This window comes from Haematobia irritans, chromosome 1 (assembly GCF_050003625.1).
Source record: "Haematobia irritans isolate KBUSLIRL chromosome 1, ASM5000362v1, whole genome shotgun sequence".
Taxonomy (NCBI): Eukaryota; Metazoa; Arthropoda; class Insecta; order Diptera; family Muscidae; genus Haematobia; species Haematobia irritans.
In genome coordinates, this window is record NC_134397.1 from 12,114,106 (window position 1) to 12,186,194 (window position 72,089).

The 72,089-nt window shown below is 30.2% G+C and overlaps 1 protein-coding gene across 3 annotated transcripts; it reads right to left on the bottom strand.

The window, feature by feature from the left end:
- Window positions 1–10,690: 10,690 nt before the first annotated feature.
- On the bottom strand, window positions 10,691–39,807 carry srp (serpent). 3 transcript variants are annotated; one of them, XM_075289256.1, is made up of 7 exons: window positions 36,915–39,807; window positions 16,812–17,202; window positions 16,516–16,738; window positions 13,433–13,596; window positions 13,121–13,285; window positions 11,954–12,137; window positions 10,691–11,850 (listed from the first exon to the last, which is right to left on the bottom strand). In XM_075289256.1, the coding sequence occupies exons 1-7, from the start codon at window positions 39,596–39,598 to the stop codon at window positions 10,931–10,933; spliced, it is 4,731 nt and encodes a 1,576-aa protein (XP_075145371.1). In that variant the 5' UTR covers window positions 39,599–39,807; the 3' UTR covers window positions 10,691–10,930. The 3 variants fall into 3 exon arrangements, with proteins under 3 accessions (XP_075145371.1, XP_075145370.1, XP_075145372.1); XM_075289255.1 differs by lacking the exon at window positions 13,433–13,596 and adding an exon at window positions 14,016–14,188; XM_075289257.1 differs by lacking the exon at window positions 13,433–13,596 and adding an exon at window positions 14,016–14,188 and having other exon boundaries at window positions 11,180–11,455.
- Window positions 39,808–72,089: the final 32,282 nt, after the last annotated feature.

The window sequence follows — 72,089 nt, forward strand, 5'->3', positions numbered from 1 at the left end:
GTATAGTGCCCTTTCGTTATTTTTATGAAGACCCCTGATTTCTTTTAACGAAAAATTGTGCCCATAATGCCAAAATGATAAACAAAACACATGTCCACACATACATAAAATGCTGCTCTCAAGGTGAAAACATATGCTGTTTGTTTTTCAAATGTCTATTCTCTTGTTCCGAATGTCTATTCGCTTTATTCAAATTAAATAATATTTAGACTTAAGCATATCAAATTTTTGGCCTGATCATAAAACAGTTTTCCGAAACAACATACAAGCGGTTTCACAGAAATTTTTGTCGTTTGATTCTTTCGCTGTGTTATGTTGATATCTTTCGTCAACTCTCCCGGTTTCCATCTCTATTTCTTTCTCTATACTCTCTCTGTCGCTTTGAATAAAATATCACAACATATGTTTGTTTAGTCGAAATTTGTAAATTTATATATGTTTGCATTCACACATATGATTTTTATGAAACATTCATACCCCAAACATAATATATTCTAACATATTAACATAGATGTCCCAAACATTTAGTGTTAGTTTTGGAACATTACATGTTTGCACTTAAATATATTGTGTTTCAAAATTGTGCCCGAAACACATTTTGTTTATATCGGAACATATGAAAAACATATTTTTCTAACAGTGTAAGAACTAAAAAATCTCGTGGAAGTGAGAAAGATGTGAGGGAATATATAATTAGGCAGAAACAAAATTTTGAACATTCAGGTCGAAAACCTATGTTGTTAGCACCTATATTACCTGTTTATTTTCATAATTCATTATGATTGTAAATATATAAATAAATAAATAAAATTTTGAGCACAATATTGTTTGGGAGAATTTTTTTTAAGCATATAATATTTTTGGGTGCAAAATGCTTCCAAACATATTATTATTATTATATTATATTATTATCTTATATGTTCACATAATAACATATTGTTTTTTGGAAGACAACATTATTGAATTTGGATGCAAAAATACAAAATGTTTGGAACTTAGACTACCCAAACATATATTGTTTAGACTAATATGCTTTCAAACATATTATATATTGGAAGATATCAAGCATATAAATGTTTGGGCAATACCCAAAAATGTATATGCTTGAAGCAAAATATGTTTGGGAGTATATGTTACAGAAGCGATTTTTTGTGAGGGTGTAGTGTGTCAGTTACCCGGTATAGTCATTTCCAACCAATATTAGCTATTTCTTAATTATTAACACAGATTACAGGCCCGAAAACTTGCGTTATTTCATATATTTTTCATATCAGGTTTTTGAAAAAAATCATTTCTCTATTTTCCAACGAAATAATCCTGCAAATATTTGGTATTTTAAAGTCCCTCATTGAAACTTATTAAATATTTTCAGGAACAAATTCTTAAAAGATTTCACAACAGCAATAAAAATCTTCAATATAAAAAATTGGTATATTATTAATAATTCTTTAGTATTTTTTTTTTTGTTTATAAGTCTAACAAAAATTATAGCTCACGTAGGCAAGCTAATGAATAGGGCATTTGACAGCTCTTTGCGCCTCCCCCACCATATTTATAGAATTTTCATATTTTAAGCAAAGGGGACTTTTTTATGATGATATTTTGCACATGTGTCTGTCCGTCTGTCGTCGTTAATAAGTGTGTGTGTGTGTGTGTGTGTGCAAGTGACTTGTTTTGTTGTTTTCATTTTTGTTTTTTTTTTTTTATGAAACGTTTAATAAAGTGAATTCTTATCTTATCTGTCATAACGAACGCGTTTCGTAAATATGTGCCTTAATAAAAAATAAAATAATAACAATTCTTTTTTTTCTCCTTCATACTCTTGCACATAGGTTTGATATATGAGGGTACTGTTTTAAGTGTACTTACTGGTTTCTAGTTGTTGGGATCTACGTGAGTTTCAGGCAAAAAAGTGGAAAAAAACATTTATGTATATACTTAGCACCCATCCCATAGCACTAGTGTTGTGCTATAAACAGAAATAAATTAAATTCATAGTTTTTAATTTAATTAACAAAAAGTAATAATCATCTATAAAATAAAGGTATTTTATTGTGCTTGGAATACAAAGATGCACTAAAGGTTGTTTCAAATTTTTTCAAATGTTTTATATCTCTCTTTATATATCTATGAGATCTTATATGTTTTAGTAACAACCTACAAATTTAGCTAAGACATACACCATACAAAGTCAAGGTTTTGTGTTCTTAAATACTTAATTTCCCATATTCAACTGTTAATATATCAATAAACGACCAATTCCAATGGATCTCATATGTATAAATATCAGCAATTTTTGAAAGTATTTCAACAGTTTTAATTACGCTTATTCTGGAATAAAAATTTCTCTGCTCTTCAGCATGTATATTTCACTGTATCTTATTAGCTAGGAAATTTCATAAATTTCTCTTTAAAATTTCCCTTGCTAACATTATAAAATACTTTTATAATATTTGTATCTGGGTCACCCTGTTCCGTTTTGGGTGTATGCCTGAGCTAACCATTTTGATTCTTTAGTACTATGAAAATTGTAGCATACAATTAGGCGCTAATATGACAAATGTTCCTGTTCAATAATACAATAATACAATGGTAACAAGTAATAGGCATATTCGAGTACTTTCCCAATAAAAACTAACCAGGAATATTAGCAGGTTGTAACAATGAAAACATGCATGTTAATGTATGTTGCTTTTAATTGTAATAGTTTTCTGTAAGATTTTGATCATGCGAATAGGGCATTATAAACACACGATTTGTGTTAGAATCAGTTAGATTTCAGAGAACGGCTGCAAACGACCAGTGTATTTAGTAAACACCAATATTTGCAATCTTAAAACACCAATTGGTAAAAAAAATTCAACCACCAATATCCAATGCAACCGAGTATGAGTTTTGGTCTCTCGAAAACACCGTAGTAAAGCAATCACAAGTAATTGTTGTTGTTGAGTACATACACACTTAAGTGCTACACTCGTTTTTTGTTTACCGAGCGTTGTTACTATGTCGATTGGTTTAAGATTGCAAGACACTAATACACTACTGCATACGAACATTGTTATATACAAGTGGTGTTTTTATTCTCGAATTTGTATCAATGTAAAAGATCGCATGCCACCGACATTTTGTGGGTAAGATTGCAATACGAAAAAAAACACCGGTTGCAGTTCTCTGGTAGACTTCATAGTTTTTAAATATCGGTTTGTATTTTTAAACATTTTAAAAAGTTAATATAGATTTTTCGATGTTTGATTAACCCAATTTGTAAATCATAAAAATTAGATTTTTGAATATGGCACACTAAAACTACACTGAAAAAAATATTGTCGTGAGGTCAAAGATTTTATGTGTTTAAAGGGTGATACGGTCAAAATTTGGTCAAGGGAAAACGCGTGTAAATCGGTGAAATCGTTTATTTAAAAAATCAAATTAAATTTCTTTTTCAAGTTCAATTAGTATAAAATTCAGGAAAAATATTCAGTTAGGCTTTCGATTTTCTAAATCCGAATTGCCGAGCCTCACGCTTGACACCTGCCATCAGATTTTATACAGCCACCTTGTCCACCTTCTTCGCCGCAGAAAGCCAGTTTGCCTTGAACTGCTGCTCGTCCTTAGCAGTTTTTTGGTCTTCTTTAGGTTCCGCTTTACAATAGCCCAGTATTTCTCAATTGGGCGGAGCTCTGGCGTGTTAGGAGGGTTCTTGTCCGTGGGAACCACCTGCACGTTGTTGGCGGCGTACCACTCCATGTCCTTTTTACCGTAATGGCAAGATGCCAAATCCGGCCAAAACAGTACGCAACAACCGTGTTTCTTCAGGAAAGGCAGCAGACGTTTATTCAAACACTCGTTCACGTAAATTTCTTGGTTGACAGTCCCGGAAGCTATGAAAATGCTGCTTTTCAAGCCACAGGTACAGATGGCTTGCCAAACCTGATATTTCTTTGCTAACTTTGACACTTTTATGTGCTTGAAAATATCCGCTACCTTTCCCCTTCCTTTTGCCGTATACATGTCCCGGAAGCTGCTTGTAGTCGGCTTTGACGTAGGTTTCGTCGTTCATTACCACGCAGTCAAACTTCGTCAGCATCGTCGTGTACAGCCTCCGGGATCGCGCTTTGGCCGTCGTATTTTGTTTATCATCGCGATTTGGAGTCACTACCTTCTTGTAAGTCGATAGTCCGGCTCGTTTTTTGGCTCGATGCACGGTTGTAGACGATAGACCCAGCTTATTTGCGGCATCTCGGAGAGATAGGTTAGGATTTCGTTTGAAACTACCGGCAACTCTCTTTGTCGTCTCAGCGGCTTCCGGTTTTCAATTTCCCCCCGATCCAGACTTCCTGGCTGTCGACAAACGTTCCCCAAACACTTTAATTACATTTGTAACGGTTGATTTGGCAAATTTTAGCGATTTTGCCAGCTTTGCGTGCGAGTAGCTCGGATTTTCGCGATGCGCGAGCAAAATTTTGATACGCTGCTCTTCTTGCTTGGACGGCATTTTGACAACTGAAGAGTGAATTCCAAAATCAAAATAGGAGCAACATTCTACACACACACACCTTCAAAATGAGGGGTGTTCAGGTTTTTTAAATGCAAAATTGAAAGAAATACGTCATGTTTATATTGACCAAATTTTGACCGTATCACCCTTTAATATACCGCGAAGAGAGAATGAAAATTCTATAAATGAAATCTGTATCATAATTTTAATTTCATTGATCCTAGATTTAAAGCCAGATAGGTCGCTAAGAAATGTCTTTATTTTAACGAAGCCACATCTTTGGCTCTGAATCAATACCAAAATCGTTAAGGGAAGGTCAACATATTTGGATTCAAGTAAACTTCTGCAGAAAAGAGTCATTGTTAAACTGATGCTAAAATTAACTCCATTAGTTTTAGTTCATTTTTGCTTTTAGGAGAAGGAAGAATTTCGTAAATGGTACTTAAAAATCCAAAAATATCAGTAAATTTTCGTTATTTTTTTAAGAGAGACACTGTTTTCCACTGGGACCACGTAACCCCCCTTTTAAGGTCCCAATAGACGTGATCTTCAATAACGGCTTTTGATTCTGGCCAAACACGATCAATCATCCAAAACTCGATCTCTTCAGTGGAAATAATCCGCATAGATGGTGGCCTCTCGTATAAATTTTTATAGGATTACAAAATTTCGATATTTTGTGATCTTTATCTTCTTTTAATCGACTAATACTGAATGATTTTTAAAATCGCACTCCAAACACAGTGAACCCACTAGAAGAAACAAGTTAACCTACATTTTCTCTTCCTATGTTAAGATGAAAATTCAAAATGCAAGGAAATTTGATAGATATAATTATTTTTTTTTTTCATTTGTTAAAGAAAATGTGGTAGTTTGAAGAAAAAATTGAGTTAAAAATTGCCAGAATATCTTTAGAGCCATACGAAGTTCATGATGGGCACTTTATCTCGGAAATATGAATTCAGTAAGTCTTTATAATTTATTTGGGAATTATTTTTCCCATTTTAGTTAATTTAACTTAAACATACAAAGAAACTTTCTCATATTGAAGAGTTTTTACCTAAAACATAATAATTGATATGAAATAAATAGAGTACAATTACATTGAAAAAACAAGCATGCCCGGTTCCAAAGATTTTGTCTTTACTTTAAAAAATTTGGTATTTATTCTGAGCCAAAGAAGCGGAGAATATAAGTAAGGATACTTTTAAGACACAATTCTCTTTTAAATTTTGTTTTTGTGTACTTTCTTCTAGGAATCAAATTTTAATTTTTTGCTTTTTCAGCATTTTTTTCTTCGTATGCTATCAAAGTTCTTTAAAAACGAGTTAACGACAACCTTGTTTTCCAAATTAAGACTCGACTTCCAGTAGAAATTATGCTATGTTTCAAGTAAAAAAACGTCTTTAAATTAAAGTGTTGAAAAACATGTCCTATATTTGAACGATTTTTTGCTTTGTACTCAAGATGCAAAAAGACAACAAATTTAAAGACAATTTCATTAAATTTAAAGAATTTTTCTGAATTATTAAAGTCAAATTGACCTTAGCCCAAACAGTTTTTCTTTCATGTTATGATACGTATTTTTAAGTCAAATCACTTAATTATAAGGACAATACGTCTTCATTGAAAAGTGTATCCACTTTTGGACAAGAAAAAAAAAAACTTTATATTAGAGAAATGCGTCTTCTATGCTAAGCAAAATTTGCATTCGTATTTTAAAGACATAAAATCTTTGACCTCACTACAATATTTTTTTCAGTGTAGTTTTAGTGCATTGGAGGGTTAATTTTTTTAGAGTGCCATATTCAAAAATCTAATTTTTATGATTTACAAATTGGGCTAATCAAACATCGAAAAATCTATATGCCTTAAAATAAAATTTTAAATGATTGCTAAATTAACTTTTTAAAATGTTTAAAAGTACAAACCGACATTTAACAAGTATATACGGCCGTAAGTTCGGCCAGGCCGAATCTTATGTACCCTCCACCATGGATTGCGTAGAAACTTCTATGAAAGACTGTCATTCACAATCGAAGTACTTGGGTTGTGGTATCTTAAAACTACTTAACATCGTTTTCTAAATTGTGAGTTAGTCCATACGTGGTATATATTAGACAAAAAAGTTATGTATAGTTAAGTCTACAAATAATTACGAATCGATATGGACTTTTTGCACGGTACGTAGAGAGCCAGAATTGAAATTTGGGGGTCCGTTTATATGGGGGCTATACGTAAAAGTGGACCGATATGGCCCATTTGCAATACCATCCGACCTACATCAATCATGCCTGTTCTGGGTCACACCGCATTGTGCACCACACTATACACTTTCTATACACGACACACAAAGTTAGTTGTTCTGAGTCACACGTGTGAACACTTTTTTCGGACTTTTAATCGAAAAATGTGACAGCTGATTTTTTCTGCAAGCCATATTTATTTGCAGACAGAAATTATAAACAAAACATATTTTGCCGGTATAAACATAAAAAATTAAAAGTAAGTTCGTAATTCAAAGCCATAAAATGCCTGCCGGATTTTTGTTAGCAGTGAATAATGTAAGGACAAGAGCAATTTATCAAGAACAAATAAGAAGGCGATTTATACCTTTCTTTTGATTTGTTTTTTTTTTTTTATCCCTCCTCAATGTTACTCATGAACAAACGATCGCAGTGTTTGTTTTTGACGGCGGAGAAGTTTTTATTTTGATTTTGGTCAAACAGTTTTTAACATCCATACATTAAAGGAAATTTAATTACAGTGGGCATAATTAAATATTCTGTTAAGGTTTTTCTCATTTGTATTGCTTAAATATTTTCAATAATATTGCAAACAAATTTTCTATCGTGGCGGCCTCCATGTGCAGAAAGATATTGGCGGCGTTAGTTTTTTTTTTTAATTTTGCAGAATTGAAGATGCCATATTTTTCATGCAATAAATTTGGTAAAATTCACTTTTCTTAGCCCATTGATTTTGTAAAAGTTATAATTTAATTACCTTATATTTTCAAAAAGACCTTTGATTTGTTTAGGAAAGCGGATAGTATTCACAAAAATCAAAGATAATTTTGCTTAAAACTTTTTTGTGTTAACTTTTAAAAATTGTGGCAACATTATACTTTCGAACACACTGAAAATCAGCTGATTAAAACAACCCCAAAATTTATACACCAATCAGAGGAAATTTCGGTTCAAATTTTAGATGGATTTTTAAAATCGTGGTTTCTGCCATATATAAGTGACTTTCTCAATAAAATTTGCAAATATTTATAAAAAACATATTAAAGTTTCAGAATCTGTTATTTATTTGTTATAAAAACTTCTAACTTTGCATACGATGGCTGTACACTAAGCCTACACAAAAGAAATGTTCGTGTACATTTTTCAGGTCTATGACGGTGTATAGTGTTAGCCAGAACACCTTTTAAGTGTGACACCACACGAAAATTGTACATGTGTGTACCAGAACAGACACGAATAACAACAACTTGTGCCAAGTTTCAAGTCGATAGCTTGTTTCGTTCGGAAGTTAGCATGATTTCAACAGACGGACGGACGGACATGCTCAGATCGACTCAGAATTTCACAACGACCCAGAATATATATACTTTATGGGGTCTTAGAGCAATATTTCGATGTGTTACAAACGGAATGACAAAGTTAATATACCCCCCATCCTATGATGGCAGGTATAAAAAGAAATTTCAGATGCCAAATCCTCACATAAGTCTTAGCCTATAAATTTTGTAAATATAAAGATTCAATATTTCGATTAATTTAAGGACGATTTCTTTAAATCAAAAATGTGTTTCTTTACTTTAAGGACAATTTGCCTTAATTCAAAAACATAAGACTTTAACGGAGTGACGCAAGTTTCCAAAATTTGATTCCTAAATTTAATGAAAAAAATTATTGCAGCAAAGATTATAAACTTTAATGTAATTAAAATTTCATTATTTTAAAGAAATTTAATAATATTGTTGTTTAATTAATATTTTGTAAATTGCGTATTCTAAAATTTGGGTTGCGTAATTTTTAATACCACGTAAATATTTTATTCAGTGTATGTAGCTACTGCTAAGAGTCTGAAATCGGAATAAAAATACATTATCAATGAATATTTTAAAAAGTGTTTATTTCATAAAGAAAAATAATAATTTTATTTTACTTAAAGTCTATGGAAGAATATCATCGTCAATAGAATATAACAAAAAAAGTCAAACATATAAAAAACTTTAATTTAATTCTTTTTTGTGTATAAAAAGGAATAAAAAAAATTAAAACAAAATAAACTTAAAACTAAATGAGATTTTTTGTATTTTTTTTTTCAATAACATATCTAAGGCTATGCATATAAAGCAATTATAACTATAAACATAGAAATGATTACATTGATTTAATTTAAAAATTTTTATGAGAACATTAAAAACGAAAACATTTACAATATAAAGCTTAAGAATAAAAATTAAAAACTAACTTACGATTAAAAGAAAATCTCTTTGAATCACTATGCTAATAGTGGGTTACAGATATATTCGAGAGATATTTTTGCTTCTTCTTATTCTTACTTTTGGAAAACAAATTTAACCAGACTTTTTATTGAAATGATTCTATAAAATTAATATATTCTAGGGGATTATAAAACTATTTATTATATATATTATACAAAATTATTGCTTAAAATTTATTTATTGTTTAATTATATAAAATAGGTATGGAGAAAGCTTGGGATTTTTTCTTTTTTTTTTTTATTTACAATAATCTAAGCTTGGAATATGTTTTGTATGGATTTTGGATTATTTATATTTGTATAGATATAATTTATAGTTTTTTTTAATAATTCCTTATAGGATATATTTTTTTGTTTTTGTTAAAAGTCTAAAATTTTTGGTTCATAGTATACATTATGTTTTTTTTATTAAAATTATTTTTGATTTACTTATTTAGTTTTTGTTTTTGGTTACAGCTGTTAATAGGTTTTTATTTATACAATGGTGGTATTTAACAAATCTTTGGAAATGTTATAGTTATTGTCTTTCTTTGATCTTTGGTATTCCATTAACCTCAAGTTTTATATTTGCGGAAAATATGAAAAAAAAATCGCATTCATATTCATAGTAAATAGTAAATATTTACATATTTTGTGATATGATATACAAAAAAAATCGGATCTATTTAGAAATAGAATTTTCAGAATTTAGAATTTGATTTGAATTTGATAACATTAATCACAACTTCAATTAATTGCTTTTGTTATATGTCCACAGAAAAAATATCAACAATATGGTTTTAATTAAGCTCTTAATTGAATTAAAAAAACATGCCATGCCAAAAACATGCCAAAACAAAAAATAAAATATTCATTTCATTGTTTAATCAAAGCAAATATCAATCACATGTTAATTGTACCAATTAGGTGTTTAATTGAAACATATAATTGTGTGATTGACGATGATTGATTTAATCATTTACGTAATGGAAAAACTTGTAAATAAAAATTAATTGAATGAAATTGAAGCCAAACATTTTCTTTTTCTGTGTATAATTTTTGCTGTTTTGTACTATCAATAATTTCTGCATTTAATTAAAACAATAGTAAGATCAATAAAATCGTTTAAGGATTCATTCACTGAAAATCTAGATATCATTAAATATATTTAAATCTAAATTTTAATAAATTTTGAAAATAAAAAATAAAATGAATAAAAAATAAACCTCATTAATTATTATTTAATGAAATGAATATGGAATTGGTATTAACATAGTAACAATTGAAACAATTAAGAATTTACTCATTTAATTAGGGCAATTGGAGGAAAAATTAAAATAATTGTAACACACAGAAATCACATATTAAGCTTCAATCACAATAATAAAACGGACCGCTTACTTTTCAATATAAATTGATACTTTTCAATGAAATTGATTTTCAATAAAAAGAAACAAAACGTACAATTTAATTAGTTAAATTATTTTAACCCCCATTTTCATGAAGCTCCGTTAGTGCTACGTTAGATAACTAATTTTTAAACCGATCTATGGACATATCTGTCATCTTGCCTACACATTCTATATGCCAGTTAGGAGCTTAACTGCTAGAAATTTTTCAATTAAAGTTAACTGGAGAAAAGATATTTGTAATTTACTTTCTGTTAACTGACAGTTAAAGCCTAACGGAGCTACATGAAAATGACCGTAAATATGATTAAACAATTAATTGAATCTAACAAATATGTTAATTGAAAACATTTTCAAGTTCATTGAATATTTTTGAATATTTTTTCTGTGGAAAGAAATTTGGGACGATAAATTTCATAAATATTTCATACTACGAAATCCGATTTTTTGCACACCTCTGATAATTATACTCCAGGGCATTTTTCAGGTATCCCTTATTATTTTCCTTTGTATTGAAATTTTGTTTAATCTATTCCATTTTCACTACAGTTTCACGTTCAAATTTTCTTGCAAAATCTGGTAAATGCTGCGGCATAAAATTCTGGAACTGCATGAAATTCTGTTGATTTTGCAGCATCAATTGCGTACGCTGATATTCATATTCCTCATCCATGGATGGACTTCGGCTCATATTCATTTGAGATTGTAACATTTCGACCTGTTGTTGCCGTTGACGTTCCAAATGGCGTAGATTTTGATGATGCATTTCTTCAAGCTTAATACTGCTGTTCTCATTGTTTGCATTTGAAATAAGCTCTCCATAGCATTCATATGATGGTGAAAGTGGTGGTGAGTTGGTGGCTGCCGACTCTGTGTGATGATATTGTTGATTTAGAGGACTGTGATGAATGTTAGTGGTGGGCGTATGTTGTAATTGATTCAGATATTGATTGTTGTTGGGTGAATCCGTCACTGTCTGATTGTGATTGGGGGAATTCGGATTCATGGCTATTGCTGAAGAAGAGCTGTTGTTGTTGTTGCTGTTGGATCGTTGCTGTTGCATAAATTTTACAAATGACATATTTTCATCACTGATATTTTGATCATTGAAATTTGAGTTATTATTGTTAGTGCTATTATTGTGATTGGACGTGGGTGATGATGAGGCCGATGATGTATTATTTTGATGTTGATGATACATCGGCGATTGTAGGCCATCCAATTGTTGATTATTATTGTGTTGATTATATTGATCTTGCGGTGACATATTACCCCCGAAATTCCCCATTTGATGATTGACTTGCATAAGCGGTGATGTTGGTGACATTTTCATGCTATTGTGATGATTGTTATTATTTGGCGATGGTATACTAGTCGTGGGTGATGTAGCCGCCGATTGGGTTAATGATGAATTCGATGTATTTAAGTGTTGTGTTAAAGGTTTAATATCTATTGTAGCAAGCGGAAAAGAAATAAAACAAAACAAAACAAAAAAAAAGTAATTATTAAACTAGCCCATAATATAAAGAAATTTTAAAATTCCAAAACTTACCATTATCGCTGAGATTTAGACCTGGAATATTGCCACCATTCGTACTGTCACTGCAATTATTCATAACGTTAAGCGATGTTTGTTCTCCATTAACGGCTGCTGCTACCGCTGCGGCAGCATTTGCAGCGGCTTGTTTTTTGGATAGTTTTTCCGATTTACAACCCTTGGGTTTACGTTTACGTGTCTGAAAATAAAAAAAAATACAAAAATTAAAAAAATATTTCTGGTATAATTAACTACAACAAAACAATGAAATGTCAATTTTATTCAAAATAAGAACAAAAATGTGTACCCCTATGAAATCCTATTGTAACCACCATTAACATCTTTAATTTCCAATGTATTAAATCATCAAATTGAAATATGTAATTATTGGTCTTACTAATTTATAGAAAATTTTATTTCATTTTTTACTCCACGTTTATTTTCATCATATTGTGTATACATCATTCACAATAAACTGTTATTGTGAATAAAAGCAACGTCATTTTAGTAAAATTCAATTTGACAATGTCACCAAAAAATAACAGCCAAGCAACGATGGTTTTGATAGATCATACAAAAAATGCTTCCGTTTCGGAAAGAAACTTGAGAATTTTAAATGTTAACTTTTGTGATTATTAGATGGTAGCCAATTATGAGATTTTCAAACTGAATTAAAAAGTAGATTATCCGGAATTAAAACAAGATTAGTTGATAATAAACAATACTTGATTTAAAAGATTATGGAAACGTACATAGTAGGTTTTGAAAATCTTATAATATTTTTTGGGTTATTGATTTTCACAAAAAAAAAAATTTTTCAAAATTTTTCAAAAATTTGCAGTTTATTATTAGTAGATTTATTTAATTTCAAAAACTTTGAAATGTTGGACTTTATTAAAAGTTCTTTCATTTCAATATTCTTTAAATACACAATAATTTGCTAAATAATTAAAAAATTAAAAAAATGATTATGGCAACACTAGCGACACCTAAGACCATTCAAAATAAGATACTGAGGCGTCAAATGTCATTGTCTTATTTATATGTTAGTTTACTTTAAAAAATCTTGACAGTAGTGCTATATTCAATTTATGAAATTTAATTACAAATCACAATAAACGATTATTGTGAATAACTATTAAAATGAAAACAAATAAAATCTCCACTTTTGTTTATATTTACCTGTATAGTATCCTTCTTCATGGTTAATGGACGCTTCACACTATGCAATTTATAATACAGACCACATGCATTGCAAACCGGTTCACCATTGGGATTTCGTCGCCATAGTGATGTCTGGGTAGTCAAACAATTCGAACATGTGAGACCAGCACGTCTAGAGGCACTCTATATTAAATAAAAATTAAAAAAAAGTTAATAATAATTTTTTTTCTTGAACTATTAAATATAACAACTCAAACAAAATCAATAAAAACAAAATTTTTGTTTAATTTAAATTTGTTGTTCATTCACAAATATAAAATGTCCACCTACCAAACGTCTTGAGGTAGCACGACTAACAACATGTTCCTCTTTATGGTTTGGTGTACCATTGTTGTTGCTGTGATTGTGGGGGGTGGTGGTGGTGGTGTTGGTGTTCCGATTTGTAACATTAAACGCATAGTTCTTATAGAAATCCCCGCCCGATTCAGCGGCCACTGTAATATAGTGAGTAGTGATTGTTTTAGTTTTGTTAATAGAAAAAACAAAAAATAGAAAATGACGTTTGTTTTGTGAAATAAATTTCTTCTACACAAAAAAAAACAAAAACAAAATAGCCTAAAGCATTCACATTTAAATTAGAAACAACAAAACTAATTAATAATAATTAAAAGTTGTTTGTTTATTTATTATAATAAATTCAATTAATTTTCGTTTTGTTTTCTTTTTAGTCTTCTGGGCATTTCAGAAAAGCGAGAACGTTCAATAACGCAGTTTGGGCTAAGGATTTCTATAAGAATTCGGATTTATTTGGACATATTTGCATTTAAAGTTAATTCAAAAATTTTGTTTTTTTTTATTTCTTTTGTTCTTCATTGTAATCTCAATTAAAGGAAATATGAAATTATAAGTTTACCAATCTTCGGGGTGGCTTTATTAGGGGACGATTCATGCCATTCATTTTATGATAAAGACCGCATGCATTGCATAAATAATGTCCGGTGTTATCACGTCGCCAGAGTGGAGTTGAAATGGCACCACAATTGACACATTCTCGCCCCTCCGTAAAAAAATCCGCATCGAAAAATGCTTCAAAAAGAGTAATGAACAGACAGAGAATGTTGATTGGTTGATGGTTATAGCAACAAAATTAAATAAATGGATTTGGTTTTTTCTTTTTTGGCCAGATAAAAAAAGCACACACAAAATTTAAATTTAATTATTTAATATTTATAACTTATATAGTTTCTTGTTTTATTTAGTGTTATTAGCTATTAAATATTTTTTGTGTCTTTGAAAAAAAAAAACAATTATTACTTTTCTGTGATATATGTCTGTGGTGTGTGTATGTTTTTTGTGGTGTAGTATAACAAACAAAATTAATTGAATTTATTATAATATAAATTTGTATTTTATATAATTAAATAAAATATAATAATTGTAAAAGGTTAGTAGTAAATAATTGTAAGTGTAAATGTTGGGGTTAGTAACAATGCCATGTAAGAAATTTCTAAATTTTTTTTTTTTTATAAATTTGGAATAAATTAAAGGCCAATAATAAAAACCCTAAATTCGCTTACTTATAACATTGTTAAGGCTATCCCTAATTATTAATGAAAGTATTTCTACTATCAAGAAGCATCAAATTCCTTGTATATGTTGTTGTAACTTGCTAGTTTTTACCGGAAAAGTAAGCGAACAGACCTATTACGCTATAAAATAATCCTGTTTTCTTTAAGTACTAGATGCAACATTTGTATGAGGTATCCAGAACATAGTTGCACTGCTGTTATATCAAATTACGTTTTTATTGCCAGCTGGAATTTTAATAATGGGAGGTTTTCTCCATTCACAATAGCTAGTTATTGTGATTTACTATTTGAACAATTTATATATTAAAATATAGAATTTCCCATATTTCCTGTAGTTCTTGAGCAATTTTCTACATGTCCTGAATAAACGAGAACTGTGTATTATTTTAGTCTCTCTTGGATTGGTCATCCAGTACTAAAAGAGAACAAGTCTGATAATGAAACTAAGGGCGTTTTCGATTCGCAAAAAATATGTTGCCTTGGTGTTACACTACTTTTTCCCTAATTGACATTTCGGCCAAATGATAGTGTAATTCTAAAGTTATTATTAATTTATAATATTGTGAGGTATAAAGTATCCAAAATCTATGACAGTGTCCTTGATATCTTGCAATCAATTTCGAGAATGTTGCACCTTTTTCCCAATCGAAATCGCCATAATAAATTTGGTATGCTACAAACCTGAGTATTGGAAAATATATCCAAATGTAATTTGTACAAAAATATGGTTTCCTTAATTTTCTTATATCTTAATTTCAATGAAATATCCAAATGAATCTACAATTTGAACAAAAAACCGTACTTTAATCTCACAGCTCAAACTTCACTTAAAACACCTTTACGAATGAAATTTCTTTCTTCCAGGACATGCATTTCGAAAAGTCTACGCACACACATATACTAACACGTATGAGTTCAAATTTTTGTTATTAAAGGAAAATCTGTTATTCAATATTTGGAAAGGATCATTCAATATAACCACAAACTAAGACCACACATTTACACAGGTTACATAAATATGGGTCACTTATGAAAAAAATCACACATTTGTCTCAGTACATTAGGGAATAATTAGTAAAGACCCACCCGAAATGGAATCTACCTAAAAATACACACAATGGAAACATTTGCTACGTGTAAAATGAGAAACTGTGAAATTGCTTGCCAGACCATAGAAGAAGGAGGTTGAGTCATGAATTCTTTTTGAAGGCATAGCTAAGGCAACTGTACAAGAAAATCTATAACAAGGGTTTAAATACATTTTCATAATATAAGATTGGAATTATGAATTAATTTTCAATAATTTTTTGATTATATGCTACCAAAAACAAAAAAGGACTCCTTAGTTTTTCTTAGAGAAAAGTATAGGGAAATTTTAGAATTCTTTCAGAGATTTTAAAAATATTTTCCCCCTACGAAATATTTAAATTTTCAAATTTACTATTTATTTCCAAGCCTTATTTGTTGATTTGGGTATTTTCCCCTGGTTTTAATATTCATTTTTCGTTTTCTTGTTGAAGCTGCTATTTGTTGTTAATGGGGTCACAACCTTTTCTTAAATTATTTACTTTATTTATTTAACAATTCAATGGATTTCTCGTGTATATATTCGTTATGTTTTATTCGCATTTCATTTAAATATTCCAAGCTTATCAGTTGAAGAAAAAAATTAAATATTGAAATAAAAACAAACAATATACAAACATAAATTCTACGACTGGCAATTAAGAAAGAATAAAGTCTACTAGAGGATCATCATTATTATAAATTAAATTTATACACATTTAATAAAAAAAAAAATATATATATACGTATATTACTTACTTGCTGACAGGGAAGCGGAGGCTGACAAGTGGGCAACCAAATTGGCATTTGCATTTGCTGCAGCTGTTGACGCCTCTGAAGCAACTGGACCATTACTTGTACGTCCATTGACTCCGCCACTGCGTATAACATTGGAATTTGCCAAAGCATTGTTCAATGCTTGATTTGTCATCGATGAGGGGGCATAGCTAATGGCCTCATAGGCATTTGACCAGGAATCAGCCTATAATTTTTATATACAGAAAAAAAAAATGTTTTTAAAAAATAAAACTACTTGGGAGTATTGCTTAACTCACATGACTGCGATAATTATTTAACGAAGCATAACGTTCAACACCGGCTGCATTCGCCCCATAGGTATTGCCAGCAATTCTTTGGAATGCTGGTAGTGTACCACCACCTGTACCACCCGCCGAACCATTACCACTTTGGTTACTTTTCGGTGAGCCATCATAGTCATCCGAGTGAGTGTCATGAGCTCCATTGCTACCAGTAACACCATTTGTTGCTGAAGCTGATGTTGGTGAATTGGATTGAGCACATGATGTACTAGCACCGGTGGGTGTAATCGCATGATGGGGTGGAGGTGAAGCATTTGCCGTCATAATATTTGACGTTTGCATACCATAGGGTATGCCCCCATTAGAATTGGCTGTTGCTGCTAACAAGGGGGCGGCATAAACAGAACTGCAAATAAAGGAAAAAATTACAAGAAAAAAAATTGAAATTAGTTTATATTCGAAAATTGGAAATTTTAGTTATACAATGAAGTTGCCACATCAAGATAAATTTAATATACGAAAAGTATGAAACAAAATTAAATGCTATTTTCCTTTTGTTTTGTTTTTTTTTTATTAAATTCCTACAACATATCTTGATGTGGTCTTTAAATATAAATAAAATATATTTTTGTTACAATATTTATTTTGTTTCTATTGAAATTACCTATAACAGTAGTTCTTCAAGTACATATTGTTGTAATTTGCGAAAAACATGATGCCACTATTAATTGAGTTTTATTCCAAAGGGTTTCTTTTTTATTACAATATATACAAATTCATTATATTTTAGTAAAATTGAACAGGATCTGGTTTTTCCAACTAGTATATCTAGTAAATTTCAAAAAAAAAAAAATTATATACTTAGGTAAGAAATCTTGTTTTTTAAACAAAAAATCATAAAAATTAAGCCAATGAAAAAATGTAATCAATTTACCAATTTACGAAATTGAATCTTTTTGTAAAAGAAAAAAAAAATAATCAAAAGTAAAAAAAAAATCATTGGCGGCAAAACCAAACCATATTAACAACGCCCTGATCGTAGTTTCAAGAATTATAAAGAAAATTACTTTTTTTTGCTTTAAGATGAGTACTATGTTCGGGGTTTTCACCAAAACACTACATTAAAAGTACAAATATATTTATGAAGACGATTATATTTTGATAAAGTCTTACCAAGTAATGGATGGAAAAGATCCAAGGAATTCATTGCAAATAATTTTATATTTCTAAATTAATTAATTTAAAAAAAGTAACCGTAAGTAAAAGCTGGTTTTCAGCTTGAAAACTGAACATAGTACTCAGCTTTAGATTGAATTTTATACATAGTTTAGTTTATACAACTTTTGAGACATACTTGGAAATTTAAAATTAAAATACACCAAAAATAATATTCTAAATTCCCCATCAATTAAGGAATTGAGGTTTTTCCTGGTAAATGTCTTAATAAAAATATTTCATTATATCAATGAAAAACTTCATTGGCCTAATTTTAATAATAATTAAAGTTCTTTGTGTATCATCGAAACGCATTGTTATTTTTCCCTTTTTATATAAATTTATGACACATATATAAATAATTTTGTTTTAAATCAAAAACCTTACTTGACATTCTTATGTCATTGGAGCCTTTTTTGAACATCTTCTCTTAGGTTCTAAATTGTCTGCCCAAGCAAAACATATTTTCTTTGATCCGTGCAATGCTTACGAATAACAAAAAAAAAACCTCAAACGACTGTACGCAAAACTTGTTGCAAATTTTTTTGTTTATAAACAAATCCATAATTTGTATACAAGAACGGTTGACAATAATTGCGGCAATCATATATCATTTAGCACAAGATCAAGGACCACCAGCAAAATCCATTGTCATTGTATTCTATGGCAAGCAACAAATGACGTTGAAAAGACCTGTAGACTCATTGGGATCACTTGACACAATTTCCAGTATCCATCCATTCATATAAATAAAACTGTAATGCCTTAATTAAACTTGCGTATTCACTAAAAGCGACAAAATCATATTGTGTCATTCGTTTTTTTTTTTTTTGCAGGATTTTGAAATTTGATCATACTTTTTGTGGTCTTCAATGAACTAAATAAACAAACGCATAATCAAAAAAAATTGTGTTGTCAGTTAATGATTTTTTGTTCTTTTGTTTATATATCGAAGAATGCCACAGTAGCAAATATAAATAGTCTTAAGAAATATTTAGAACTATGCAAATTGAAATTTGTAATTTGAAGTTTTAATATTTGATGCGTTTTTTCTTATTGTCCTTCTTCTGGAGAATAAGGTTATATCGAGTGTAAATAGAAAACAGATTGCAACTCTGATATCAGCTGTTCAATTACAATAAGCATGTGGTATATTTTATTTGTTATTTATAAATAACGTTAATTATTGAAATAATTTTCGTTGTAGGGAGATCATTATAATTTTCTATAATTTGCTATTGTAGTATGAGAGATTTTTTTAAACAAAAAGTGCATAGAAAATAGCCCAGTAGAAACCTCCAACTCCTTAAACATTAATATGCATTGTATAGCATGGAGATTCAAAGCCGTCTACTGAAAGTGATATTTTCGAGAAAATTGGTTTTTCCAAATCACAATAGCAGACTATTGTGAATTATAAATATTGTGAACATAAATATGTATTGTATAGCATGGAGAGTCCCAATACAATAGCCGTCTACTGAGAGTAATATTGTCGAGAAAGTTGGTTTTCCCCAATCACAATAGCAGACTATTGTGAATTATTCAATACATATAAAATGTGTTTTTATAGCAATTGAAATGCCATGTTTACGATATATTTATAAGACTCTTTATATCCGATCCACTCTGTGGGTCGATTTTAGTGAAATGTCTCAAGCAGAACTAAAATACTTGCTGTCTCCACTTGATAAGCCCGAACTTCCACTCTTATTACCACAGAGTTAATAGCCCACGGCGAAAAATAGCCCAGTAGAAACCTCCAACTCCTTAAACATTAATATACATTGTATAGCATGGAGATTCAAAGCCGTCTACTAAATGTGATATTGTCGAGAAAGTTGGTTTTTCCAAATCACAATAACAGACAATTGTGAATTATAAATATTGTGAACATAAATATGTATTGTATAGCATGGAGAGTCCCAATACAATAACCGTCTACTGAAAGTAATATTGTCGAGAAAGTTGGTTTTCCCCAATCACAATAGCAGACTATTGTGAATTATTCAATACATATAATAGAGAAAATGTGTTTTTACTGCAATTGAAATGCCATGTTTACGATATATTTATAAGACTCTTTATATCCGATCCACTCTGTGGGTCGATTGTGGACTAAAGTACTTGCTGTCTCCACTTGATAAGCCCGAACTTGCACTCTTATTACCACAGAGTTAATAGCCCACGGCGAAAAATAGCCCAGTAGAAACCATCAACTACTTAAACATAAATATGCCCTGTATAGCATGGACAGTCTCAATACAATAGCCGTCTACTAAATGTGATATTGTCGAGAAAGTTGGTTTTTCCAAATCACAATAACAGACAATTGTGAATTATAAATATTGTGAACATAAATATGTATTGTATAGCATGGAGAGTCCCAATACAATAACCGTCTACTGAAAATAATATTGTCGAGAAAGTTGGTTTTCCCCAATCACAATAGCAGACTATTGTGAATTATTCAATACATATAATAGAGAAAATGTGTTTTTACTGCAATTGAAATGCCATGTTTACGATATATTTATAAGACTCTTTGTATCCGATCCACTCTGTGGGTCGATTGTGGACTAAAGTACTTGCTGTCTCCACTTGATAAGCCCGAACTTGCACTCTTATTACCACAGAGTTAATAGCCCACGGCGAAAAATAGCCCAGTAGAAACCATCAACTACTTAAACATAAATATGCCCTGTATAGCATGGACAGTCTCAATACAATAGCCGTCTACTATGTGATATTGTCGAGAAAGTTGGTTTTTCCAAATCACAATAACAGACAATTGTGAATTATTCAATACATATAATAGATGAAAAAATGTGTTTTTATTCTTATTGAATCGCTATGATTATGATATATTTATAAGACCCATTATGCCCGGACTATCTGGTGATATCTGGTTCATATATCTGGTAACATATAATTTGCTAATTATTAGAAAGACACTCTGTGGATTGATTTTAATAAAATGTCTCAAACGGAATTAAATTACTTAATATCTTCCTTTGATGCACTCTTATTATCACTTCCACAAAAAAAAATATGTTGTACAAAAAAAATACATTATTTTGGAACGAATTTCGGTATCGAATGAGTTGGGTCGAACAGGATAAAATATAAACGTCACCGCCCTAAGGTATTCCCAGCAAAAAAATTTGGAAGTTCTTCCAAAGGCACAACTTTAAAAGCACTTCCAGAAGATACACTCCCAATGATGTTCTTTATTTTAACTACCCAGGTAGCTCTTTTAATTAAATTTTTTATAACTTGGTTTTTTTCATACTTTTAATGGGTAATTTTAACTTTTTTTGTTTCAAATAAGTTAAAAACGGAGTAAGAATTCATAAAAAAATTTTGTCGAAAAAAATGCTTAATCCCATCTGAAAAAATTGTGAATTTTTGAAAATATTTGAGGTCAAACGTTTCCGAGATGTGTTAGAATCCATTAAAAATTATAAAAAATTATAAAAATTTTTTATTTGACAAAATATCACAGAATTTTTTAATTTACATCCAAAACATTGAATTCGGATCACACCTAACGAAGTGATTCAAATTCAGTGGAACGGCTGTTGAAATGGAGGACTTCCGTCCTATGATAAGCCCATGTTAAATTCATCGGTTCTGCGTCAATTTTGCACCACTTCCGGATCCAAAAAGAACATTTTCATTACTTTTTTGGCGACGCTTTTTTTTTGCTGGGATATTTCTATTGGTTATCCATCACGAAATTCCACTAGAATTGTATTTTCTATCAAAATCTATATGTATTGCCAGCTTGAATATTTTATAATTGACATTTCCTCTAAAAATGCTTTTATAAAGAATTCGAATTATGGGACTTTTTTGCTTAATTTTCTAAAAATGCATTTATAAAGAATTCGAATTATGTCACTTTTTACTTAATTTTTTCACAATAACTATGATTCGGAGAGAGAGAGAGGAGACTTTAATTTAAACAAATACATGATGACAATATGACAATACTGGCGAATGTATTGATATTCTACATAATCCTTGCTGATATAAGAAAAATACCCTGGGGTCTCAAAACTGTTATAAGAAAATATTTACAATTAGTTTGATACTACTATTAATGAATATTTTACACTTTTGGCATAAAAAAATTAAATTTAATTGATTCTAAAGGACGAAAAGTGTTGTCAACTCTTCATAAATTTACAGTCTTTTTATGAAATTAATAATATTTATAAATTTTAGATGCACAAAGTTATTTCTTTTTTTTCATTGTTTTAAAATGATTTAAAATATTCTTGTATTATTGTATTCTTTTTAATTGTATTAAAATCATTATCTATTAACATTGACACAGAACAATTATTTATCACCAATAAATCTGATCTAAATAATATAAAAACTTCATGAATGAATTTTACTTTTGGGTTGCAATTCTAATCAAATTTGATTAGACTTTTGTCTTTCACTTTAAAATCACGTCGTTTTTTTATTTTAATACACAATATTAATTTGTAATATTTTTTCTTCAGGATTTTGTTTAATATATATAATTTTTATTAACAATAAAAATGTCCCAAATCGAAAAGTGGTCTCTAAGTTCAATGGTCTTTTTTTCACTTTGTATCGACGAATCAAGCACATTAAATCTAAGATACACCACCGCACCATACAGAGTGTTAAAGAGACTGACAACGTTTGGGTTCAACGCCTAGATTTGAATAAGAAAATAAGACATACAAATGGTTCTAAAAGAACCATAAAAAAATCTCAAGCAGAAAAGTAAACCAACAACCGAACACATATCACACATAGAGAACATTCCATTTAAAACCCCTCTATACTAAGGTGCAAACAAATTCAAAAGAAATTCTGCAACAGCCAATACATCATCAGTTAACTTGAATAGACCCAGTGGTCAGTGGTCATACCAAAACGTTTTCCATGATAAACCAACAAAAATTTGCAGTAAAGAAGCGCGTGTTTAATCGTCAATAAGACATTATTAAACAATAAGAACAACAAAAACAATACATTAAAAAAAATAAATTATTATATCATTATCTAAACTTTGGCTAAATGTTATTGTTATTATAGTAATGAGATTTAATAGTCTCGTTTTATTTTGTTATATATTCTATATATTTTTGAGTGTAAAACCAATCAAAGTCCCACGTTAGCACTATTGTTATTTTTCTTTTCCATGCAATAAAAATTAGATGTGAACCTGCATCATTATCATTCCCAATAACAGTATATTGTGATTGAATAATACAATTTAAGATGAATTAAAACAAAATGATATTCTGCAAGTAATCCTCGATATTCCAATACTGTTATTTATGTTTTCTCTATGTTATTTTCCACTTTGCAATGATCTTGTTTATGTGCTATGCTATTATGACTAGCAGAACCACAAAGTCGAGAAAATTGTTTTATTTATCATTAATTTCTTTTCTTTTGAGAAAGTTTTTTTTTTAAAGAAAAATTTTCAGATGTTCCAAAAATATTACTTCATATCAGGCTTCAGACTTCGCTGATAAAAAAAAATCTCAAATAAAGGGTGATTCTTTTGAGGTTAGGATTTTCATGCATTAGTATTTGACAGATCACGTGGGATTTCAGACATGGTGTCAAAGAGAAAGATGCTCAGTATGCTTTGACATTTCATCATGAATAGACTTACTAACGAGCAACGCTTGCAAATCATTGAATTTTATTACCAAAATCAGTGGCAGAAAATCCGCTTTTTTATCGACAAATTTTGTTCAGCGATGAGGCTCATTTCTGGTTGAATGGCTACGTAAATAAGCAAAATTGCCGCATTTGGAGTGAAGAGCAACCAGAAGCCGTTCAAGAACTGCCCATGCATCCCGAAAAATGCACTGTTTGGTGTGGTTTGTACGCTGGTGGAATCATTGGACCGTATTTTTTCAAAGATGCTGTTGGACGCAACGTTACGGTGAATGGCGATCGCTATCGTTCGATGCTAACAAACTTTTTGTTGCCAAAAATGGAAGAACTGAACTTGGTTGACATGTGGTTTCAACAAGATGGCGCTACATGCCACACAGCTCGCGATTCTATGGCCATTTTGAGGAAAAACTTCGGAGAACAATTCATCTCAAGAAATGGACCGGTAAGTTGGCCACCAAGATCATGCGATTTGACGCCTTTAGACTATTTTTTGTGGGGCTACGTCAAGTCTAAAGTCTACAGAAATAAGCCAGCAACTATTCCAGCTTTGGAAGACAACATTTCCGAAGAAATTCGGGCTATTCCGGCCGAAATGCTCGAAAAAGTTGCCCAAAATTGGACTTTCCGAATGGACCACCTAAGACGCAGCCGCGGTCAACATTTAAATGAAATTATCTTCAAAAAGTAAATGTCATGGACCAATCTAACGTTTCAAATAAAGAACCGATGAGATTTTGCAAATTTTATGCGTTTTTTTTTTTAAAAAAGTTATCAAGCTCTTAACAAATCACCCTTTATAAATATAAAGTGTTTTTGGGATAGTACAGAAAAAGCTACAGTATTTTTCAATTAAAATTTTAATTGAATTTGAAAAAATAATCAATTAATAGATCAATTGATTCAACAAATTTTTTAATCAAAACAAAATATCAATCACGAAAATTTAAGTAATTTAAAAATTGATTTAACTGTCAATATTTTTTTGTTTTTTTTTTTGTCAAAAAAAAAAAAACTCAAATATAAATATAAAGAGTTTATGGGATAGTCCATACACAAAGAAAACTATCAACAATATTTTACCATTAAAATTTAAATTGAATTGAAAAAAAATTCAATTAAAAGATCAATTGATTCAACAATTTATGTTAATCAATCACAAAAATGTAAGTATTTAAATAATTGATTTAAGTATCAATAATTTTTTTATTGGATCAATTCATTTTTTGATTGGTATGAGCGCCAGGTTTTATCAATTACGTGAATGAAGCAATTAATTTGGAGTCTATTTGTAGTGATTGAAACAAATGTTTTTAATAACTTGCTATTGTGATTTAAAATAAAATGAGTAATATTTGGTTCAGTTAAAATTGGTTTGGTCAAAAAACTCAATTTTAATTTAGGCAGTCAATTATTTAATGTACTATTATTTATTTCTTCATAATTAATTTTTCTTTAGATGAAAAAATTTTCTTGTAATTTTACAATAAACTATAAACTATTTTATATAAACTATTTTCTTATGTGTTTTCCAATTATAATTCTAGTTGGAGTCAAAATTTAATAAAGCCATGAATAATATGAAAATTATTAATTCCGAATACAATTTATTATTATGTTTTTAATTATTATATTTAAAATATTTTTTTATTTAATTAAAACGCTAATTGGGATAATTAATATTTGAATTAAAAATATAAAAAGATTTATTCATGTTCTTAATTGACTTTATTTTTTTAATTTGTTAAAAAAAAGTTTATTGTTAGTTAAATTTTTAATTGATTATGTTTTCAATTTTATTTAACTTTTTAATTGTAAATATTTCAGTGATATTTTTTTTTCTTGTGGACAAAGTGTCAAAATTTAGAAAAAAAACAACACGTGGCTTAATTGCTATTGTGAATGGATGTAATGCCCATTCTACAAACAAGCCCTGTGGCTTCACCCACAGAAGGAATATGATCACCTCAAACATGTTTTAGGAGCAAAATGTTATTTTTTGGTGGTGACCATGTAACATGGTTGCCGCAACCATAACTGATTTTGGCAAGAGAAAAAAAAACATTTTTGTGACAAACATGTCATCATACAAAAATAACATTTTGCTCTTGAAACATGTTTGAGGTGATCATATTCCTTCTCAGCGTGTTCGTGGGCTCATAGAAATAAGATGAATTGTAAATTATTATCAAAAAACAAACCCAGCCACACTGATAGAAAAAGTTTCGTTATATTAACGAAATGTTTCATTAAAAGTGAGCCAATGAAACAAATTCGTTAATACAATGAAATTTTTCATTATTATAACGAATTTTCTGTCAATCAACGTAACGTTTCCTACTATTAACGATTTATTTCATTGTATTAATGAACATTTTTCATTATATCAATGAAAAATTTTCGTTGGCTCAATTTTAATGAAATTTTCTTTGTGTGCAACTACATTCAAATCGATGATATGAGTTTGGCAAAGGAAAAGAGATATGCTTGCAAATTTGTTTAGGCAGTAGCCGACTATCAAACTTTTTTTCGGAAGGTTCAGGTGCAGTTCACTTTGGATTGAGTGAATTACCCGAATTTATTCTGATAATTGGTTGATAGTTTTGCTGCAAGTAGAGGATGCTGATGAGGAATGTGGTAATTCCGAAACAGCTGTACATCCAACCATCTTGCAGTCTATAGGGATTTGCCCAAATAAATTTGACAAGCATACTTTTCCTCTGTTGGTTAAGCTACACTTGTAGTTTAGTCAATGCATGGCTTTAAGCTGAGATCAAAAACAACAATAAGTAAATTATTATGTTTTATTAATAAAGATAATTTAGGAAAAAATATCTTTTGATCCATCCCTAATAATTCACAATTATATGTCATTGTGAATCAAACCCAATTGTCATGGGTTTGTTAAAAAAAATATTTTGATCTATCAATTGAATAATTTAAAAATATTCACGATTTCCGTATCCAGAGTATATTTAAATGAAAAGATTTGCTATATAGCGCTTTATTTGTTTTAAATAATTATATAAAAAAACACTGCTATTGTTATGCCCCACCATCAGCAGAGGTAGGTTTGTCGTCAGATGTATATAGGAAGTTTTAAAATAATTTTATCTTCTTCTGGTTTCTTGAGTGTTTCTGAAATATGTACGACAATCATATGTAATTCTAAACCCAGCTAAATGAATTGTCATATATAGAATAAGTCTAAATTTTGTTTTTTTTTTATTGACATTTTTGCAGTTTCATAATCTTTGGTTTAGCAAAGCTACGACAACGACAAAGAAGAAAATATGCATTGCGGTAATAAAAGAATCTTCTTAAAGAAGTCACATACGCTTTCTTAAATCTCGACTCACACACCACAAACTATACTGCAGATGAATTCTTAGCTCAATGCGCACTAAAGCGAAGTTTATGGCGCATTTGAATTTTATGTTAGTTTTTCACGTTTCTGTGTAAGTTATTGTTTTTTTTTTTTTTTTTTAATTCTATTTCTTTGGAAATTTTTGCATAATAATTATTTTCAACATAATGTTAGGGTCATGTTGACCATTGATTTCAAATGTAGGCCAAATAGTGTAAGGCATAATTGTTTAGCATAGATGAAAATCTGAAAGCTAATAAAAATTATGGGCTAAAATTTTGCAGAGTTAAAGCAATGCTCTTTTGTAGGGTTAAAGCTAAGTTTAGAGCAATGCCCATATATTGTTGAAATCCGTAGGTCCATTAGGGCCAACGATATATAATTTTCCATTGAGCTTGAAAATTGGAAAATTTATATTCATAACTAGTATAACTAAAATTATACCTTTCATTAACTTTGAAAAAAAATATATATCGAAGTCTCTGTTACATATAAATACTGCTAGTTTACATATAACTTAACGTTAAAGTTTCTATATACAAATAGTGTTGGAAATGTCAATTTACTTGTATTGATTCATACAAATAAACAATAGAAATTTTGTTTCGCTGTTTCTTTTTTTATTTTCTTTCTTATATGCTTTTATTATTAAGTATTATTTTTAAATGAAAAAAAAAAATATTAAAAAAAAGTACATGTTCATGAGTCATGTTTAAAGGTTATTACAATGGGTGTTCAGCAAACGAGGATGGAAGCTTTTAAAAAGCCAAATGGATTAATTCTAAAATAAGATATCGATTCTTAAAATCTATCAAAAAGTGTTTTCGAATCTGTGACATTTTTATAGGGCCACGAAAAATTATTTAATATTCCTGGAAACCTTTTTTAAGGATGTATAATTGTCATTTCCTCGGAAGTTAATCTAAAGGTGTTCATCGTACAACCCTGGGATTATATTACTTCTTTCCTAATTACACAGAAAAAAAATTAACGAATTTTTTTCCAATTAAATTCTTGATTGGAAAAAAAATCTTAATTCAATTAAAAAATTTAATTGATTCAACAAATGTTTTAATTGAAACAAAAATCAATCACAAAATTTAATAGTATCAATTAATTTTTAATTGGATCAATTAATTTTTTAACGGATACTATCATTTCATATTTTCAATTAAAATATTAATTGAATCAATTAATTTCGTGATTGAATCAGAAAAAAATTGTGTATATCCTTACGCCCAAATTATATCGTCATCCTAAAAATGTTGCTGATTCATAACGCTGTCAGGGATCCTCAACTCAAAAGCTATAGCGCAGTTGTTTATATTCTGTAACCAATTTCGTAAATGTTGCACTTTGTATTACAATCGAAATCAACATAAGTGAATTTTTATCATTAAGAAATTTTATCATTATCTTAAGAACTGAGAAAAGAGCTTCTAATGATATATTGTTTCAATTCTGGTTTAATATTTTGTTTAATTCATTTTCTGTTTTCTTTGGCGTTAAAACTACAATCACTTAGAATTTTTTGCTTTTTACTGTTCAAAATATACAATCATTGCTATAGTTTTTTAGAGTCATAGAAAAGCACGTGCGCCTCTTTACTTGCAAATAAACAATAGAGAAAATTCCCAGAAATACTTCTAGGTGAACAAAATATTAGAGTACATATGTGAATGTATATTGAAATCGATCATAAAGGATTTCATTCAAAATAAGGTGAATAGTATTTGTTTTACAAAAAGCCTAATATGAGTCAGAAATATGCAAATCATTCATATGGAACTTTGATCTCTATGATTTGGCATAGGTACTGCTTAATTGATATGACAAAAAAAAGGAGGTCACTAAACAAAATTTGATTGGTAAACCAAAAGCGGCTACACGGATGGAAAAGACAGTTTTTCATATGTTTGGCTATAAGCATTATATGTTTGGAACACAAATTTTTAAACACAATATTTTTGAGTGCAAGCATATAATGTTCATAAACTAGCATAACATGTTTGGGACATATATGTTAATATGTTAGAACATATTATGTTTGGGACATAAAATGTTTGTAAATATAATATGCTTGGATGCAAACATATATTAATTTAGAAATAGCCTATAAACATATATGTGTTTAGTAGCTTGGAGCGCTATTTAACAGGGAGCGGTATTGAATTAAGTTGGTGGTTGTTGCTTGTTATTACAAAATTAACATTTTATTTTTCCTTGGGCAATTGATCAGCTACTTCTTTGATCCTTACAAACTGTGTAATCCGCTGTTCGAATCCCCGTCCGGCAAAAGGTAAAATTAAAATAAAAAAATCATACAATTGAATAATTTCTTCTACAATGTTTGTATTACAGAAGAAGGTGCTAAGAACTAAAAAATCTCGTGGAAGTGAGAAAGATGTGGGGGAATATACAATTGGGCAGAAACAAAATTTTGAGCATTCAGGTCGAAAACCTATGTTGTTAGCACCTATATTACCTGTTTATTTTCATAATTCATTATGATTGTAAATAAATAAATAAATAAATAAAATTTTGAGCACAATATTGTTTGGGAAATTTTTTTTTAAGCATATAATATTTTTGGGTGCAAAATGCTTCCAAACATATTATATGTTCACATAATAACATATTGTCTTTTGGAAGACAACATTATTGAATTTGGATGCAAAAATACAAAATGTTTGGAAATTGACTACCCAAACATATATTGTTTAGACCAATATGCTTTCAAAAATATTATATATTGGAAGAGATCAAACATATAAATGTTTGGGCAATAGCCAAAAATGTATATGCTTGAAGCAAAATATGTTTGGGAGTATATGTTACAGAATCGATTTTTTGTGAGCGTGTAGTTTTTGTTGAAACACCTCTAAATGGATTAAATATATATGTATTGTATCATAAATCGTTATAATAATACTGGTACATAACACCATGATAGTCGATTTGAATTCGACAACTTTCACTCCGTAGTGGTAATCAAATGGCTAAATACCAGAAAATATCTGGTGGACCACAATATTAACCAAAACAAAACACAGGTGTGCGTGGAAGATCCTAACATCTCAGCAAAAACTCTTATTACCGAATAATTTTGAAGGTAAATTATATTAAAATTGGTAACCGCACGCTCACAAAAAATCGCTTCTGTAACATATACTCCCAAACATATTTTGCTTCAAGCATATATATTTTTGGGTATTGCCCAAACATTTATATGTTTGATCTCTTCCAATATATAATATGTTTGAAAGCATATTGGTCTAAACAATATATGTTTGGGTAGTCTAAGTTCCAAACATTTTGTATTTTTGCATCCAAATTCAATAATGTTGTCTTCCAAAACACAATATGTTATTATGTGAACATATAATGTTTGGAAGCATTTTGCACCCAAAAATATTATATGCTTAAAAAAATTCTCCCAAACAATATTGTGCTCAAAATTTTATTTATTTATTTATATATTTACAATCATAATTGTAATTTACATAAATTGGCCGCTATGTGGCTTCAAATTACATAATGAAAATAAAATAAATAAATAAATAAATTATGAAAATAAACAGGTAATATAGGTGCTAACAACATAGGTTTTCGACCTGAATGCTCAAAATTTTGTTTCTGCCTAATTGTATATTCCCCCACATCTTTCTCACTTCCACGAGATTTTTTAGTTCTTAGCACCTTTTTCTGTAATACAAACATTGTAGAAGAAATTATTCAATTGTATGATTTTTTTTTTATTTTAATTTTACCTTTTGCCGGACGGGGATTCGAACAGCGGGCCACACAGTTTGTAAGGATCAAAGAAGTAGCTGATCAATTGCCCAAGGAAAAATAAAATGTTAATTTTGTAATAACAAGCAACAACCACCAACTTAATTCAATATCGCTCCCTGTTAAATAGCGCTCCAAGCTACCAAACACATATATGTTTATAGGCTATTTCTAAATTAATATATGTTTGCATCCAAGCATATTATATTTACAAACATTTTATGTCCCAAACATAATATGTTCTAACATATTAACATATCTGTCCCAAACATGTTATGCTAGTTTATGAACATTATATGCTTGCACTCAAAAATATTGTGTTTAAAAATTTGTGTTCCAAACATATAATGTTTATAGCCAAACATATGAAAAACAGTCTTTTTCAACCGTGCGACTACTATTGCATGCAAATTTTGTTAGTTGTTTGGTATGTTCTTTATGTTAATGAAAATATTTCTCTGCAGCATTACCAAGAGCTAATTCACAAATATGGATGAGAAATGAGCAAGAATTGAACCACAAAATTTTTGGTACATGATGGTACTCATGAAAATCGGATGTATGGTAATTGAAAACGTCTTGTGATTGTTTGGAGTTTTTCTCAGGCATACAATATTGCTGGAGGTATAGTGTAAATGGTCTTGGTAAGCCTTTTTCACCGAAACTACACACCAAGTGTTTGCTGGAATAGTTTTTTTTGACATTAAAAAATGCTACACCAAAATAAAAGTACATTAAAATCTGTAAAAATTTAACACACAGAGTCACCGAAATTATGTCCTTATGGATTTTAATGCGATAATGTAGCAAACGTCTCTCCAAAATTGTACACTTTTGAGTGGTATCTGAATTAGAGAGGTTTCACTGTATACTAATTCTAAACTTACTAATATTAATTAATTTTTATTTAAGCTTTATGGAGAGAGAAGATTAAAGAACTTGATAAATTTATTCATTGAAAATCAGTGATGCCAATTTGGTGCGGTATTCTTTAGAACCAATTTGGTGCAGGCATACTTATACTCATACCTGGTAATAGGAGTTTTTGCTGGGAAATGTCTAGCGAGGAGTGCCGAATTTACGAAATTGATAAAGATGTAATTAAAAAGGTTTGTATTAAATTCACAAAACCACTCATAACTGAAATAAGAAATAGACTCCCTCTAAATATTAATATTTCCAAATTTAATGTCGAAAAAAATGTTTTTCTCCTCTAAAAAAATTATTTAGAAATTTGAAAGACATTATTGACCCAAATTAATTGGATGAATGAATTGCATTCAAAGTAGAGGTGTGCACGTGGGTAATATATTACTCACACATACTCACGACGAAGAAATCTTATTCACGCACACTCACGCACGATATTTTTTGGTAGGACTCACGCTCACGAAAAGAAAATTTGTACTCATGCACGAAAATCTTTTAAATGTCGTGACTCATGAAAAATATCTTGACTCACGAAAAATGTCGTGACTCACGAATAATTTTATGAGTAATCTACCTATAGAACCTGACTGAAAATATGAATATGATTAAAATCGAGAGCGTTATAAAACTTTTAACACTTAGGATGTCACTAAAATTATATGTGCATTGAACTCGTAAGAATTTTATGTTCGTAAGCGGGATTATTTTCGTGAGTGTGTTTTTCCGAAATTCGTTACTCATGCACACTCACGAAGATATTATTTTCGTGACTCACGCTCGCGCACACTCACGCCGTTACCATCAGCGTGACTCACGACTCACGCGCGAGTCACGAACATATTCGTGAGTCACGATAATTTTGTGCCACGGCACACCTCTAATTCGAAGTGTTCAAGGTGTACACTGGAATAGAGGTTCATAATTTCATAAAATTAAAAATGTGTCAAATCACTTTTTTTAATGTTAGTAGTTTTTGTGGGGGGAGATGGAATGTTAGAATTTATAATATATTTTTGGTGCTTTTTGCATTCTGAGTCCATCAGCGTGACTCACGCGCGAGTCACGAACATTTTCGTGAGTCACGACAATTTCGTGTCACGTGCACACCTCTAATTCAAAGTGTTCAAGGTGTACACTGGAATAGAGGTTCATAATTTCATAAAATTAAAAATGTGTCAAATCACATTTTTTTTTTTAATTTTAGTAGTTTTTGTGGGGGGAGGTTGTATGTTAGAATTTATAATATATTTTTCGTGCTTTTTGCATTCTGGAGTTGGCATCACTGTTGAAAATAAAACGTCCGGCAGAATTAACTTTTTCATAGCATTTAGTATGGATCTGGCTGGAGGATATAATATTTCATTATAACATACTTGTAAAACTCTCCAAAATTGTTCACGCAATCATGGTTCTCTTTTTATGAAAATATATTTGCGAATGAATATTTTGGGGACATTCTTCTTGGTATTATAATTGTAGATATTTCTCGAAGTGAATTTCATTAAAATGTTAAGTTTTGTCAACAAACGATGATTTTCTTTGAAAGTACGTCAGTAACTCTCCTGTCTATTACTTCCAGGTGTGTTAGAAACAAATTAAACTTCTCTAAAAGAAATGCGGGTTCAAGACATCAATTTACAAAATAAGAGAAAAAATTAAAAATATCTAATTAAGCACGTGCCGAGCATACGGCGCTCGACAGACAGTGACCCTACCCAATAAACTGGCCCAAAAAAAAAAAAAGAAACACAAACATATCTCATTGTTACCAAACAAAATGTTGGCTACTTCCGCATTTTATGCGGGAATTTGTCTTAAATAGGTGTTGTTGCCACTATGTGGGAGAGGAGAAAAAGAACTGAAAAAGAACAGTATGTACAAATGAACACGTTCTTAAGTTATCATCAAACTCTAAGCTTATGATTTTTTGTTAAGCCAAAAATATATATAAAAGGTGGCCAGGTGTGATAGGGTAAAACAAAAACGAATATGTGGTGCTTAAACCTGGCTACGTAATGTCGAAAAAAAAACTTGCCGAAAAATGTGTTAAATCAGCATTTATAAGCGTCATACATTTCAATACTCCTACTTTTATGTTATGTGGTGCCTGCACTTTTTTTTTTAAAGAAATATGAGATTGTTATTAACAATGTTTTTTTGTTTTTTGCATTTGGATAAATGACCAAGAATGAACGACCTAATGTTTAAAGCTAGATATTTAATACTTATGTCCCCGCAAGAAGGGATTTTTTTTTTCAATACCACTACTTTGATATGTAAAGTAGTTGGAATATAGAATTTTTTTTAAACTCTTTTCCCTTACCGTAATTGTGTTCATGGATTGCGGTCTCAAGCTAAGCAATTATATGGTTCTATATAATGGTTGGGAATGTTTTTATTTTTAACAGCAATGTGAGAAAAAAATTTTAAAAATTGTAGCCTCCTTTTACCTATTTTTCTAATTATACGTATATGGAATATTTACCATATTTGTGATATACATATAGAAAAAATACACTCAACAAATTTTATCAATAATTAATAGCAAGGGAAATATATTTTTTTTTTGTCTGTTTTCAAAATAAAAAAACCTTGAATCCAAAAGTTATTGTCTTACACTTTCCAATAAGAGGTGTTATTTTGATATTAACGAAAATATAATTTTTTGAGATAAATTAACGGATATTTATTTCATTATAAAAAAGGAAGGTTGTTGTCAAATCTGAAATGCAATGTCAGCCAAATGACCACCACGAATGAAATTTTTCATAACCAAATTGCAAAAAAAATATATAAAAATATATATATATAAATATGAAGAAATTATGCAACCTAAATTTTAGATTGCATTAACTTAATCCTAGAAAGCTTAACCTACTGAAAGACCCGTAAAACTAAACATACGTGTGAGGGACATATCATAGTTTGTCATCATGTGGACAAAATTTGTAGATTTTGGTTTTAAATTTTTGTTCTTACACCGATTCTTTATACAAATGCTTTTCATATATACACGTTTTTAGCTAAACTTTTATTTATTGTGTAACAAAAAAATCACATTTTCGGAAATCATTTTCATGAGGAAGTGTGAAAAACTAAAGAACGCATACGTGTCTCAGACGCACATAAGCTGTCTAGGATTAAATTTAGACAATATTAAGAATAAATTTCTTTTTATCAATGACATTTTAATAATGTATATTATAAATTTTCTTTTTAATTTAATTAAACAAAATTATAATTTTAGCTTCAAAATTTTTTTCATTAAATTTAGGACGCGAATCTTGAAAATTTGCATCCCTCCGTTAAAGTCACATGACTTTGGAGGCAAATTTTCCTTAATATGGAATCTTTAAAGTTAAGGTAAATGCACTTCAACTATAGGTTTTTCCATATTTGGCTTAAAGTTTTTTTTTTGGAATTAAGAAAAAGTTTTTAATTTTTAAGTATTTATTAAAATCTGGAGTTTGAAACTGGTATTTATTTGTACTTTGAACAGCTTTATTAATATATCGCAAATAGAAAATGAAAATTCAATAAATAAGAGCTATATCCTGATTTAATTTCATTGATCCCAGATTTAAAGCTAAATAGGTTTATTCTAAATAAGCCGCATATTTAGCTCGGTATCAATATCAAAATCCTTCTTCTTTCTTCACTGAAAAAACAGTGAACCCATCAGGAAGAAAACTTTTGGTTAATTTTAGAAAATTTTAAATATTTTTAGAAATTTTTAACTAAACAGTATTACAAACGCTGGCATCACGCCGATATCACAAAAATAAGTAAATATTTTTTGACGAATTCAAGAAAATTTCTTAGACATAAATATTTTTTTTCACTTGTTAAAGAAAATTTTGCAGTTTGATGGAAGAAATTGGAGTTCAAAATTGCAAGAATGTCTTTAGTGACATACGAAGTTCATGGTGGACGCATGTGTAGAAAAATTTACAAATTTAAAGAAATAATGAACTATTTTGTGAGAAGTACGAATTTAGTAAATCTTCATTCTTCATTTGTGTATAATTTTTTCCCGTTTTTTAGTTCATTTAACTAATATACGCAAAAAATTATTAGAGTAAATGACATTTTTTCTAAACACAATAAATCTATGAACTAGTGAAATAGAGAGTTCGCTTTTTTTTAGGGTTTTTGAATGTGGCCTATGTCCTATGTAGGGTCCAATGACCTGCCTAATTTTGCCTGGAGACGTAGCCAACGAGGTGGAAAAGATTTTCACAATTTTTGTAGTAAACTTAATTTACTATATTTAAAGCTATATTTTTAATGATTATGCTATATTTGCAACTATTGAAATTTTTGGCACAATTTTAATAAAAAATTTTATATTTTCTATTATAGGTACAATAAAAAATCTAACATTTTAAGAATTTATTTCAAAAATTCATTTGTTTCAATAGAATTATTTTTCTGGCTGTATACTGTTAACAATGCAAAGCAAATCGCAGCTATGGAAAACGGTAACGATTGTTTATTTATTTACTTTAGCTGGTGTAGTTGTCGACTGGGGCTTTTGTGGTTAATTTTATTACTGCAATATATTCAAATTTTTCAAATTTTAATTTATGAGAACACTTTGGTTTGGGTTTTGTTTTGCTTTAATTTAATTTAATTTAATTAGTTATATGGGTGAAAAAACTGACCTCCAAATATCAAGGGAAACAAATAAATAAATTAGTCTATTTGTAAACTTAGTAAAACTTATATTAACTTAAGGACAGTTATCTTTAATATAAATTTTTAAAATATTTTCATTGAACCTACACATCCTTGAAAGTTGTAGTCGTGCTTTAAAATCAAATTTCTTTGCCATAACGAATGCATTCATGATATTAAGAAATAATAAAATAATAAATAATAAAATAAAATCTTGAACCTTTATTTTAATGATGGTCCCAAAACTAGGATTTCTTTGAAGATAATTCGTCCTGGACTTAAGGTTTTATTGAGTTACCAAAATGCATATAAAACTTGTAAGAATAAATTCTGAAGTTAAATTCATCGTGAAACTAAGAATATCTGAATATCTATAAGCTTGCATAGAATTAGGTCTCAGTCCCTTCCCATTAAGCAAATTCTTCAACAAAATTCAACATTTCAAAAGAACCACTTACCTATTGGATAAAACCGGCGATGGAGGTGAATTAAAACTAAACATTTGCGCTTGTTCGGGTACCGTCAGCATGCTATAGATGTCCCGATGGCTAGTTCCACTTGCATTTGTCAACTGGGTAAAACTTTGCAGTGTAGCCAAATCTCCCGTCTGAGACAAAGCCGACGAAGGCGATGGCGAATTAGGCCCAGGACTTGCAGCGTTATTATGCTGTATATAATGTACAGCATGCAAATGATGAGGCGTACTGGGTGATGGGGCTTGCAAATGGGTAGGAGCTATCGCTGTCAAATGTGTCAGATCTTGAGTAAGATTTGGCGAATGATACGAATCCTTTAGCGATTGTACATCCACCACTGAGTTCAATGTTAGATAACTGACACCGGTATGGTGATCCTCCAGACATTCATCTTTTAGGGTGTCGTGTATGACCTCATCAATACTACTGGGAGTGTGATGTGTAGAAGCCGCGATATTTTGCGAACCCATTAGGGTATGTTGATGTAAATGATGATCGTGATGTGAACCATAAGGTGACGGATATAAGGCTAAATTGGAACGCATGGTGTTGACGTTATGATCTTCGTGTAAATAGGCGGGAGCAATGGCGTTAACGTTGGAGGGACTCATCAGATGGTTTGTATAATAAGGATTAGAAGGTTCTTGTGAATGATGACCCGATGAATGGCTCGGTATGAAGGAGCCGGACAAAAGCTGCAAATTAATGAAATCTTTGGAATTACCAGCCGGACTTAATTCAGAACCAATTGCTCCTGGATGATTAAGTGATAGATCATAGGCACAAGAATTATAAACACTTAACCAATGCTCGGTACAGGCTAATTGATGTTGATGATGAGTTGGGTGCGGATGGGACGGATGGGGAGAGTGATGTTGAATTTCTTGTTGGGCCACTTGTAAATTTACGTGGTTATTGGCTGATCCTTGACTATTCTGTAATTGTTGTTGATGATGCTGCAGTTCATTGGAGCCAATCACCGCTAAATTGAGATTTGGATCACCACTACTTGCATTACTGAGTATATTAGGATTTAATGGATTTTGATTATATTGTGAAGTTTGTGTTGGAGCATTTGAATTCGATGTATTCCCCGAAATTGTATGGGCCTGGTGCTGATACGAGCCAGCAACAGGTGTTTGCGATTGAGAATTTGTATAATTGGCAATGATCACAGAATTATTCAAACCGCGATAATTCTGCGGTGTATTGGAATCGTTGGCTGTTAGATCTGACGTTTCCAGATTATTTGCGCCGATAAAATTATCATGAGCTAATTTAATATTTGTTTGGTCTTTTTTTAAGAGAGTGCTATCATTTAAATTCACACTATTTTCATTATTATTACATTTATTTTGATTGGTATTCGTGTTTATAGTAGCATTTGCAATGGTTATTACACTATTTATCACTGTTTTATTGTTGGCTACTTGTTTTGCTGCTGTTGTTGTTGTTTCTTTGATTTGATTATCACTAATATTTTGTTCTAAATTTGTCGTTTCACTGTGTTTTATTGCACTTTTTGTAACACTTTCATTGGCCTTTGGAGGCGTTTCTAAAGTTTTCAAAGTGAAATTTGAAGTTGAGAATTTATTATTATTATTGTTAGCACTTTGTGGCGGCGGCTGATAAAGATCGTTTTTCTCTTGTGGATGAGCTTCATTTGCGGTTATCGCCGTTGCCGCCGTTATTGTGGTCTTATTATTATTAGTATTAATCGTCGTTGGTGGTGTCACCACTTCGGTACTATTAATATGGTTGTTGTTGCTGTTGTTGTTATGGGCGAGTAGGATGTTATTTTCGTCGTGGTTCTTCTGCTTCGTTATTGCCGTCGTTGTCGTCGTCGTTATTGTGTTCGTCTGTGGTATTGTGATCACTGTTTGGTTTGATTGTTCGTTGACAACTGATATGAGCATTGGTGTTTTAGCACCCAAAGACGATAAATTCAAATTCGTCGTCTCAGACCTTAAAAACTCACTACAGTCCGTAGAGGTTGTATTTGTTGTTGGAACATTGTTGATGTTATTATTGCCAGCCTGTTGGTGGTAGTTATTGTTGTTGTTGCTGCTGCTATTATAAATGCTATTGTGTGTGTTGTTATGCTCTCTTGTTTCTTGGGCTCCTGCTGCCTGCAACTCAGTATTATCGTTGTTTTTACCGTATGTTGGTGTTGTTGCTTTTGCATTATTGTATGTAGCATTCAAGTGTGTGGGTGATCTTTGCTCTTTACCATACGGACTGTCTGTCTCTTTCTGGGTTGTTGTTAAAAGCGCACACAAAGAGTTCCTAGAGCTAGTTTCTTGGTCTGTAGTAGTTGAATTCTCTTTTTGTCTTGAATCTAAGGATTGTTCATTGACATTTACCAAGTCCTGCTGCATACAGGACTCCTCTGGTCTCTCATAAGAAAACCCTGCGGATTGTTGTTGTAGTAAATTGGATGTTGTAAAGTTTGAAGAAGAAGAAGTGCTTGTGTTTGCAATAGTAGCACCTGATGACAAACCTTTTTGCTTATTTTTATGATTTTGTTTTGAATTCACTATAGCCTTTGTTATTTTCATATTGGCCGCATTTGTCAACAAGGAATTGGTATTGGAATTGGAACGATGTTTGGCTTTTGTCACTTTAGTGTTTAACGACAAATTACGATTAGAGGTGGCACATTTCATGATTTTTTCTTTGCATTTATATTTAACATTTAATATTAGCGTAATTGTATAATACACAAAGAAACCCAATTACTTTTTCCAAACAATAAAAAATTACTTTCTTTTTGGGTTTTATTATTTGAAAACAGTAAAACACAAAAGTATTTCTTCAATTATTTCCGTTTTCTTTTACGAAACCACCAACAGTAGCTAGTGTGCGCGATTTTTACTTAACGTATTGAGTTTTTTAATAAAACTGTGAGGCTCCTCATCTCATCGTATGTTCTACAGCCTCCTAATCTCAGTTTCTTTACAGAAAAAAAACATTGTATTCAGATTCTCCATGAAAATAAAAACCAAAACAAATCTCCGTTCATGTTCCATATAAAAATACAGCAAGTCATTCCAGTAGAAGCCATAACAAGAAGAAGTAGTAATAGTGTTTCTTCTTGTTTAATAAAACCAAGTCTCCATTTTTTTTTTATTAAAATGGTATTTTATTCAATACATTATTAAATAAAAAAGACACAATAATTGACATTTTCTCTGTGATTTGTTCCTGTATTCTCTTAAATGGGTATATTACGCTCTTTTGCCTCTTCTCACATATAATACAAACTCACCACTTTGCCTACTAAGTATTTCTTGCTCTTTTACTCCTTTAGTATTTTACGTATACCATTGTATTTCGTAGCTATCTTTCTCTTCACTCGCATACGATATTCTTATCATTTCAGAAACGCCCTTTATTGTTTTTGTTTTTTGTATTCTCTAAAATAATGATTAAAAATCACAATGTCTATTATATGGGGTATTTGTTGTTATACGCCAGCCATCCATTCATTGACATGACGTCGTTATTTTCACAATTGAATTTTGATTCCATTTTTATTAAATAGAAATTGTTTTAAGACATATTTCATTCATAACTACATATACAGATATGGAAATCAACGACTATTTCTTTTACATAGACATGTTTTAGACATTAAACGTTTTTTTTTGTTTTAAATATGGGTATGCATGGGAATAAAAGAAAAATATACTGGCACATATTATTAAACCGCAAACGAGAACTTTTAGAACATAAAGAATTTGTTTTTTAAATACCTATTAAAGTAATAAATCTATAAGCAGCGTTTCTTTGGAGACATAAATAGAATTGTGATGTATCATGCTACACTCAAAAAACAGTGAACGCATCACGAAGGAAAATGTGGCTTAATTTTAGAAAAATTTAACTAAATAAATAAAAATAAAACTGTATTACAAATTTGTTCAAATATTTTTTTACATATTCAAGAAAATTTATTGGACATCATTGATTATTTAGCTTGTTGAAGAAAATTTTCTAGTTTGATAGAAAAAAAGGCATTAGCTCCATACGAAGTCCAAAGTTGGCGCATGTGTGTTAAAATTCAAAAAATTTACAACTTCTTTACTATTTTGTGTGGAAATACAAATTTAGAAAATCTTTATGACTTATTTATGTATAAATTTCTCCTTTTTGGGTTCATTTAACTAACGTACAAAAAAAAATTATTATGGTCACGGAAAAGTTCTTATATTTTAAGTAAGACATAATAATTTCCATGAACTAGAATAGCGTCAAACTGGCTTTAGTGACAACAATTTTCTATAGAAATAAATTTTTGACAAAATATTCTACAGAAATAAAATTTTGACAAAATTTTCTATAGAAATAAAATTTTGATAAAAATTTCTATAGAAATAAAGTTTCGACAAAATGTTCTATAGAAATAAAATTTTGACAATATTTATATAGAAATAAAATTTTTACAAAATTTTCTATAGAAATAAAATTTTTACAAAATTTTCTTTAGAAATACAATTTTGACAAAATTTTCTATAGAAATAAAATTTCGGCGAAATGTTCTATAGAAATAAAATTTTGACAAAATTTTCTATAGAAATAAAATTTTGACAAAATTTTCTATAGAAATAAAATTTTGACAAAATTTTCTATAGAAATAACATTTTGACAAAATTTTCTATAGAAATAAAATTTTGACAACATTTTCTATAGAAATAAAATTTTGACATAATTTTCTATAGAAATAAAGTTTTGACAAAATTTTCTGTACTCAGAAAAAAATTTCACGAAAATTTTTCAAACTAAAATTTTAGTCGAGTTTTAAAAAATATTCAATTAAAAATTTAATTGATTCAACAAATTTTTTAATTGAAACAAAAATCAATCACAAAAATTAATAGTATCAATTAATTTTTTTAATTGGATCAATTAATTTTTTAATTGATACTGTCATTTCTGTGATTGAAGACATTTCAATTAAAAAATCAATTGGATCAATTAATTTCGTGATTGAATCAGATTTTTTTTGTAGAAATAAAATTTTGACAAAATTTTCTACAGAAATAAAATTTTGACAAAATTTTCTATAGAAATAAATTTTTGACAAAATTATATATAGGAATAAAATTTGGCAAAATTTTCTATAGAAATAAAATTTCGGCTAAATGTTCTACAGAAATAAAGTTTTGACAAAATTTTCTTTAGAAATACAATTTTGACAAAATTTTCTATAAAAATAAAATTTCGGCAAAATATTCTACAGAAATAAAATTTTGACAAAATATTCTACAGAAATAAATTTTTAAAAAATTTTCTATAGAAATAAAATTTTGGCAAAATTTTCTATAGAAACAAAATTTTGACTAAATTTTCCATAGAACTAAAATTTTGACAAAATTTTCTAAGGAATAAAATTTTGACTAAATTTTCTATAGAGATAACATTTTGACAAAATTTTCTATAGAAATAAAATTTTGACAAAATTTTTTTATAGAAATAAAATGTTGACAAAATTTTCTATAGAAATAAAATTTTGACAAAATTTTCTATAGAAATAAAATTTTGACAAAATTTTCTATAGAAATAAAATTTTGACAAAATTTTCCATAGAAATAAAATTTTGACAAAATTTTTTATAGAAATAAAATGTTGACAAAATTTTCTATAGACATAAAATGTTGACAAAATTTTCTATAGAAACAAAATTTTGACAAAATTTTCTATAGAAATAAAATTTTGACAAAATTTTCTATAGAAATAAAATTTTGACAAAATTTTCCATAGAAATAAAATTTTGACAAAATTGCCTATAGAAATAAAATTTTGACAAAATTTTCTATAGAAACAAAATTTTGACAAAATTTTCCATAGAAATAAAATTTTAACAAAATTTTATATAGAAATAAAATGTTGACGAAATGTTCTATAGAAATAAAATGTTGACAAAATTTTCTATAGAAATAAAATGTTGACAAAATTTTCTATAGGAATAAAATTTTGACAAAATTTTCTATAGAAACAAAATTTTGACAAAATTTTCCATAGAAATAAAATTTTAACAAAATTTTATATAGAAATAAAATGTTGACGAAATGTTCTATAGAAATAAAATGTTGACAAAATTTTCTATAGAAATAAAATGTTGACAAAATTTTCTATAGGAATAACATTTTGACTAAATTTTCTATAGATATAAAATTTTGACAAAATTTTCTATAGAAATAAAATTTTGACAAAATTTTCTATAGAAATAAAATTTTGACAAAATTTTCTATAGAAATAAAATTTTAACAAAATTTTCTATAGAAATAAAATTTTGACAAAATGTTCTATAGAAACAAACTGTCGTTTACATGAATACAAGTTCTGTAAATGCAATCTATGGTTTTTCATCGAAAAAATTCTCTAGATTTATTTTTCAAAACTCTGAAAAAAGCTAGATCTAGCGTGGAAAAAGCCAGTATATTCGGGGGATAGTTACAAAAATCTTTTTCGAAACACAAATACAAACAATTTTCTGCATATGTATACAAATTTTATAAATTCAATCTATCTTCTTCGTATTACCGAAAAGATTTTATACATTTTTCCACGATATGTTTTTCAAAACTGTGAAAATATTACATCAAATACGTGCATTGTTAATCACAAAAGTAAACTGACTAAGCCATTGTTTTGTTTATTTTTGTCGCTAAGGTTCTATGGTTTGTTTGAAAGACAATTCTTAAGATTTAATAATGAACGTTAAGCCGATGTGTACTCATGTGCATTTGTTCTTTCAACAATCTGGCCCAAACAATGCATTGACCATATGGCGCTTAACGTCTTCTGAAAATATTTGAGGACAATCGGAAAAGTAATATTTTTACAATAAATTAAAATTTCCAAAAGTTAATAAAACACTTAGATGTGTTTTTTGTTTAGGTAAGTGATTGATCTTCGACTTAAAATTAAAAATAAACAAATATATATATATGAATTTACGATTTTTTTTTATTTTTGAACATTGTTGAGATGGAGTGGAAAATCCGTTGACAAGATTTAAAAAATAAATGGATATTATTTCACACTCCAGGCTATCATACACAGAATAAATGTGAATTATTTTATGGCAAGAATGAACTACCTCGTGCGAAAATTGAAATAAATTGTATTCCATTTCTTGGTAATTTAAAGACCTTTTTGAATTTTTAACTAACATTTACGAAATTCTTCCTCCTCATAAGAGCAATAGTAAAGAAAAATAAAAAATAAAAAATATATGGAAATATGTGAATTTACAAAAATTATTTTATTTTTGAAGATGGAGTGGAAAATCCGTTGACAAGATGGCAAAAATGCATGGACAGAATAAATGTGAACTATTTTTTGAGAAGAATGAACTATGTCACTCGTGCGAAAATTGAACTTAATTGTATTCCATTTCTTGAGAATTTACATTTTGAGTTTTTAACTACCATTTACGAAATTCTTCCTTGTCATAAAAGTAAAAATGAACTAAAAGTGAAGAAAAATTATTGGCTCCAAATCATTGCCATACGAGTATTAAGTGTATTAAGAAGTGTACTAAAATTTACTTCAGCTTTTGTTACAATATAACTTATTTGTACACAGAAAAAAAAATTCACGAAAAATTTTCCAATTAAAATTTTAATTGAGTTTTAAAAAATATTCAATTAAAATTTTAATTGAATCAACAAATTTTTTAATTGTTGATTCAATCATGAAAATTAATAGTATCAATTAATTTTTTAATTGGGTCAATTAATTTTTTAATTGACCTTTAATTAATTTTTTAATTGATACTATCATTTCTGTGATTGAAGACATTTCAATTCAAAATTAATTTTATCAATTAATTTCGTGATTGAATCAGAAAAAAATTTTTTTTCGTGTGTATGATCATGGAAATTTATACCTACGTTTACATAATTAAAAAATTTACATTTACATAATTAAACATTACTTGGAAACAAAAATTTCATTGATCTGGGGAAAATTTCTTACAAAATTTTAAAAATTATCTAACAAAAAATATTTTTTTGTTATAAACACTCGTATTGAATAAAATTGTAATAAATACAAAAATTAGCGTTAATTCTACAACGCATTTTTTCTGTGTAGGCAGCTTGAGATGTAAGAATAAATAAATCTTCCTTTACACTGAAATTAAATAAATTTTTCACAAAATAAATTTTTTACAAAATTTTAAAAATTATCTGAAACAAAATATTTTTTGTTAAAAATATTGAACTAAATTCTTTTTCTTTTGTTGTAATAAATACAAATTTTATCTTTAGTTTAACAACGCATTTTTTTATGTGTAGGTAGCTTGAGATGTAAGAATAAATAAATCTTCCTTCACACTGAAAGTAAAAAAAAAAAAATACAAAACAAATTTTTTACAAAATAAATTTTTTACAAAATTTTAAAAATTATCTAAAACAAAAATATTTTTTGCTATAAATATTGAACTAAATTGTTTTCCTTTTGTTGTAATAAATACAAATTTTAACTTTAGTTTAACAACGCATTTTTTTCTGTGTAGGCAGGCAGCTTGAGATGTAAGAATAAATAAATCTTCCTATACACTGAAAGTAAATGCAAAAGATCCAAATAGGTTGACCTTTCCAATATTGCTCGTATATATATCGAACACAATTTACACAAGGGGTGGCAATATAAAAAGTTTGAGGAATTTGATTGCCCAAATCATCAGCTAAAGTTCTCCAACTATTATTTAAAATATTTTAGAGACATTTTTTGAGGATACATTTATTGAGGAGAGAGACTCCACCAAAAATAAAATCCGCTTCTCATATTTTGATTATAATTTATATTTTAAATGTTGGTCTACTTTTTACGATAATAAAATATCACAAAATTTATAGGGAAGGGTAGTCCCGCAACAAAGTAGATCGCTAATTCAACTTTTTTTTAATTGTCCCTTAAGAATACTTTTTATAACCGCCTAATATTCAGACCCACTTTTCACTATTAAGGATTTTATTATTAAAATTAGTACAGCTTATAATTCCATAATTTTTTGTATTGTATGGTCAATAAAAAATCAAATACAAATTTAATTATTTATTATTTAAATATTCAATAGCTTCATCATGATTTATTATTTTTTCGTAGCTTTATTAATTTGAAATTATTTATTGAACCTTTTCACAATTTCATTCATTGTATGCAATATAATTTGTTAATTTATAATATGTGTTCATTACATACAATAATTATTAGAACTGGCATAACATGGTCAAATAAATAAATAATACACAGAACATATAGTAAATAAATATTTACTTATTATGCATATATAGAATCCATGCATACATCGAATACAATCTTACATACAAGTCATGCATTAAAATTGAAGACAAAGTCAATAGTTAATTCACAGTTTATTTTCTTATCAGCAGAAATATTTTATTTTTCCTTTTCTTGTTTTTGGAAGTCAAGAAAGTTCAAAACAAAGCTAAAAGAACTGAGGATGAAAAACAAAAAAAGCACAAAACAAAAATTAATATTCTTAAGAAATGCTTTCAAAATCACATCTCTCGAAACAATAATAATAAATTTCACATTTGTTCTTATTCAAAACGAACTCTGTTCGGCCTCATTGGAAAATAATTAAATGTTTTATTTGTAGATTATATGAACCCTAGTATATCGTTGGTTAAATTATGATGACATGACTATACGACATAAAACCTTATTCAGGTATCGGTTTAGATTTGGATCTGGATAATCAAATTTTATTCGATTCTGTTGAAATTTGGTAAGTGGTGTACCACGCTAACAAGCAAAAAAGAGGCCATTATTAAATATATAAATTTTTATATAAATTTTTATATAAATTTTTATTTATTTATTTATGGACCTATATAGGGCCATATAAGCCGATCTATAAACAATGGTGTTAATATAGGCTAAAAGTCTGCGATTTTGTATATCTAACACATATTTAAAAATTGTCCATCTGTTTTAGTGAAACGAAATTCATCTTTCTTATGAAGTATTTTCTTTTTAACCAAATCCACCCAACTTTATTACGAGTATATATAACGATTGTCGCTGATCTTATTTATTTGTTATTAAAGAAAATTTCGTATGGACATAAGAACATTTTGTTTGTTTAAAATTTCATTCCTCAGAAAATAAATCTCTTCTTTCAGTGTGCCCACTTTCGGCCGCATGTACTTGTCTATTATAAAATTGCTGTGGTTTATTTCGAATACTGTCTCCTTGGGAATATTTTGTTACCACAAATTTAATATAAAATTTTATTGTTATATAAAATGTGGTTTTAATTTCAACGTAATGCGGCCATAATACATATTTGTAAAAAAAAAATCAAAAAAAGTACAACGACTACTGCTACAATGGATTTAAATCTACTATAAAAAATAAAATTTGGAAGATCGGAAGAGTATCTACATAAAATTTTCTTTCTAATGTGTATTTTGTCGGGAACAAATCGGATATTCTGAATGGTGGCTTCTCAAGAAAAATAAATTGGGAAAAAAAACATCCAATTCATACTCGTATATGAACATGTGGGCGCACAAAACTATATTTTTGTGCACCCACGGAAAAAAATACGTAGTTAATCTAACGCTAAATATAACTTATTTTTATTGCAAAAAAAATTATTTTTGTGTGTAGGTTAATTTTATTAGTTTATAAATTTTTCTTCGACTCCCAAAAATAGTAAGAATGACCTGCATGGACGAAAAAGACTGTTTTTCATAAAACAGTGTAAAAATTATATGCTTGGAACTCAATTTTTTTAACATAATATTTTTAAGTCAAGCATATAACGTTCATAAACCAGCATAACATGTTTGGGAAATATATGTTAGTATGTTAGAACATATTATATTTGGGACATAAACTGTTTGTAAATATAATATGCTTAGATGCAAACATATACTAATTTAGAAATAGCCTATAAACATATATGTATTTAGAAAGAGAGACCTAGAGAGTATGCTGCAAGTAAAATAATGGAAGTAACCAATTGGCGCCTTAAAAATATATCCACACAAAGAAAATTTCATTAAAATTTTTTACTACCAGTGTATGCCCAAAGGTGAAACATAATATGTTTGAACAATACAAACAATATTTTGTTTGCACCAATCCTGAATATACATATATATGCTTGAAGCAAAATGTGTTTGGAATATATGTTACAGAAGCGATTTTTTTTGAGGATGTACAGAATGGTTAAAATGGTCATAATTTGGCGCCAATGATTTCTTCTATACTTTTAGTTCATTTTTTTATTGCGTGACTTGCAGTTAAAAAGTACAATATACCATTAAATGTTCATAGTTTTAACAGCGTTTTGTGGAAATATCAATATGTGGAGTAAAATTTAGTTCAATTTTCTTATAAAAGAGTTCACTTTTTCCGGTGTCTAAGAGACAATGTTACCGTTGTGACATATGAATAGCAAATATGCACTTTTTTAAAACATTTTTGTCACACATTTTTACCATGATATGCCAGTTTATGAAATATTTTGCATAGTATTTTCCTCTCCACTGAAGTGTCAATGTTAAGGATTGATTCTCGATTAAATGGAAATAAAATTATATTATTTTATATTATTTCATTGTGAACGCACATCTTTCTTATCACTGAACTATGTTTAGCTCACTGACAAGGGACCTTTTTTATAGCCGAATCTGCATTGCGCTGAAACCACTTAGATAAGCTTTACTGAGAGGGGATAATCCACCGCTGAAAAACTTTTTGGTGTTTGGTCGAAACTGAGGTTGAACCCATGACCCTATGTATGCAAAGCAGGCATTTCAACCATTGCATCAGGCGGCTTCAATTTAATTCCTATTTATAGCCTGCGCCACACTGTGGAACAGGGTATTATAAGTTAGTGCATATGTTTGCAACACCCAGAAGGAGACGAGATAGACACATGGTGTCTTTGGCAAAAATGCTCAGGGTGGGCTCATTTTTGTAATCAAAGTCTAGGTCGCAGTTTTAGTCCAATCGACTTCAAATTTGGCACAAGAATGTGTTTTGGCTCAGAATAGAACCCTATTGATTTTGGAGGAAATCGTTTCAGATTTAGATATAGCTCCCATATATATATATATATATATATATATATATATATATATATATATATATATATATATATATATATATATATATATATATATATATATATATATATATATATATATATATATATATATATATATATATATATATATATATATATATATATATATATATATATATATATATATATATATATATATATATATATATATATATATATATATATATATATATATATATATTTCGCCCGATATGGACTTATATGGCCCCAGAAGCCAGAGATTTACGCTAATTTGCTTAAAATTTCGCACAAGAAGAACAATTAGTACTATAGTCAAGTGTGCCAAATTTTATTGCAATCGGTTCAGATTTAGATATAGCTCCCATATATATCTTTCGCCCGATATGGACTAATACGGTCCCAGAAGCCAGAGTTTTACCCCAATTTGGTTGAAATTTTGCACTAGGAGTACAATTAGTAGTGTAGTTAAGTGTGCCAAATTTTATTGAAATCGGTTCAAATTTAGATATAGCTCCCATATATATCATTCGCCCGATTTACACTCATATGACCACAGTGGCCAATCTTTTACTCCGATTTAATTGAAATTTTGCACAGGGAGTAGAATTAGCATTGTAGCTACGCGTGCCAAATTTGGTTGAATTCGGTTCAGATTTAGATATAGCTCCCATATATAGCTTTCGCCCGATTTACACTCATATGACCAAAGAGGCCAATTTTTTTGCTTCGATTTAGTTGAAATTTTGCACAGGGAGTAGAATTAGGATTGTAGCTATGCGTGCCAAATTTGGTTGAAATCAGTTCAGATTTAGATATATCTCCCATATATAGCTTTCGCCCGATTTACACTCATACGACCACAGTGGCCAATTTTTAACTCCGATTTAGTTGAAATTTTGCACAGGGATTAGAATTAGCATTGTAGCTATGCGTATTTGGTTGAAATCGGTTCAGATTTAGATATAGCTCCCATATATATGTTTTTCTGATTTCGACAAAAATGGTCAAAATACCAACATTTTCCTTGTAAAATCGCCACTGCGCAGTCGAAAAGTTGTAAAAATATAGTCGGCCCCGCCCGACTTTGGACTTTTCTTACTTGTTTTCTTTATAAATATGAAAAACTCCTCTACCAATTCAAACGAATTTTTTGTGTGAAATAATTTTGTATTGATTCAAATGACAATAATGTGTGGAAGTAATCTATGTTTCAGAATACCTACACATTTCCGATATGGCCACCTTGATTCTCTTGATCTTGATTTTCAGTGCAAAAAACGAACTACTAGCAACACAAATTTTAATTGTGCCCTTTTGGAAAGGTTTACTTCAAGCTCGATTTTGTCAGCCTTCACTCGTCGAACCATTTCTGGGATTGTTGCAAGTTTTATGGACAATAACGATTGGCAACGCTACCAGTATCATTGTAACGTTTTATGGCATGATACACAAACATTTCATTAATTTTACGTTCTTAAGTTATCCTGTAATTTTTAGCCAAATATTTATAACCAAATCACACTGTTACATTTAAATTCCGTGTATGGTAAAATAAATCCATCTTTACGAGAACAAATATTTTTTCAGTGTATACATATATTTATTTGTTGTGTTAGTTTTTTACAACTTGTTTGTTTTTTTTTTTTCTTTCAATATTTTGGTTTTCTCTTATTTACCAAACGTGATGACAAACATTTGCTAGGGTTGGACATTTAAGGTACACGAGGAATTTGTTCATGATTTTACATGTCGCCTGAAAATGCTTGAAAGGACCAAACAATGACGAAGATACCGAAATTACCTGCTTATTAAGTAACCATTAGGGAAAACAAATAATATGTGTGTGAACATTGACCAGGTCATAAAAACAAAAATATTTGGTTTTAATTGAGAAAACAGGAAGTTTAGGTTATTGAAGTTAATCGAAAAACTAAAGCATTTGTTGTTTAAAAAAAAATCAATACGTTCAATATTAAGCGTAAGATTTTTAGTTTGTCTACTAAAAACTAGAATAGAAGTTAACGATTTATATGAGTTTGATGAGTATTGTCGTCTTTTGAACAATAATTTTTCCTAAGAATACCACAGAGTTTAAAGTTATCGAATTATTTACAAATTAAATTATTTACAAATTGTAAATAATTAATAACCCTTCGAAATATATAAGTCGATATAATTTTTATAATAGTTTTAGATTTGAAATAGGTCGTTATTTCTTATCATATAAAAATTAAATTTTTTTTGACGATTTTCATAGGAATTTTGAATTCACGAATTAACGTCCTTTTCGTTCTAGGACGCATATTTAAGGAAATATGGACCAACTAAGTTTTTATATAAAAATGTAATTTTTTATAGGATTTTCATCGGAATTTTGATTTTTTGGGAGTAGTCATGAATTAACGTCCTTTTCGTTCTAGGACGCATATTTAAGTAAATATGGACCAAATACGTTTTTGTATAAAAATTTGAATTTATTTTTTGTTTTAGTCCAGCTCGAGGTCATATATGAAAAAAAAAACTCTAGATGTTTTTTATTTGAGTTTTATTTTATTGAAGCCAATATGTTATTGATGAATTGACAATATGTTATTCATGATGTCAAATCGAAATATTGGCTTCAATAAAATAAAACTCGAATAAAAAACATTTAGTGTTTTTTTCATTTATGACCTCGAGCTGGACGAAAACAAAAAATATAGTTAAACACAGGTCAACAATCCAAAATTAAATAAAATTTCAATTTTTTGAGGATTTTCATAGGAATTTCGATTTTTTGTGAGTGAATTAAAGTTCCTTTCGCTTTAGCACGCATATTTAAGGAGATGTGACCAATTTTTTTTTTTATATAAAAATTTTTCAGGATTTTCATAGGAATTTTGATTTTATGGAGGTGGTCACAAATTATCTTTCTTTTTGTTCTATGACGCAATATGGACCATTTGAGTAAATATGGACCAAATAATTTTTATATAAAAAAAATTATATTTTTTGAGAGTTTTCATCGCAATTTTGATTTTTTGGGAGTGGTCACGAATTAAAATTCTTTCCGAATTAGGACGCATATTTAAGGAGATTTGGACCAAATAATTTGTATATAAAAAATTAAATTTTTTTAGGGTTTTCATCGGAATCTTGATTTAACGACTTATATGAGTTTAATGAGTATTGTCGCCTTTTGAACAATTATTTTTCCTAAGGATACCAACAGTGTGTTATGTTATCGAATTATTTACAAATTGTAAATAATTAATAACCCTTCAAAATATATAAGCCGATATAATTTGTATAATAAAATTAAAATTAAATTTTTTGAAGGTTTTCATCGCAATTTTGATTTTTTGGAAGTGGTCACGAAATAAAGTTCTTTTCGCCTTAGGACGCATATTTAAGGAGATATGGACCAAATAAGTTTTTACATAAAAATTTATATTTTTTGAGGATTTTCATCGGAATTTCGATTTTTCGGGGGTGGCCACGAATTAAAGTTATTTTCGCTTTAGGACGCATATTTAAGGAGATATGCCCCAAATAAGTTTTTACATAAAAATTTATATTTTTTGAGGATTTGCAACGAAATTTTGTCTATATTATATCGTTGACGAATATTTGGATATGAGAAAGCTCTAAATTTATAGAAGAACTCTGCTAATAAATTATCTTTGATTTCTGTTTTTCAGCAGACGAATTTTTGCTTTTTTGATTTGACCAAAAAAATTTTCATCGGAATTTCGATTTTTTGGGGGTGGTCACGAATTAAAGTTCTTTTCGCTTTAGGACGCATATTTAAGGAGATATGCCCCAAATAAGTTTTTACATAAAAATTTATATTTTTTGAGGATTTGCAACGAAATTTTGTCTATATTATATCGTTGACGAATATTTGGGTATGAGAAGGCTCTAAACTTATAGAAGAACTCTGCTAATAAATTATCATTGATTTCTGTTTTTCAGCAGACGATTTTTTGTTTTTTTGATTTTTTTTTTGGGTGTTCATGAATTAAAGTTCTTTTCGCTATAGGACGTATATTTAAGTAGGTGTGACCAAAATAATTTTTTCATATAAAAATTTGAATTTTTTCAGGATTTTCATAGGAATTTTGATTTTTTTGGGGTTGGTCACGAACAAATGTGCTTTTATCTCTAGAACGCACATTTCAAAAGATATGGCCAAAATAAGTTTTTCATATACAAATTTTAATTTTTCGAGGATTTGCATCGAATTTTTGTCTGATGAATATTTGGGTATGAAAAAGCTCTACACTCATAGAAAAACTCTGATAATAAATTATCATTGATTGCTGTTTTTCAGCAGACCAATTTTCGATATTAAAACAAGTGTTTTGCTGTAACTGCGACAGATCTGCAATTTATAGCAGACTTTCTTTACAGTGAAACCTCTGAAAGGTGGACATCCACGGTCGCCTAAATTTTGACCACATTTGGGAGGTGTCCACTTGGGTGTGGTTAATTTTAATGTGTTAATATAGCAAACGTCCCCAGACAAGAGTCCACGTTTGGGAGGTGTCCGGTTTTCAGAGTGTCCAAATTTGAGAGATTTCACTGTAACTTACTAATCTGAATAATATTTGACCATTTAATCCAAATTGATTTTTAACAAAATAGTTTATCACAATAAATAAAATGATAAAAAAATGTATTAAACTATCGTATACTTAATTTAGATATGCAAAGTAGTTACAAAAATTAATTCAAAAAAGATTCAGCTGTTAGTTTCGATTACTCAACAGTTTCCCGTTGGTACACCCAGAGAAGGAATATGATCACCTCAAACATATTTTAAGAGCAACATGTTATTTTTGGGTGGTGACCATGTAACATGGTTTTCGCAATCATGTTATTTTCTCGGAAATCATATATCTGATTTCGGCAAGCAGGTTATATTTGACGAGAAAATAACATTCACTAACATGTTACATGGTCACCATACAAAAACAACATTTTGCTCTTGAAACATGTTTGAGGTGATCATATTCCTTCTCTGGGTGTAGAATAACAAAAGATTTTTAGTTAAGTTTTCATATAAAAAACTTTGCCTGTTTTTGCTATAAAATTCTGAATTAAATATCAATCCTCCAAGCCAAAGTCAAAGGTTCTAAGGACCACACTTAACCTTGAAACGATTTCGATTTTAGTACCAACAACATTCATTCTCTAACGGAATTTATGATTTTAATATTTTATTTACTTTCAAAATTACAAGTGTATCGGTATGTCTGTAAATATCAGACCAATTTTATAGTTTTTATGACGACATGCTTCCATGACTTGGAAATATAATTTCATAAAACTATAAAATGTACCGGTCGCCGTTTAAAAATCAGTCTAAACAAATCATTTAGAACAATTGAAACTCCATAAAAAGGCTATAAAATTTGCAAGATCATATTTCATAAAGGAAAATATGAATGGATACATTTCGAATATGGATTAAGTGACAACGACTATGAACGAAGGAACTACTGTTTTGTAAATTTTACGACTTTTACTTGAGATTTATGATCGCATAAAATATGGTCGTCATTCATCTAGTGGCTCCATGGAAATTTATCGCCATCATAAGTACCATAGTAGACGATGTATTTCGAATACGTTTTTTTTTTTTCTTCTCAATTTTGCAACAAGTCAAATATTTTTGAAAATTCTCACACTCTACAAGGAAACTAAAAGGGACATCATCCAAATCCCATTCATTGGGTATTCGTAATATTGGAAATATTCATGTGTAACAATTTCACTTTCATCGGTTCCAAACAATCAGTTTTTCTTCATGGTAATTTTCACATTTACACAAATACAGCATGTGTTTTGGTTGAGTGACAATTTCGTAAGGCCCCATAATATTTCATGGCTTTTTGATGACCATGCAAACTGAACTACGTACATATACAAACGTTTTGGGAACGTGTATTGAACGAATACTATTTATAGTTGTTATAGATTTTAAAATAATTGAATAATGCACTAATTATAAGTGTGTTCTAGTCAATGATTTACATAAAAATGGGGGAAAAAATAATTGAAAATTTTCCATTGGGATTCATTATACGGTAGAACTCTCTATGTATAACAAGTATATACGGCCGTAAGTTCGGCCAGGCCGAAGCTTATGTACCCTCCACCATGGATTGCCTAGAAACTTCTACTGAAGATTGTCATCCACAATCGAATTACTTGGGTTGCGGTAACTTTTGCCGATGACAAGGTATCTTAAAACTTCGTAATACATACCACGTAGTCCATACGTGGTATATATTAAACTTAAAATGGCCCATTAAATACGTATATAATTAAGTTTGACAAAATTTTCTATAGTAATAAAATTTTGACAAAATAAAATTTTGACAACATTTTCTATAGAAGTAAAATTTGGACAAAATTTTCTATAGAAGTAACATTTTGACAAAATTTTCTATAGAAATAAAATTTTTAAAAAAATTTGAAAAGATGTAACATTTTGACAACATTATCTATAGAATTAAAATTTTGACAACATTTTCTATAGAAATAAAATTTTGCCAAAATTTTCTATAGAAATAAAATTTGACAAAATTTTCTATAGGAATAAAATTTCGACAACATTTTCTATAGAAATAAAATTTTGACAAAATTTTCTACACGCAAAGAAAAAAAACGTTTGGAAAACGTGTACCGAAAACGTTTTTCTTTTGTTAGAGTTTTTTGAATTGCTTCGAAAAGTATACACTTTTATCACCAAAAAAATTCGTTTGTTACAAAATTTTTATTTTTTCAGTAAAAAAAGTTATTTTTGAACCAACAACACAGTCCATTTCGTTTATATCAAACACTGTTCTTTTCTAAATTTAGGTCTTTAATAAGACACATTTTACAGTTCATTGTAAAAATTTAATATAGTAGAATGTAATGTTGAAAATTTTTTCGGAATCTTCCGATCATATCTGGAATATATGTAAAAAAAAAAAAAAAAAAAACTTTGGTCGAAGCAGGGATCGAACCCACGACCCTTGGCATGCAAGTCAGACGTAGCAACCACTGCTCCACGGTGCCCAAATAAATGTATTTTTCTGTTAAATAAACTTTGTTTAATCGGCTCGTGGGCGCCGCAAGCTATGCTATATAAATATAACTTAGTTATATGGGTAATTATCTATTGATGACAATAACGGCTACATGGCTCAGTGGATAGTGTGTTGGCTTACAAATTGCATGGTCCGCGGTTCGATTCTCCGTCCAGGCGAAAGGTAAAAAAAATTTTAAAATTTATAAAATCGTATAATTCCTTCTACATTGTTTGTGTTACAGAAAAAGGTGCTAAGAACTAAAAAACTTCGTGGAAGTGGGAAAGATGTGAGGGAAAATGCAATTAGCCAGAAAAAAATTTTTTTGAGTTATTCTTTATGAAATTGTTTTTACATCCTGGAAAAGAATAAACGTTTATCACAAAAAAAATATACTTTTCTTCCAAATACACTTCCTTTCAACGAAAAGCAAATGAGAAACGAACTTTGTTTGTCTAAAATTTCGTTTGGAAAGAAAGAATTATTTTTTGCGTGTATAGAAATACAAATTTGCAAGATAATTTTTGCTCGAGTGGCAAGCATGATTATGAACCGATATGGACCAATTTTTGTGTGATTGGGGATCGGCTAAATATATCTATAGACCGCTATGGACCAATTTTGGCATGGTTATTAGCGGCCATATATTAACACCACGTTGCAAATTTCAACCGGATCGGATGAATTTTGCTCGTCCAAGTGGCGCCGGAGTTCAAATCTGGGGATCGGTTTATATAGGGGCAATATATAATTATGGACCGATATGGACCAATTTTTTTATGGTTGTTAGAGACCATATACTAACTCCATGTACCAAATTTCAGCCGTATCGGATGAAATTTGCTTCTCTTAGAGCAATCGCAAGCCAAATTTGGGGGTCCGTTTATATGGGGGCTATACGTAAAAGTGGACCAATATGGACCAATTTTTGCATGGTTGTTAGAGACCATATACTAACACCACGTACCAAATTTCAGCCGGATCGGATGGAATTTGCTTCTCTTAGAGCAATCGCAAGCCAAATTTGGGGATCCGTTTATATGGGGGCTATACGTAAAAGTGGACCGATATGGCCCATTTGCAATACCATCCGACCTACATCAATAACAACTACTTGTGCCAAGTTTCAAGTCGATAGCTTGTTTCGTTCGGAAGTTAGCGTGATTTCAACAGACGGACGGACGGACATGCTCAGATCGACTCAGAATTTCACCACGACCCAGAATATATATATACTTTATGGGGTCTTAGAGCAATATTTCGATGTGTTACAAACGGAATGACAAAGTTAATATACCCCCATCCTATGGTGGAGGGTATAAAAATATACTTACAGGAATATTAGTCCACGACACATTTTTATATGTAAACCAATCGATTCAAAGTTGATGCTTACCGCTAAGTCGACCTAGCTGCCCAGCCAAATTTTCAAAATGTGGCAGAGAGGTCTAAATTATTCAAACAATCGTTTTATCTCTATCTCATTGCAAATCTCTCCTTGCTATTGACAGTTCAAGTGAGTAACTTGGTTTATACAGTAAAAAAATGTTTGCATACTTTCAGGCGGTACACGTGTGTGAATACACTAATGGCGATTTCGATTTGTTAAAAAGGTGCAACATTCTCGAAATTGATTGCATAGCTTTCGGGTCTTCACAATATTATGAATTAACTTTGGAATGACACTATCATTTGGACGAAAATATAATGAAGAGAAAAGTAGTGTAACATCAAGGCAACATATTGTCTTAAGAAACGAAAACGACCTAAGTTATGAGAAGAAAAACTGGACACAAAATATAGTAAAAATATTGAACACAAAAATTTAGATTTATATAAAAATTAATTGAATTAATTGAAAAAATACAGGGAAAATAGAATTATTCAAAAAGTGGCAAAAGTATGGCCAAAAATGTAAACAGAATGGCATTTAGTTGCACTAAAATATCAGTGGAAAATTTAAAGTTGGAAATAATAAAAAAAATATATATAATAAATTTAGATTTGTTAGAATTGTCTACCTTTGGCATGAATTATGGCCTTCAAATGGCCGACAAAGACATTATACGCTGCATGAAAGTGGCTCTGCGGTATTTTGGCCCATCCCCGGCGAAGCTCCGTCTTAAGATGATCGACACATAGGTATTTTTTAGTGCCAACCTTACTAAATGGCCCAGGAACAGAAATCCAACGGATTAAGATCTGAAGACTTTACTGGAACCTCCTTTTTAAGCCACTCTTGATTGATACATATTGAGTGCACGGTAGAGGTGTGCACGTGACACGAAATTGTCGTGACTCACGAAAATTTTCGTGATTCGTGCGTGAGTCACGCTCATGACAACAGTGTGAGTGTGCGTGAGCACGAAAATAATATCTTCGTGAGTGTGCGTCAGTAACGAATTACACTCACGAAAATATTCCTGCTCACCAACATAAAACGCTTAAGAGTTAAATTCAATTACAATTTTAGTGACACCTGGGATGTTAACAGTTTAATAACACTCTCGATTTTAATAATGCAGATGTTTTCAGACACTTCGGTAAGGTAAATTAATCATAAAATTATTCGTGAGTCACGATATTTTTCGTGAGTAACGATATTTTTCGTGAGTCATGACGTTTTCGTGCGTGAGTGTGCATCAGTACACATTTTCTTTTCGTGAGTGTGCGTGAGCCTGAGTCCTACCAAAAAATATCGTGCGTGAGTGTGCGTGAGTATGATTTTTCAGTCGTGAGTGTGCGTGAGCATGACTAAACTATTACTCACATGCACACCTCTAGTGCACGGTTGACACAGTTGGTAGAATTCCAATAATGGTAGATTTTTTTCTGTTTGGTAGATTGGTAGAATTCTTGATGTTTTGGTAAATTTTGCAAAATATTTCTCTCCAACTAAGAGGTACTTCACCAACTTTCTATAGAAATAAAATGTTGACAAAATTTTCCATTGAAATAAAATTTTGACAAAATTTTTTATAGAAATAAAATTATGACAAAGTTTTCTATAGAAATGAAATTTTGAAAAAAAATTTCTATAGAATTGAAATTTTGACTAAATTTTCTATAGACATAAATTTTTGTCAAAGTTTCCTATAGAATTAAAATTTTGACAAAATTTTCTATAGAAATAAAATTTTGACTAAATTTTCCTATAGAAATAAAATTTTGACAAAATTTCCTATAGAAATAAAATTTTGACAAAATTTCTTATAGAAATAAATTTTTGACAAAATTTTCTATAGAAATAAAATTTTGGCAAAATTTTCTATAGAAATAAAAATTTGACAAAGTTTCCTATAGAAATAAATTTCTGATAAAATTTTCTATAGAAATAAAATGTTGACAAAATTTTCTATAGAAATAAATTTTTATATTTCATGTTAGCCTGATACCGAAACAGGTATCAGGCTAACATGAAACGATGGGTAGCCATCGTGGTGCAAAGGTTAGCATGCCCGCCTTGCATACACAAGGTCGTGGGTTCGATTCCTGCTTCGACCGAACACCAAAAAGTTTTTCAGCGGTGGATTATCCCACCTCAGTAATGCTGGTGACATTTCTGAGGATTTCAAAGCTTCTCTAAGTGATTTCACTGCAATGTGGAACGCCGTTCGGACTCGGCTATAAAAAGGAGGTCCTTTGTCATTGAGCTTAACATGGAATCGAGCAGCACTCAGTGATAAGAGAGAAGTTCACCAATGTGGTATCACAATGGACTGTATAGTCTAAGTGAGCCTGATACATTGGGCTACCACCTAACCTAACCTAACCTACTGAGTCCTGTTGGAATGTCCATAGTTTGCGCTCGAAATGAAAAAAGTCATTTGTAAAACTGATGCTAAAATTATCTTATATGTAGCAAAAAAAATTATTTTGTTTTAAAATTTTCCTCAGCTCAACGATTTTTCATTCTTTGTGATGGGCTAGTTTTGGTCAATTTTTTGAAGATGCAAATAAAACAAATATATTTCATCATTTCCTGGACGTTTCGTCGGCCTTTTTCCGACTTTTTCAACAGGGTTTTTATTGATAAATCTATTGAAGGAGTAATAACTTTATATATGAATTTAATTTTTCCTTTATTCCAAGTATGTCTCAAAAAGTTTATGAACTAAATGGCAATAAATTGAAATTTTATTGCCATTTGGACATACAAAAAAGTTCAATTCTAACTAAAACAGAAGAAGTTTTCGTACACTTCTAAAAAAAAGGGTTAAAAATGAACTACAGCGTGGTTAAAATGGGAATGATCTGGCACCTAAGATTTTTTCTTGTCGAGAAGGATTCATTTCGTAAATGGTAGATAAAAATCCACAATTGTCAGACAAATTTCGTTACACAGAAAAAAAATTCACGAAAAAATTTTCCAATTAAAATTTTAATTGAGTTTTAAAAAATATTCAATTAAAAATTTAATTGAATCAACAAATTTTTTAATTTAAACAAAAAATCAATCACAAAAATTAATAGTATCAATTAAGTTTTTAATTGGAATAATTAATTTTTTAATTGACCTTCAATTAATTTTTTAATTGATACTATCATTTCTGTGATTGAAGACATTTCAATTAAAAAATTAATTGGATCAATTAATTTCGTGATTGAATCAGAAAAAAATTTTTTGTGTGTAGTTTAATAAAACTCAAAATTTGGAATAGAACGCACGAGGTAGTTCATTTTTCCCATAACATAGTTTACTTTATTCCTGTGCATATTAACCAATTTGCAAAAAACAAATACTCAATTTAAAAATTATTTAATTGAATTAAGTTTTTAATCAAAATAAAAAACAATGAATCAATTAAAATTTTCCGTTATTGAATTAAGTTTAAATAAAATCTAATTGTATGAATTCATTGGAACCAATTTTTTTTTATAATGAAGAATATCTGAAATTCGATCGGTTGAACTGTCAGTGGTATTTACTTCTCAAAAATGTCATCCTTCAAAGTGTTAAATGTTTAACTCTCTAGCGGATAGGCATCATTGAGGCAATGGCATAGAAAATCCTTTACTCTCAAATAAATACAAATCCAATCATACAATAAATCAAAATATTAAAACATTGTCCTTGTGGACACTCATTTTCATACAAAAGAGATTTTTCAAAAAGGGTCTTTAGTCGTCTTTAAGGAACCACAGAAAATGAAATTGACACATAGTCCATGGTTCACTAATGATTTATTGTGGTGTTCCCTAGATGGTTAGTTCGTCCCTCTTCCTAAGCCATGGATTTTGTGTTGTTCAAATATTTACTTCAAACCAAGCAATGCTCCTATCATTTTTTGTATTTTCCACTTTTTTTCTGTGGTTTTCGAGGTCTCAATGGAATGGGAATACAACAAAAAAAAAACCAAATAGCTCTACAACTACAATTTCCATGGCTGAATGCACATATCCATGTGAATTGTTGTATGTCTCAAGTCGCTTTGACACTTTACTGGAACGGCAATGTTTTGTCCGTTAATTTGTAAAGAAAATTAATTTCCAAGAGTTGTTTTCGCCCACCACTGCTTGCTCCCATTACATATTTAAGTATGGACGAATACTCTATGAGCCTGTAATATAATAGAATTGCAATGAATACAATGCCTTTACCGTATGGGGTTTTGTTAGGTGAGTTACGTTTTGGCGGTGTTATCAAATATGGGACGATAAATCGTGCATGACATTCGGGTGCCTTCATATACCTCCTTGGAACACTTCTTATTATTGGGGTTTGGGGATTGTTTAATTTTTCCTACCATTGTCTCAATGTACTTTAATTACGATGGGAAAATTATATGTTCAGAGTTTTTTATGTGACCTGAAAAACTTTGTAATTTTGGAAAGGGAATTGTTAAAAAAAATGTCCAAGACGAAAACTATAAACTATTTAGCTTTCGTATAATAGAGCATATAATATTGTATGTCTTAGCCGATATAAGATACGGCCTAAATTTTTATTGTTCAAAAGCAAACAATAAAGAAAATAGCTTAAAATTTTGGAATCAGTTTAAATTTGTACGAAATGGCCACACTCCAAAAAAATTTACTTGGATCCAAAGATTTTGACCTTCCCTTAAAGATCTTGGTATTGATTCCGAACCAAAGACGCGGCTTCTTTAAAATAATGAAATTTTTTGCCACCTATCTGGCTGTAAATCTAGGATCAATAAAATTAAAATTAGGATACAGATCTCATTTATCGTCATTTATTGCCATTCTCTTCTCTCGCGGTATATTAACAGGTTGGCTGATAAGTCCCCGGTCTAACAAAGAAACACACATTTTTTTTGTCAAAATTCGTTTTTATTATTCAACATAGTTCCCTTCAAGAGCGATACAACGATTTTTTGATACCATTTTGGTAGTACTCCTTCGGTTTGCCTCAAAATATGCCTCAGTTTTGGCGATCGCCTCTTCATTGCAGCCAAATTTTTTCCCTGCGAGCATCCTTTTGAAGTCTGAGAACAGGAAAAAGTCGCTGGGGCCAGATCTGGAGAATACGGTGGGTGGGAAAGCAATTCGAAGCCCAATTCATGAATTTTTGCCATCGTTCTCAATGACTTGTGGCACGGTGCGTTGTCTTGGTGGAACAACACTTTTTTCGACCTTCAAACGCTCCAAGAACGCCATATAATAGTCACTGTTGATGGTTTTTCCCTTCTCAAGATAATCGATAAAAATTATTCCATGCGCATCCCAAAAAACAGAGGCCATTACGTTGCCAGCGGACTTTTGAGTCTTTCCACGCTTCGGAGTCGGTACACCAGTCGCTGTCCACTCAGCCGACAGTCGATTGGACTCAGGAGTGTAGTGATGGAGCCATGTTTCATCCATTGTCATATATCGACGGAAAAACTCGGGTGTATTACGAGTTAACAGCTGCAAACACCGCTCAGAATCATCATCAGCACGTTGTTGTTTTTAGTGAAATGTGAGCTCACGTGGCACCCATTTTGCACAGAGCTTCCGCATATCCAAATATTGATGAATGATATAACAACCAACACGTTCCTTTGATATCTTTAAGGCCTCTGCTATCTCGATCAACTTCATTTTACGGTCATTCAAAATCATTTTTGGATTTTTTGATGTTTTAGTCGGTAACCACCTCTTTCGGGCGTCCACTGCGTTCACCGTCCTTCGTGCTCATTTCACCACGCTTGAATTTTGTATACCAATCAATTATTGTTGATTTCCCTGGGGCAGAGTCCGGAAACTCATTATCAAGCCAAGTTTTTGCTTCCACCGTATTTTTCCGAAAACAGTATTTTATCAAAACACGAAATTCCTTTTTTTCCATTTTTTTTTTTCACAATAAAAAAAGTTGCTTCACAAAAGACGCTCTATCTCACAAACTAATTGACTTACAGACGTCAAATTTTGACACGAATCATTTGAAGGTTGGTACTATATAAAACTAATATGCATTTAATACTAGCGACGCCATCTATGTGTCAGACCGGGGACTTATCAGCCAACCTGTTAATTAAACAAATCATGTACAAACAAATGTTTTCTTAATTCCAAAAAAAAAACATCTTTTAACCAAAATGCTAAATCCTCAAAATAAGTTTTAGCCTATAACATATTTGAAGCGTTTTTGTGTTAAATCTTAAGATTCGATATTTCAGTTAATTTAAGGACTATTTCTTAAAATCAAAAATTTATTGCTTTACTTTAAGGACTACGGCTTCAACGGAGCGACGCAAATTTCTAAAATCTATGACCTCAACTTAATAAAAAAAATTGAATCAAAGATTATAAACTTTATTTTAAGTAAAATTTCATTATTTTAAAGAAATTTGTCTTTAATATTTTGTAAATTGCACATCCTAATATTTGGGATCCACCGTGGTGCAATGGTTAGCATGTCCGCCTTGCATACACAGGCTCGTGGGTTCGAACCCAGTTTCGACCAAACACCAAAAAGTTTTTTCAGCTATGGATTATCCCATTTCAGTAATGCTGGTGACACTACAATGTGGAACGCCGGTCGGACTCGGCTATAAAAAAAGAGGTGCCTTGTCATTGAGCTTAACATAGAATCCGGCAGCACTCAGTGATAAAATAGAAGTTCACCACTGTGGTATCACAATGGACTGAATAGTCTAAGTCAGCCTGAAATGTCGGTTTGCCACCATACCTAACCTATCCTAAAATTTGGCTTATGTAATGTAAATATATTTTTCAGTGTACCTTTGGTACGAATTGTGGCCATTAAATGCCGACATCGTCACATCACACGCTGCAGGAAAGCGTCTCTTGCAGCCATTCGACACTTTAGTATTTTTTTGGGTCAACCTTACTCTCCAAAATGCCCCCAGTAGTAAAAGTCCTGAGATTTTGGTGACCATTATGTGCTAGAAATGAAGCGACATCCTTCTTAAGGTTGAGTTACATAGCTTGTGTTAATGCGTCCGTTGATTGAAGAGTTGAATTTTCTCTTTGAAAGCAACAGTTTTGTTAGAGTGCTTCAGACTGAAAAATATCAACGCTTCCATCAACGCACGGATTAACTAACGCATGCTATGCAACTCAACATTTAAGCCATTTTTGGTTGACGCGTGCTCGGTCCTGTTGGAATGATCATGGTCTGCGGCCGAAATGTTCGTCTGCCCACGACTTCAATACACGCAGAGAAGGAATATGATCACCTCAAACATGTTCCAAGAGCAAAATGTTATTTTTGTATGTTATTTTTTTAGTGTTTGTTACTAAAATGTTATTTTCTCGTCAAATATAACCTGCTTGCCGAAATCAGATACATGATTTCCGAGAAAATAACATGGTTGCGAAAACCATGTTACATGGTCACCACCCAAAAATAACATTTTGCTCTTAAAACATGTTTGAGGTGAACATATTCCTTCTCTGAGTGTACTGTCTTTAGGACATTTTACCGATAAAATTCGTCATTTATTTTGAACGCACGTTAGATGAATATTAGCGGGGAGCCACCATCGGCTACTACGGCGGTCCATACCATTACCGTCGGCGACCCTGGGGTTCTGGCGTTCAATCGAAGGTGTACATTTCGTGCATGCCAAGTAACTCCTTGGCTCATTCCAGTCTGATACATCTCAGCCACTCTGTATATATTGAGTAATTTTGCCACACTAAAACAATATTTTACTAAGCATAAAGATTTACAGTTCGTAAAATACGAATTCCATTTAGGCATCTCTGCAAAAAAAAAGCGTCAGCAAAAAAATAGTGAAAATGTTCTTTTTGGATCCGGAAGTGGTGCAAAATTGTCGCAGAAGCGATGAATGTAACATGTCCACCATTTTAACAGCCGTTGCTCTGAATTTGCATCACTTCTTAACCCTCTACTGCCCCAATTTTTTTGCCATCTGATTAAATTTTCAATGTTAACGACACAAAAGAAAAAATTTTCGTAAAATTCAGCATATGCTGCAAAGCCTCTTGAATAGTTTCATATAAGTTTTGTTTTTATTTTGCCATTTTTGTTGTTTTAAGGTGTGTTTTACTAAAAGCTTCCTTATTAAATGGGCATTAGAGGATTGAGGTGTTTTGCGTATTCAGTGTTTTGGATGTAAATTAAGAGATTTTGTAACATTTTGACAAATAAATAATTTTTAAAATTGTTTATGAGTTTTAATGCATTCTTACGCTTGTGTGGAACGTTTGACATCAAATATTTTCAAAAATGGATTTGGTATTTTTTTGGTAAAATCTAAATAATTTTTATCATTTTATTAATTCTTAATCTATTTTTAACCTATTATTAAAATTATCCAATAAAAATATGAAACAATCGAGTTTAAAAAAAAAATTGACTTCCTGTGCAGCTAAAATAAAGAACTACTTTGGGATGATAGTGCTTTTAAAGTTGTGCTTTTAGAAGAACTTCCAAATTTTTTTGCTGGGACAGAATAGAAAACATATTTCTCGGATACAAAGATTTTTTATTTGACCAAAAGATGATAGAGTTTTCATTGAAGATATTTTGCAATTATGTGATCCTAACCAATTCACCGCAGTGGTCGCCTCCGTTTTGACCCGCATCTCGATAAGTCTAATATTTAATGTTTTACCCAGTGTTGCCAATTTGGCTTTTCCCGCTATATCTGGGGTTTTTTAAGTCGTTTAGCGGGAAAAAATATGCATTTAACTTTAAGCTTTTTATACCCTCCATCATAGGATGGGATGTTTGTTATATTTGTATATAACAAACAAATAGTTAGGCGGATTTTTTTTTCAAAAAGCCATCTGAGGGCTAACTCCTCCCCTTGTCCCCTTTATATCATACCGTTAGTTTGTGGATGGTTATGTCAAGGAAAAACGTTATGTTGCTTGCATTAATGAGAATTTATATGGGTACATATCTTGCACATGACCTTTATGGTTGTAACAATGGTCACATAAAACTTCCGACATATAGTATGTCCGAATAATTTTCAGAATATTCTCGTGGAAACACAGCTCACTTAAACTTATCAGTCCATTGTGATCAGCGTTGCCACAATGAATTTTTATACCCTCCACCATAGGATGGGGGGTATATTAACTTTGTCATTCCGTTTGTAACACATCGAAATATTGCTCTAAGACCCCATAAAGTATATATATTCTGGGTCGTGGTGAAATTCTGAGTAGATCTAAGCATGTCCGTCCGTCTGTTGAAATCACGCTAACTTCCGAACGAAACAAGCTATCGACTTGAATTTTGGCACAAGTAGTTGTTATCGATGTAGGTCGAATGGTATTGAAAATGGGCCAAAATGGTCCACTTTTACGTATAGCCCCCATATAAAGGAACCCTCAGATTTGGCTTGTGGAGCCTAAAAGAGAAGCATATTTCATCCGATCCGGCTGAAATTTGGTACATGGTGTTGGTATATGGTCTCTAACAATCATGCAAAAATTGGTCCACATCGGTCCATAATTATATATAGCCCCCATATAAACCGATCCCCAGATTTGGCTTGCGAAGCCTCAAAGAGAAGCAAATTTCATCCGATCCGGCTGAAATTTGGTACATGATGTTGGTATATAGTCTCTAACAACCATGCAAAAATTGGTCGACATCGGTCCATAATTATATATAGACCCCATATAGACCGATCTCCAGTTTTGGCTTGCGAAGCCTCAAAGAGAAGCAAATTGCATCCGATCCGGCTGAAATTTTGTACATGGTATTGGTATATGGTCCGTGACAACCGTGCAAAAATTGGTCCCCATCGGTCCATAATTATATATAGCGCCCATATAAACCTATCCCCAGATTTGGGTTGCGGAGCCTCAAAGAGAAGCAAATTTCATCCGATCCGCCTGAAATTTGGTACATGATATTGGTATATGGTCTCTAACAACCATGCAAAAATTGGTCCACATCGGTTCATAATTATATATAGCCCCCATATAAACCGATTCCCAGGCTTGCGAAGTCTCCAAGAGAAGCAAATTTCATCCAATCCGGTTGTAATTTGGAACATGGTGTTAGTATATGGTCTTTAACAACCGTGGCAGAATTGGTCCATATCGGTCCATAATTATATATAGCCCCCATATAAAACGTTCTCCAGATTTGACCTCCGGAGCCTCTTGGAGGAGCAAAATTCATCCGATCCGGTTCAAATTAGGAACGTGGTGTTAGTATATGGTCGCTAACAACCATACCACAATTGGTCCAATCACACAAAAATTGGTCCATATCAGTTCATAATCATGGTTGCCACTAGAGCCAAAAATAATCTACCAAAATTTTATTTCTATAGAAAATTTAGTCAAAATTTTTATTTCTATAGAAAATTTTGTGAAAATTTTATTTCTATAGAAAATTTTGTTAAAATTTTATTTCTGTAGAAAATTTTGTCAAACTGAATTATATACGTATTAGGTCGATTTTTTTTGATTTAATATATACCACGTACACACAAAAAAATAATTCATTTATTGTATGAATAGTGTTCCCAAAAATTTTCCAAACACGGAATTCATAAATTATATGAAAAAAGTTCATAAATTAAAAAATACAGGTTTTCATTGACTACGAATGTATACATAATATTAATGAAATTTGTAATTTGATAAATGTAGTATACATAATTTTCGACATTGAGAAATATGTATTTTTACATAAAATACACGCTCACAAAAAATTGCTTCTGTAACATATACTCCCAAACATATTTTGCTTCAAGCATATACATTTTTGGGTATTGCCCAAACATTTATATGTTTGATCTCTTCCAATATATAATATGTTTGAAAGCATATTGGTCTAAACAATATATGTTTGGGTAGTCTAAGTTCCAAACATTTTGTATTTTTGCATCCAAATTCAATAATGTTGTCTTCCAAAAAACAATATGTTATTATGTGAGCATATAATATGTTTGGAAGCATTTTGCACCCAAAAATATTATATGCTTAAAAAAAATTCTCCCAAACAATATTGTGCTCAAAATTTTATTTATTTATTTATATATTTACAATCATAATGAATTATGAAAATAAACAGGTAATATAGGTGCTAACAACATAGGTTTTCGACCTGAATGCTCAAAATTTTGTTTCTGCCCAATTGTATATTCCCCCACATCTTTCTCACTTCCACGAGATTTTTTAGTTCTTAGCACCTTTTTCTGTAATACAAACATTGTAGAAGAAATTATTCAATTGTATGATTTTTTTTATTTTAATTTTACCTTTTGCCGGACGGGGATTCGAACAGCGGACCACACAGTTTGTAAGGATCAAAGAAGTAGCTGATCAATTGCCCAAGGAAAAATAAAATGTTAATTTTGTAATAACAAGCAACAACCACCAACTTAATTCAATATCGCTCCCTGTTAAATAGCGCTCCAAGCTACTAAACACATATATGTTTATAGGCTATTTCTAAATTAATATATGTTTGCATCCAAGCATATTATATTTACAAACATTTTATGTCCCAAACATAATATGTTCTAACATATTAACATATATGTCCCAAACATGTTATGCTAGTTTATGAACATTATATGCTTGCACTCAAAAATATTGTGTTTAAAAATTTGTGTTCCAAACATATAATGTTTATAGCCAAACATATGAAAAACAGCTTTTTCATCCGTGTATATTAAAAATATCATGCATTAAATATATCTCTTCTTTTCTTTTTTCTTTTCGATTTTCCCCTAATTCTTAATTGGTCAAAATGTATGAACTCATTTATTAAAAACCGCATTAAAGTCCTGCGAGTAAAACACATTTTATAATATTTTTTATTAGTTATAAATATGAGCACCAATGCTTCCAGTTAATTAATATAATTGTTTTATTTCGTCAACCTATTTCAGCAATAAATAATCTTTGAATCGCGACGGCGACTCAAACTGAACTGAAAAAACCAAACACAGCAAAGCCACGTGTTGCCTTCAAAAACGTTATGTTTGGGTTTTGTCTTGTTTTGTATGCTTGTATTGTATACATATGAGAGTAACTCTATGTTGTGGCCAGTGCTGCCGCTAGTGAAAAATTGAGTGAAATAGATTTTGGAAAAAAGTGGAGTAGATTGAATAAAATTGAAGTAACATTAATTTTTGAAAACAAAGCAATAGAATTCATTTTATTATACCCTCCACCATAGGATGGGGGTATATTAACTATGTCATTCCGTTTGTAACACATCGAAATATTAAAAATATTATAGAAATTTGGTACATGGTGTAAGTATATGGTCTCTAACAACTATGCAAAAAATGGTCCACATCGGTTAATAATTTTATATAGCCCCCATATAAACCGATCCCCAGATTTGATCTCCGGAGCCCCTTGGAAGAGCAAAATTCATCTGATTCAGTTGAAATTTGGTACGTGGTGTTAATATATTGTATCCAACAACCATGTAGGAATTGGTTCATATCAGTCCATAATTATATATAGCTCCCTTATAAACCGATCCCCAGATTTGACCTCCGGTGCCTTATGGAGATGCAAAATTCATCCGATTCGGTTGAAATTTGTTAAGTGGTGTTAGTATATGATATTTAACAACCATGCCAAAAGTGGTCCATATCAGTTCATAATCATATGTAGCCCCCATATAAACCGATCCCGAGATTTGGTTTTGGAGCCTCTTGGAGGAGCAAATTTCATCCGAGTCAGTTGAAATTTGGTACATTGTGCTAGTATATGGCCGTTAACAACCATGTCTAACTAGGTCCATATAGGTCTATAGTTATATATAGCCCTCAGGTAAATCAATCCCCAATCACACAAAATTGGTCCATATCAAGTTCATAATTGTATATAGCCCTCATACTTACCGATTCATCTTGCACATCCCATATCCACACGATATTTACTCATAATTTCACAGTTCACGCATTGACACTTGGACAAAGCAAAAATAAAGGGTTGCCATTCCAGCGATGAAAAATAGGGTTTGCATATGTTCAATGATTAAAACCGCTATGTTCATCGTAATTAAAGGAATAGGAAAAAAATTAGGTATTATGGGGAAAAATTTAAAAATTTGAAGCAGAACAAAAAGTGAAGCAGATTTTTGGAAGAAGGAGTGACGAAGTAAATTTTGCGAAAATGAAGCAAAATACTTCGATTGAAGTAGTAGCGGCAGCACTGGTTGTGGCTCTCTCATGCTAAGAGAAAACCGGTATTTTTGGATATATTATGTAAAGTTACATTAATTTTATGGAAGAATCCATGCACATTATTAAAAATTGCTTAATTTAATAACAAGTATTTACGAATAAAAAAAATACATCTATTTCATGAAAGAGTACATAAATTTTCAAAAATTTACACATTTATGTACAAATTCATATTTTATTTTTTTGTGTGTATGGACTTACATACAATTTAGAAGATGGTGTTAGGAGGTTTTAAGATACCTTGCCATCGACAAGCGTTACCGCAACTTAAGTAATTCGATTCTGGATGGCAGTGTTTAGAAGAAGTTTCTACTCAATCCATGATGGAGGGTACATAAGCTTCGGCCTGGCCGAACTTACGGCCGTATATACTTGTTTTCATTACCCTTTTAAGGGGTTTTAGCCTTTTTTATTTTCGACATATTTCTTTTAAAATATGTACTTTAAATATATTCATTGAAATTGGTGTATCGTATAGTAAAATAAGTCGTTAAATCGAAAAAAAAGATTTTCAAGATCGTATACCGTCCTCATGGGATTTCCCAAGAGGTCACTTAATATTATGAATGAATATTTTCAAATTATAAAATGACTCTCATTAATGTTCATTAACAGGAGACCCTCATCAATTTCCATTCATCACAATTTTCAGAATGGCTCGCAAAATAGAACCAAAAAATACAGGAGAGTGTGCCATAATGACGCCGGCAATCTATAACGAACAATAAAGTCAAATAACAAACCTAATGGATCGAGCATTGGTATAGAAACCAAGTGTTGAAGACAAATAAATCAACAGAGAATCGACCTAAACGATAAAAAGGCAAACATTTTAAATTCACATAAACAAGAACAAACTCTCTTTTTCAGTTTGGAAAACAATTAGACGCAGAAAAATAACGTAGACATTCAAAACATTGTTTGTCTTGTATCTTATTTGGATTGACAAATAGACCAAAATGATAACAGGTAAAATCAGACACTATGACCACAATACCAGATGAGTGGTTATGTGAATAACTAGGTAGGAACGACCAATTGTCGTTCATCGTCCTCATCGTATTGGATTTTCCTACACTGGGTCATTGTCTTCGATTTACCCTTATGTCCTACATGAAGTGCTTCCTTTTGTTTTTGACCATTTGGCCGTATTTTTTTTCTTTATAAATATTCACTAATTTCTGTTAATTGCTGTCCCTTTTTATGTTCTCTCTTTGCTTCAGCTAGACATTCAGACAATTAGATTCTTTCTTTAAGAAACCACAAAAATTGGGTTTATCCAATTTCCTTAACCTTTAGAAGTTTTCTTTTTCAATGAAAGACGAAATTACGTGTTATTTGGTAATTTAACAGATTTATTTATATTTAATTAGCAAACATT

Coding starts and splice junctions, on each gene's coding strand:
- srp (XM_075289255.1), bottom strand. CDS start 39,598: ATGAAATGTGCCACCTCTAATCGTAATTTGTCGTTAAACACTAAAGTG. Junction 17,203..36,914: donor TCGCCGGTTTTATCCAATAG/GTAAGTGGTTCT, acceptor CTTTATTTGCAG/TTCTGTTTATGCCGCCCCCT. Junction 13,286..14,015: donor TAAAGCCACCCCGAAGATTG/GTAAACTTATAA, acceptor TATTTAATATAG/AGTGCCTCTAGACGTGCTGG.